This window comes from Dendropsophus ebraccatus, chromosome 6 (genome assembly GCF_027789765.1).
Source record: "Dendropsophus ebraccatus isolate aDenEbr1 chromosome 6, aDenEbr1.pat, whole genome shotgun sequence".
Taxonomy (NCBI): domain Eukaryota; kingdom Metazoa; phylum Chordata; class Amphibia; order Anura; family Hylidae; genus Dendropsophus; species Dendropsophus ebraccatus.
The window spans coordinates 147,455,928-147,528,016 of NC_091459.1; the positions used below are offsets into that span (position 1 = coordinate 147,455,928).

Consider the following 72,089-nt stretch of genomic DNA (forward strand, 5'->3'; position numbering starts at 1 on the left):
ACCAGCCAATAACCTTGCTCTGGCTGATAAACCCGCCCTCAAATCGTAACAGTGCATGGAGACCGGTGCGCATGCGCAGATGCCCATTATGGTGCCAGGGGCAGTAGCCAATCACAGAGCTCAAAATTCAACCGCCTATGTAAAAGAAGATAACCGCGCAGGCGCACTCTTCATTTGAGGCTTCAAGGCGCCATTTTTATTATGGGAGGTATTGCTGGTTTGTGATAAGATGAAATGCTGATATATTATTATGGCTTCTGATAGAAATCCATAGAGATCTACGTGACTGACAAGTGAGGGAGGTATCTAAGTATACTGCCTGTATCTGATCCTGTCATGTGTGAGGGAGGTATCTATATATACTGCCTGCTGTATCTAATCCTGTCATGTGTGAGGGAGGTATCTATGTATACTGCCTGTATCTGATCCTGTCATGTGTGAGGGAGTTATCTAAGTATACTGCCTGCTGTATCTAATCCTGTCATGTGTGAGGGAGGTATCTATGTATACTGCTTGTATCTAATCCTATCATGTGTGAGGGAGGTATCTATGTATACTGCCTGCTGTATCTAATCCTGTCATGTGTGAGGGAGGTATCTATGTATACTGCCTGTATCTGATCCTGTCATGTGTGAGGGAGTTATCTAAGTATACTGCCTGTATCTAATCCTGTCATGTGTGAGGGAGGGAGGTATCTATATATACTGCCTGCTGTATCTAATCCTGTCATGTGTGAGGGAGGTATCTATGTATACTGCCTGCTGTATCTAATCCTGTCATGTGTGAGGGAGGTATCTATGTATACTGCCTGTATCTAATCCTGTCATGTGTGAGGGAGGTATCTATGTATACTGCCTGCTGTATCTAATCCTGTCATGTGTGAGGGAGGTATCTATGTATACTGCCTGCTGTATCTGATCCTGTCATGTGTGAGGGAGGTATCTATGTATACTGCCTGCTGTATCTAATCCTGTCATGTGTGAGGGAGGTATCTATGTATACTGCCTGTATCTAATCCTGTCATGTGTGAGGGAGGTATCTAAGTATACTGCCTGCTGTATCTAATCCTGTCATGTGTGAGGGAGGTATCTAAGTATACTGCCTGTATCTGATCCTGTCATGTGTGAGGGAGGTATCTATGTATACTGCCTGCTGTATCTAATCCTGTCATGTGTGAGGGAGGTATCTATGTATACTGCCTGTATCTAATCCTATCATGTGTGAGGGAGGTATCTATGTATACTGCCTGTATCTAATCCTGTCATGTGTGAGGGAGGTATCTATGTATACTGCCTGTATCTAATCCTGTCATGTGTGAGGGAGGTATCTATGTATACTGCCTGCTGTATCTAATCCTGTCATGTGTGAGGGAGGTATCTATGTATACTGCCTGCTGTATCTAATCCTGTCATGTGTGAGGGAGGTATCTATGTATACTGCCTGTATCTGATCCTGTCATGTGTGAGGGAGGTATCTATGTATACTGCCTGCTGTATCTAATCCTGTCATGTGTGAGGGAGGTATCTATGTATACTGCCTGCTGTATCTAATCCTGTCATGTGTGAGGGAGGTATCTAAGTATACTGCCTGTATCTGATCCTGTCATGTGTGAGGGAGGTATCTATGTATACTGCCTGTATCTAATCCTGTCATGTGTGAGGGAGGTATCTATGTATACTGCCTGCTGTATCTAATCCTGTCATGAGTGAGGGAGGTATCTATGTATACTGCCTGTATCTAATCCTATCATGTGTGTGTGAGGGAGGTATCTATGTATACTGCCTGTATCTAATCCTATCATGTGTGTGTGAGGGAGGTATCTATGTATACTGCCTGCTGTATCTAATCCTGTCATGTGTGAGGGAGGTATCTATGTATACTGCCTGCTGTATCTAATCCTGTCATGTGTGAGGGAGGTATCTATGTATACTGCCTGCTGTATCTAATCCTGTCATGTGTGAGGGAGGTATCTATGTATACTGCCTGTATCTAATCCTGTCATGTGTGAGGGAGGTATCTATGTATACTGCCTGTATCTAATCCTGTCATGTGTGAGGGAGGTATCTAAGTATACTGCCTGTATCTAATCCTGTCATGTGTGAGGGAGGTATCTAAGTATACTGCCTGCTGTATCTAATCCTGTCATGTGTGAGGGAGGTATCTATGTATACTGCCTGCTGTATCTAATCCTGTCATGTGTGAGGGAGGTATCTAAGTATACTGCCTGTATCTGATCCTGTCATGTGTGAGGGAGGTATCTATGTATACTGCCTGTATCTAATCCTGTCATGTGTGAGGGAGGTATCTATGTATACTGCCTGTATCTAATCCTGTCATGTGTGAGGGAGGTATCTATGTATACTGCCTGTATCTAATCCTGACGTGTGTGAGGGAGGTATCTATGTATACTGCCTGCTGTATCTAATCCTGTCATGTGTGAGGGAGGTATCTAAGTATACTGCCTGCTGTATCTAATCCTGTCATGTGTGAGGGAGGTATCTAAGTATACTGCCTGTATCTAATCCTGTCATGTGTGTGTGAGGGAGGTATCTATGTATACTGCCTGCTGTATCTAATCCTGTCATGTGTGAGGGAGGTATCTATGTATACTGCCTGCTGTATCTAATCCTGTCATGTGTGAGGGAGGTATCTATGTATACTGCCTGCTGTATCTAATCCTGTCATGTGTGAGGGAGGTATCTATGTATACTGCCTGCTGTATCTAATCCTGTCATGTGTGAGGGAGGTATCTATGTATACTGCCTGCTGTATCTAATCCTGTCATGTGTGAGGGAGGTATCTATGTATACTGCCTGTATCTGATCCTGGCATGTGTGTGTGAGGGAGGTATCTATGTATACTGCCTGTATCTAATCCTGTCATGTGTGAGGGAGGTATCTATGTATACTGCCTGCTGTATCTAATCCTGTCATGTGTGAGGGAGGTATCTATGTATACTGCCTGTATCTAATCCTGTCATGTGTGAGGGAGGTATCTATGTATACTGCCTGCTGTATCTAATCCTGTCATGTGTGAGGGAGGTATCTATGTATACTGCCTGCTGTATCTAATCCTGACGTGTGTGAGGGAGGTATCTATGTATACTGCCTGTATCTAATCCTGTCATGTGTGAGGGAGGTATCTATGTATACTGCCTGCTGTATCTAATCCTATCATGTGTGTGTGAGGGAGGTATCTATGTATACTGCCTGTATCTAATCCTGTCATGTGTGAGGGAGGTATCTATGTATACTGCCTGTATCTAATCCTGACGTGTGTGAGGGAGGGAGGTATCTATGTATACTGCCTGTATCTAATCCTATCATGTGTGAGGGAGGTATCTATGTATACTGCCTGTATCTAATCCTGTCATGTGTGAGGGAGGTATCTATGTATACTGCCTGCTGTATCTAATCCTGTCATGTGTGAGGGAGGTATCTATGTATACTGCCTGCTGTATCTAATCCTGTCATGTGTGAGGGAGGTATCTATGTATACTGCCTGTATCTAATCCTGTCATGTGTGAGGGAGGTATCTATGTATACTGCCTGCTGTATCTAATCCTGTCATGTGTGAGGGAGGTATCTATGTATACTGCCTGCTCTGCCATCATATCTAATCCTATCAGTTGTGATACTGGCTGCTGTGCCACTGTATCTAATCCTATTAGGTGTGATACTGTCTATTGTATCTAATCCTATCAAGTGGGATACTGTCTATTGTATCTAATCCTATTAGGTGTGATACTGCCTGCTGTGCCACTGTATCTAATCCTATCAGGTGTGATACTGCCTGCTGTACCATCATATCTAATCTTATCAAGTGTGATACTGTCTGCTGTGCCACTGAATCTAATCCTATCATGTGTGATACTGTCTGCTGTGCCACTGTATCTAATCCTATCAGGTGTGATACTGTCTGCTGTGCCACTGTATCTAATCCTATCGTGTGATACTGTCTGCTGTGCCACTGTATCTAATCCTATCAGGTGTGATACTGTCTGCTGTGCCACTGTATCTAATCCTATCATGTGTGATACTGTCTGCTGTGCCACTGTATCTAATCCTATCAGGTGTGATACTGATCAGATATGGCGCACGTGTCCCTTATCAGTCACATTTCTATCTGTCCCAGCGCTACAATATCTGCTGCCATCTGGTGGTCACCTCTCATAACTACAATATAAACCTTTATAAATCTGATACATTAGGTTTTTGCTGCCATCTGGTGGTCACCTCTCATAACTACAATATAAACCATTATAAATCTTATACATTAGGTTTTTGCTGCCATCTGGTGGTCACCTCTCATAACTACAATATAAACCATTATAAATCTTATACATTAGGTTTTTGCTGCCATCTGGTGGTCACCTCTCATAACTACAATATAAACCTTTATAAATCTGATAATTAGGTTTTTGCTGCCATCTGGTGGTCACCTCTCATAACTACAATATAAACCTTTATAAATCTGATACATTAGGTTTTTGCTGCCATCTGGTGGTCACCTCTCATAACTACAATATAAACCTTCATAAAGTCCACTGCACCAGGACTCTGCTGCCATCTGGTGGTCATTGTATATAACTACAATACAAACCTTTATGAATCCGTACCTGCACTATTTACCCAGCTGGTGAACATTTTACTTTATATCTTTGTAGACCTGAGTAATAGATCATCAGCACCAAGACCATGTGGAGGCAAGAACAGGGAAATCGTAAAGAAACTGATATCCTACTATAATGCCGAGAAACGTACCTGACTGTGTTCCTGATCTCGGCTTGCCTTACAGTACCCTCTCTGCTTTCTGATTCTGTTTTGTGCACTGTGGCGTGTTTTCCGGTTTTCCCTTTGTGTTCTGATTTGTGGCCGGACAATAGTATAGTATTTCTCACTCCCTGACTATTCTACCATCTTACGACCCCAGCACTTAGCAGCCCAGTTGGGGTCTGCCATTTAGAGCAGCCTGTCAGGTGGGCTAAGGTATAGCTGGGGCTCACTGTGCCCCTTGACGTGACCTACATTAATATTCCCAGAATAAGAATCCCCTGGTCTTATTTAGCAGTGCGGGGTCCGGAGTTTAATACTGACAATCCAGAGCCAGGAAGAAGCCGTGTCCAGGTTGTCAGCCATAGTATTTCTAATGCTGTGTATGAGAAGAGGTCAGCAGCAGGTGTGTATGGGATCTAGACTTAGGACTAGGCTCGATATCGAAGGTTGTTACTCTGAAGATACAGGCTTTACTGGCTCCTCCTGATGAATAAGATTACTTAGAAGACACGGTTTGGGGCAATTCCCTGTAGGTTTGTGGCATAGACGTCACGTAGCGCTGGCTCCAGCCAGAGGCTCAATAGGAGTCCAGTAAATGCAGAGGAGCAATAACTTACATACAGTGCTCAAGTACTTAGTGCAAAAATAGTCAGTAATAGAATCCCAACAGGTAAATCAGGTGAATTGATAGAAGAAGTAAGGTAACAGGTGTCAGGGACCGGGTAGGAGGGACCTTGCCAAATGTACTATGTGCTCTGCTGGGATGTGGTGAAGTGTCTGTGTAGTGTTTGAAGAAATCCTCATACTCACGTATGGATGAGTCCAGTTATCTCACCAAACCGCCTTCTATCCCGCAGTGTCGGGTGAGCCGTCCTCTGGGGTAGTACGAGTCCCAGGTCTCTGCTCTGGGTGGAGCTGGCTTGTAGTGTCCTTCCTACAAAGCTGAGCATCTGTCAGTAGAGAGCGGCTTTCTGGCACTGTGCTCTACTGCAGGACCAGTCTTGAGTTATCTGTCCCTTTCTCTAAGGTGGTTGACTGTCTTGTTTTAGCGCTGAAGTCCATGGTGTAGGCAAGGGGGGGGGAGACTCCCTTGTCTCTGGTTTGCCTAGCTGCCTGGCCTGTAGCCAGGAACTAACTAACAACGAAAGGGAAGTAGTTACTGTAAAAGGGCAGTGTATGTGTAGCTAGACCTTGTGTTAGCTGTAGCTGTGCCATTAGAGTGTGACATCTAGTGGTTGGAGTAAGGAACAGCAGCCTCCTATCCTATGACACTAGAGTGAGACACTTTTACCAAAGTGTGAGAAGACAAAACACTACACTATTAGGATCGCCTTATCTGCTGCTAGGTTCCCTCAATAGAGAAGACCTCCATGGTCACCATGTATTTCCACTTGGTGCTGAGATAGGCCGGGATGAAGGAGATCCACACACTGCAGAAGACCAGCATGCTGAAAGTGATGTACTGAGCCTCATTGAAGGTGTCTGCGAGCTTCCTGGCTAACAATGCTGCAAGAAATCCCTCATTTCATTGGAGGATTATCTTCCCCGCTTTGATCTTCATATTATAATGTAGGATTGGTGGAGAGAATAACAACTAAAACACAGAGATCCTAACCCCAACGGCTAGAGAAGAGGGTCATTAGTCTCGTGTCAGGTTTGGTGGCTTTGTAGGCCAAGACCATGGTTAATATTTTGACCTAAACAGGAGACAGGACATCTCTGAGGGACGTCCGATGACTAAGAGGGGACAGAGGAAGGATAAGAGGAGCGAGAGGAGGAATATAAAGCTGAGGGGCTAGTTATTGGCTTTCACAATGGCCGTGTCCTTGTATGTGATGAATATCTCCAATATAAGAGAAGACAGAGGAGCACAGCCATAACAACAAGTGATGACCTCAGGCGTCCTCATAGGACAGGAACTACCTTCTTCTGGAGATACAGACGTCTCATCACTCATTCCACCATTGATCCTCAGAACACTTGGACACCTTTTCATATCTGCGCAGAAGCGTATAGGACAAATGACATGTTTCTATCAACTCCACCCAGGATTCTTGTATATTCTGGTGACACTTTTTATGGGGCAATTGGCCCTCGATTTATAAGGATTTTCTGCCTTCCTCTATATTAAAGGGGTTGTCCAGCGAAAAAAAATTATTCACAGAATAACACACATTACAAAGTTATACAACTTTGTAATGTATGTTATGTCTGTGAATGGCCCCCTTCCCCGTGTCCCACCACCCCCACCCGTGTACCCGGAAGTGTGGTGCGCTATACATTACCTGTCGCGTGCCGACCACGGTCTCCGATCGTCAGCAGTGACGTCTTCTTCGGGAGCTTGGCGGATCTTCCCGAGTGCCGGCCGCCCTCTGCAGCGTCATCCGAAGCTCAGCCGCGATTGGCTGAGCACAGTTATGCTCAGCCAATCGCGGCTGAGCTTCGGATGACGCTGCAGAGGGTGGCCGGCACTCGGGAAGATCCGCCAAGCTCCCGAAGAAGACGTCACTGCTGACGATCGGAGACCGTGGACGACACGACATGCGGTGAGTATAATGCACCACACTTCCGGGTCTAGCGTGGGTGGGGGGAAACACGGGGAAGGGGGCCATTCACAGACATAACATACATTACAAAGTTGTATAACTTTGTAATGTGTGTTATTCTGTGAATAATTTTTTTTGCCGGACAACCCCTTTAACCCAATAGGACTATAACTAGGACTTGACTTCCTATCCAAGCAAGACAAAGTACTAGAATAACAGCTGAGGGAAACTTTAGAATTGTCCTTACCTTAATGGAAGACATGAATATTAAAGCGAACGCACCAATTGGCTTACTGAAAAAAAAATGTTCACACTACCTGATCGGCACTGGCGTGTACATCCCGGTCGCGCCATCCATTTTTGAAAGTTTTGCCTGGTTCCCACCATCTGTTCCCACCATTTACACTTCCTCTCAAGGGTTTGGGGGATGGAAAGTTGAACACCTTTCTGGTGTGGACATGGCTGGTGATACTGGTGCTGGTGGTACTCCTGCGATATTGGGAAGACAGGTGGCCCTGTCACAGTGAGAGGGATTAAGAGAGAACAGAAGCAGAGGAGGGAGCAGAGGAAGCCTTTAGATGTTTGCAGGCTTTTCTGGTGTCTGATCCACTGCAGATCAGGCTTTTGTGGTGCACTGTTGTGAGGCTCGACCAGTCACTTGCTAGGTGGTACTGTGTGACGCCACTACTGTGGTGGTTGGTCCGAATATAGCTCAGCCAGATGTTAGGTTGATACCAGTGCCAGTTCGGCACAAAGGTATGGAGGCACACCTGCTTTTATTTTAGTGAGGCTGGCTATACCCTTTTCCCCTGACCTTGTTACCTGGGTTGAGCAGAGTGGCCAAGGTTTCCTGGTTACACATAGACTTCTAGCAACTTTGCTCTATCCATATCAGTTCCTCTTGCTTCAGGACACTGTCCTGCACCTTTAGACCTGTTCTCGGCGTGGGCTGGGATGATCTCTGACTTTGTCCCCTCTGTTAGTGTTTAGCACTGCATAGTGTGTATAAGTGCTGCTTTTAAGAAAAGAGTGTCCATGCATCTTGTGTGTCTGTAGACTAGACTACACTGGACTTGTCCTCTAACAGGGGACCTGCCATAAGCCAGGGCCCAACGTGACTGCTGTAGGGACCGTTCTGGCTTGCGTCCTTTCTGTATGGGAACCGGAGTAAGACTAACTAAGTGAGACTACACTTCCTCTCCTCATATGACAACCTCCTCCAGGGTATGTAATACCTGCTGTCAGTGGGGGAGAAGAAAGTGCAAAAGAAGAAGCAGAATAGAGATAGAGAAGAGAGAAGAGCTCTTATTGGTGCACAAATCACAAACAACAATAACCCCTTGAGTACTACAGCTGTGCAATACATAGGTACAAGACATACATACTAGCAACATCTAGTGGCAAAACTTAGGTACTACTTCATCACCACTTTTACTTAGAGTACAGGCTTTTGTGAGGAGTGTATACACAAGCAACACCCGTGGTGGGACACCACACTTTGCATTTAGGTGCCTTATCCTGCAGGTGGTGCTGAGGTTATTTATATTTACGCTTGAGGCCCTTGTGTCACATTGCGTAAACCACCCAGTGTCCTTAGCACTTTGGCAGTAGAAATGCCAGGCCCCTCTGAACTGGCTTCGGGGTGCTTAATCACTTGGTGTGGTGGGCAATATCAGCTTAGGCACTGGCTCATGAGCACCCCCCCATCATCGTCCACCCACTCCTCTCCACACCCTACAGCAGGAGCAACTAACTCCAGCAACACTTGTATATATGAGTCATAAACCAATGGCCAAACTGGCCCAACACTTGTATTTATTAGCCACACACTGTTGGTCTGAAAAGGGCCTTTAGTTAAATTTTCCTGCCTGTCTGTCCTGCCTAGCAGCAGCTCCCTCTCCCTACACTAAGCAGCAGCAGATTGGTAGTGGGAGCTGTGATTGCTCTGCATTGCCCAGACAAATAATGTTTACTGATTGGCCGCTCAGAAGCCTTTCAACAAACTTTACTAACAGCCCAAACATTGGACCCCAATACGGATTTTGGTGGCATTATCTGTGTTTGAGTCCGAGTACTTGAACACGTTGATTTGGGCATAGACCCAGACTTTACAGTCGGGGTCTGCTCATACCAGTCCTGTGACTCCATCACCTACCCGTCCTGTGACTCCATCCCCAGGGCCGTTTCTAGGTAGTTTGACTACAGGGCGAATCCTGCCAAAAGCGCCCCCTTATAGTAATAATCCCCCCCCCCTGTGCTCTCCCCTATAGTAATAATCCCCCCTGTGCTCCTCCCCACAGTAAAAATACCCCCATGGTTTGTCCACATATAGTATTAATCCCCCCTGTGTAGTCCCCATAGTAATAATCACACCTGTGTAGTCCCTTATAGTAATAAGCTTCCCTGTGCCCCTGTGCTCCCCCATAGTAATAATCCCCCCTGTTCTCCCCCATAGTAATAATCCCCCCTCTTCTCCCCCATAGTAATAATCTCACCTCTTCTCCCCTATAGTAATAACCCCCCTGTGCTCCCCCCATAGTAATAAGCCCCTCCTGTGCTCCCCCATAGTAATAAGCCCCTCCTGTGCTCCCCCATAGTAATAAGCCCCTCCTGTGCTCCCCCCATAGTAATAAGCCCCTCCTGTGCTCCCCCCATAGTAATGGGCAGGGAAGGGATCTGCAGCACCTTCTGCAAGTGTCAGTGGTGTGGCCAAAGGGAGAAGGCTACTGCAAGGGGTGGGGGTCTGCCATCTGGCACAATTTTTATCCGGTCACCACCAGGCTCTCGCCCAAAACTTTTACTGGGGTCACCACCAGCCTCTCTCCCCTAATAATAAGGAGGGCTAGCACCAGTCTCTTGTACATATTTTTTCCTTTATGTATAATGAAGGGTGTATGAGATTCCCTCTTTCCTGTCACTTTTTGGCAGCCATTGCACTTGATGCATTGGCTTGAGGAGTCTACAAGTCTTTCCTTCAAAATTTTAACAGGATGACCTTGTCACACAAATGCAATGACAGTAAGCGTTGGGTGTAGTCTCAGTCCCCCTCGTCTACGGCATCTATGGTGGTTAGAGATGATGGGAAATAAGGTTAGAAATGGGCCAGCTTTTAGGGTTGTAGGAAAATAATTTTTTTCTTTTTGTTTTCTCTACAAGTAAATGTACAGGAATCTATCTTTTTTCCCACTTTAAATTTGACTTTATCTTGAGATGGTGCGCAATATTGTAAGTCTGTAAAAGTAGCGGGAGTCTGTAATGCATTCATACTCCCCTGCTGGGCCAGTTCCATTTCTCTGGTGTTTCCATCACTTTCTGAGATTTTTAGCTCACCAGACATCCTCCCCTCTGCTGAATAGGAAGTCCCTGAAAAAAATGCTTGAGTCTCCCATTGACTTCAATGGGGTTCATTGAGGACTCGAGCATCGGAAAATACTTGACTCGCGCTACGAGTGGTGAGATGGAACACTCTATTTGATCAAATGGTTTGTTAAGAACCTAATTTTTTTAAAAAAAAATCTTTAAAGCTGTTTTTTTTTTATTGCGTATACGATGGGGGGAGTATACATGGTAAGGCCTAGCACTTGCAGGTTGCTGTTGCACTTTTCTGATTTTGTAGGTGACAGTAGAGGTATATATTTATATTTATTGTGTATATCGCACAGTATCTACATTAACCTTTTGGGTGGCTAGGAATGAGCAAATGTACAGTACTAGAGAAGCACTTTGCTAGGCTTCTCAAAAGGCTGCCGCTCCACTCTGAGGGCCTGGAAAAGCTGGGTCCAGACCTGGGAATTTTCTCTCAGTTTCCCTTTGGCTGAATTACCCTACTACTGGAAAGTAGACACCCCCTTCCTATACCTGCTGGAAGCACCTACTTAATAGTGGTTGGGATTACCTACCTACTGGGGCATCTATTTAATGTGGGGACTAACTACCTGCTGGGGCTGCACAGTACTTTAACTTGCTCCTGATGCTGCAACCCACACAACACCACTGCCCCTGCCTATATGCCTGGATACTAAGGTTGCCTTGATTCCATCTGGTTATTGTATCTATGATGGATTCCTCTTCGATTCTCCTGCTAGTCACAAATGGAAAAAATGCCAATTCATAATAAGCAAATATTTTATTAATTTTATATGGTAATAATAACGGTATTGTAGACTTACAGACATATGGGGAGGAGGAAACGGGCCACAATATAACTACCTTTATTTAGTTTCATTTTGATTTTGTTTTCCTACAGAATTTAACTTACATCTTACATTCATTTCTGGTCGCAGTAGGATAATGTAACATTTAGGAATGAAGATACAGCTCAGAAGTCCAGCACTGGATGTCACAATGGCGAAGACCTCCACGGCCACCATGTATTTCCCCTTGGTGCTGAGATAGGCCGGGATGAAGGAGATCCACACACTGCAGAAGACCAGCATGCTGAAGGTGATGTACTGAGCCTCATTGAAGGTGTCTGGGAGGTTCCTGGCTAAAAAAGCTACAATAAAGCTCAATACAGCCAGAAATCCAATGTAACCAATAGCCACATAGAAAGCAATGGCAGATCCCTCATTACATTGTAGGATTATCTTTCCAACTTCAACCCAGGTATTATACTCTGGGAATGGTGGGGAAATGATGAGCCAGAAAACACAGATCAAAAACTCACCAAAAGAAGACAACAACAAAACGTATATTGCAAGATTCTTCCCGAGCCACCTCCTCTGTGTCCGGTCAGGTTTGGTGGCCCTAAAGGCCAAGACCACGGTGACTGTTTTAGCCAAAACTGAGGAAACGGCGACTGTAAAAATGTTCCCAAAAGCCACTTGTCGGAGGAGACAGGACATCTCTGAGGGATGTCCGATAAATAGGAGAGGACAGAGGAAGGATAAGAGGAGAGAGAGGAGGAGTATAAAGCTGAGGGTCTGGTTATTGGCTTTCACGATGGCCGTGTCCTTGTATTTGATGAATATTCCTAATATTGCAGCAGTCAGGAGACAGAATAACAGAGAAAAGACAATGAGGAATAAGCTCAGCGTGTCTCCATGTGACAGGAACTCAGTAGCTCGCTGGACACAGGCCTTCCTGTCCTGGTTTGACCATTCATCTTCTAGACACGTGATACATTTTTCCATATCTGAAAATCAATTATGAAGAATGATATAGGCTGTTTTACCGAACGCTGTTAAAACCAGACCCCCATATCCTTTCCCAGTAGCAATGGATTATCAGTTAATAAATATGGACATATTTTTGACAGTGAATGTAGAAACTCAGCCTTAAAGGACAAGTGCCATGAAAAACTTTTTTCCCAGTAATTGAAGCACATTACAAAGTTATATAACTCTGTAATGTGCTTCAATCATTTATCTACATCCCTTCCCTGTCTTTTCCCCCCTCCACCCCCGACCAGGAAGTGTCCTAACTCACACAGACCTAATGACTGTCGTCACCGTCACCAAGCTCTTCTCTTAGCTCCTTCTCCTGTTACACTAGCCTCCCCCCTCCCCTGCCTTGTCAGGTGACTCAGCTTGCTCAGCTCCCATTGGCTGAACAACTGCAAGCCATCACTTGTCACGTCATGCTTATCTTCCCTCTGACTGACTCCGGCACATAGGCAGCCCCCCCCCTCCCCTCATACCCTCTCTCCTGCTGCCGTGGACTCAGTGAGTGAATGAGTCATGTCACTAGAGAAGATAAGCAATGACAATCGGAGCTGAGCAAGCTGAGTCACCTGACATGGAGGGGGAGGCTGGTGTAACAGGACCTAGACCAGCCCTCCTGCTGATGACTCATCCTCACAAGAAGGAGCTGCCTGGTGACGGTGACGAGAGTCATTAGGTCTGTTTGAGTTAGGACACTTCCTGGTGGGGGGTGGAGGGGGGAAAAGACAGGGAAGGGAGGCAGATTACAGAGTTATATAACTTTGTAATGTGCTTCAATTACTGGGAAAAGTTTTTCATGGCACTTGTCCTTTAATGTCAAACCACTGACAGGGAAAGTGATTAATGTGGATTATCTGGTGACAATGGCATCTGGTAGGTGGAGGCAATCGTTTGGCAGCCATTGACCACTCAGCTCTTTGTGTTACTGTATTTGAGGCAGCAACAATGGTCAAACATATGGATCTGGGCAACTTGGCAAGACTACACTACTCACAAAAAGTTACGGATATATGATGCGTGGGTGAAAATTTGGAAAAACGTTCTCACTCAATAGTAGAAGCAGCAATGGTGATTACTTCATCTCAAACAATTTATAAAAATAAAAGCCAACAACAGTGGTGGATATATTTCAACAAAAAATGTTACGGTCAGGTCATGTGCCCTTGAGCATCAATTACAGCTTGACAATGAAGCATCTTGCTGGTCACAAGTAGCCATATTTTCTTCTTAGGTACGGCATCACACACATCATGAAGTGCGGCCACAAGGTCATTGTGGTTCTGGTGGTACAGAGTTACGAGCCTATACAGGGCGACTCAGGTAATCCTATAAGATTTTTATGGAAAGTGAAGGCCACTCCAGTTAAGGTCTCCCATTCTCCAGCAGCCATTCCCTAATGATGCTGTGACCTTGATCATTACGCCTGTGTTGCAGGGGCACAATGACTGAATTTATGACATTATCCACGTAGTATGGGCCTATCATTGTAGCATTCACACAGTGTAGAGTAGTTCTGTATTGACTAGACACACCTGCCCACCCTGTAACACCACCACTACCAAAGGCTCGTCTGGTGAGAAAGTGGCTGATGCATAGTGCTCTCCTTGACATCTCCAACACTGTTGGCGGCCATCATTTCTGCTCAAAGTGAATCAACAGCACTGAGGTCCACTGATCGCTCATCCAGCGTAGATGCGCCCTGGGTGGTGGGGGTGTCACAGTGTGGGCAGGTGTGTCTAGTTAGTAAAATAAGTCGACTGGGATGTTGTTGGTATGGTGTAATTGATGGTCACGGGCACATTACAAGTTATTGAGACATTGACATTTTTTGTTGGGGTATACCCACCACTGTTGCTGGCTTCTAATAAATACTTTTGCTTCTACGTAAATGTCCTAATTGCACGAGGAAATGTCCGTTTTATTTCGGATTGGTTTACGTCCTTGTAGTCTACTGATTGTGTTAATAGCCCAATAGACATCAATGTGCACTAATTGGAGTACGGAAATACGGATCAGTAGATTATGCGACGTGTGAATAAGGTCTTACAGTCACTTGGGATAGGCGTCAGTAAAAGGTATAGTCATCATATTGAAGAGCCAACTTTCGGGTGACGGTAAATGTACTTATCTTTTGATTTTTTTTCCCCCATTTGAATGGAAACTCAGCTATGTACAAGGTAGATAGGTGGTAGGAAGGTCTGACAAGCCAGGGCTCCATACTGGAAGCCGAGCTCTCTACATCAATCATGTGGTTTGGGCAGGAGGAGGGGGAGGAGGCGTGCTGCTATGACTCTGCTCCGCCTCTATGGCACTTACATTAATCACCTGTACAAATACCCAATTGAAAAAGTAAAGGTATGGTGTGTTATGTCCGGGTCTAGGGCTCCATCCCTTGTACAAGACTGATTGATTCCCTTTAAAGGGTCATTGTACATTTTTGGCATTTGTTTTTGTTTACTCTCCTCATCATCATTTACTGTAAATGAGATGTTTATATCCACATACAGAATTAAAAAATATTTTTCAATTCATTGCTGTTACTTTGTAGTGATTCATTGCATGTTACTAACCAGTGGTGTTAGAGATCTGACCCTCGGGGCAGGGGACGCAGGTGTAGCAGCATTTCTGGTGTCCTTTTATAGGAATCCGATGGTATCCAAGGAGGCATCTCTTACTGCAAGTAGACTGGGGAGTCTGGAAACATACATCATACAATATATAAGGAAGGCATGGATGTAGCAGAGCACTAGATGTACAGAAGACACAGATATCACATCCGCCTGCTACATTGCATGGTGCTCTAGGTAATCGGCATAGCATGTTACTGATTTAGTAATATCAGTCTTTTCTTTATACTTGACTAGAGATGAGCGAGTAGCACTCGATTGAATACTTGGCTACTTGATAAACTCATTATCAATCAAGCATCCGACCAAATACCCAGAAAAAATTCTATTCCCCTCCCACCTTCCCTGGCGTCTTTTTTGGACCAATAAGTATGTAGGGGGGGGGGGGGGGGGGGGGGGGTTGCGGGCGACTAGGAGCACGCTGGCATCGCAAGGACACTGTCTACATTCATTGGCTGGCTTACTCATGCGACCTCCGGGGTATAAGAACTTGGGATTTCTTGCTCTTTGTCAGAAGCCATCTTGCACCTAGATAGGAAGAGTTTGTGTGGAGCAGAGAGAGTTATGTTGTAGCAGATTTTAGCCAAGAGGGACCCCCAAAAGCTCTTTTTAGGGCAATAACTATATACAAGACAGGAAGCTGAATATACATGCTACAAGCTGTAGGCAGGAAAGACTAGTAAAGCCGTTATTAGGGCTACAAAGCTTCTTATAAACAGTCGCAATAGGCCGGTTTGCTGTGCGACATATTGAAGGGAAAAAAAAATCCTATATTGTCATGTATTGCTGTTGCGCTCTGCGATAGAATCCTAAAAAAAAAAAAAACGCACAGAGATGTATCATTACTTTGTGTACAGTTTAAAATTTTTGAAATGCGGAAGGCTAACACAAAGGGATGAGGATGAGGGCATGGAAATGCTGGTGGTGGCCCAAGCTGCGGTGGCAGCCAGCATTGCGCTCATCCAGCATCCCTGGCTCCATCGGACATTTAAGCAGCAGGCAGGGTACACCCCTCCTGAGGACTGAGCAGCAGGAACAGTAGGTAAAATGGATAGCAGATAACGCTTCCAGTAAATTCTCCACCACCAAGTCATCCACACAGTCCAGTCTCATTGCTCGACAAGAGTTTGGACTGTAGGAAACTCACTCGGATCCTCCTTCCTTCCAACCTGCTCAATGTTACCAACAGAGTCATGCCACCCTTGCTCACCCCCAGGAGCTCTTTTCAAGGAGGAGGAGCAGAGTGAGGAAGTGGAAGAGGAAGTGCTGGACAATGTAGTGACAAGCCTGGCCTGCAGGGCCACTGCTGCGCTTTGCACAGTAACTATGAGCGCCATTGGCTCCCTCCCTGTCAGTCACTCTTGTGGCCTCTTGTGACTGCTGCAGTGCAGCCACAATAGGGGAAGAGAAGAGGAGATGCCCGGACCCAGGTGAGTACAAGTGTTTTTTTTTTAAATGTTATATACTATATGGGAGGGGGAGCACACAGCAGGGCTCTATATAACTGGGGAAGCACACAGCGGGGTCTTTATAACCAGGGGGAGCACACAGCAGGGTCTATATAACCGGGGGGGAGCACACAGCAGGGATTTATACACACTGGGGTCTATTTACTACTGGGGCAGCACACAAGGAGTATCTAATACTGGGGCAGCCCACAAGGGGTATATACTACTGGAGGAAGCACACAAGGGGTATGGAAGCACACAAGGGATATATACTACTGGGGACAGTACAATGGGGTCTATATACTACTGGGGCACCACAATGGGGTCTATATACTACTGGGGCAGCACACAGGTCTATATACTACTGGGGCAGCACAATAGGGTCTGTATACTACTAGGGGAAGCTCACAAAGGGTATATACTACTAGGGGCAGCACATAGCAGTCTCTACTACTGGGGGCAGAAAATAGTGGTCTCTACTACTGAGGGCAGCACACAGCGGTCTATACTACATTGGGGCTGCACACAGGGGTCTGATACTATGTGGGGACTGCACAGAGGTGCCTATATTATAAAGGGACCTAGTTTTTATACTACTGGGGCACAGAGCATAACTAATTATTAAATGGGGGCACAGGGACACCCTAAAACTATGGGGACACAGAGGGGTGTAACTACTATATAGGGGTACAGGGGACCTAACTACTGTATGTGTTGGAGCCTAATATTTTTCTCTGGCAGATTCTGGAGAGAGGATACAGAGCCAGGGAAAGACTTCAAAGTGGCCCATGCAGGATGGAGAGAGAGAAAGAAAAAATGACAGACTCTGATCAGAGAAGACGCAACCTGTGAGTCACTGGATGTAACTTTACTCTGCTAAACTGTTGTAGCGATAGTGGTCATGGTGTGACGATATTATGTAATGGTATCAGTGGTGATATATTTCTGTTTTGTTCAGAGCAGTTTTGAGGCAATATGTGGTGGTAATAGTGTTACAAGATAACTACCATATATATTGGGGCTCTTAATACAGTGTGGGCGCCAAAAAGGGAGGGGAGGCCCACTCTTGAGGACTTCGCACCGGGCCCACCTGTGTATTAAAACAGCCCTGCCGACCTGACCAGGGGTAATGTCCGCAATGAAAGCGGTGGAGATGTTGAGGCCTGCGCAGCACTGCAAGAGGGATAGCCAGAGGCAGAGGACACTTGGATAAGAGAAGGCAGAGCCAGCAGGGCCAAAGCTCTTCCCCGTAGCAGCCAGTTGTGCAAAGCTCCCCATTGAGGGCACGTTCTCTTTTGGTGTGGAGATTTTTTAACACGTGCGTGGATGACCAACTGAGCGCAGTTTTCACACTGCCATTCCAAATTGAGTAGGGGCTCTGAGAAGAGCAACCTGACCACCACAGGCATGCAGTGTCACTTGAAAGCCAAGCACTGGGTTGAGTGGGAGAGAGAGCAACTGCAGCACAACCTGTACCCTGCGTTGTCGGCACTGCCTCTTCCCCTGTTTTGTGTGCTGGCATTGCAGGCCAGACCACCAGCCAGGACACCTCCACATTTGCTTCTGCTTCAGCCACTTTGGGGCCTTTTCCTTCCGTCTCCCCTTTGCCTGCATCCGCCCCTTCGCCTTCATAATCATCTGCCTCATCCCATCAGTTGTCAATTTCCCAGGCATTCGATCACCTCAAGCTCTCACCTCAAGGGTCTAAATAATTTTTGTAAGGCTCACCTCAATGGCCTAAATGGTTTTGTAGGGCTCACCTCAAGGGCCTAAAAATAAATTTTTGTAGGGCTCCCTATAAGGGCCTAAATACTTTTTGTAGGGCTCACCTCTAGGGCCTAAATACTTTTTGTAGGGCTCACTTCATGGGCCTAAATACTTTTCGTAGGGTTCACCTCAAGGGCCTAAATAATTTTTGGAGGGCTCACCTCAGGGGCTTAAATAATTTTTGTAGGTCTCACCTCAAGGGCCTAGATAATTTTTGTAGGGTTTACCTCAAGGGCCTAAAAATAAATGTTTGTAGGGCTCTCCCTAATGGCCTTAAAATAAATTTTTGGAGGCTCACCTCAAGGGCCTAAAGTGTTGCAGGACAGTTTATGGCAATATGCACCAGGTTGTCCAAAAATTAACCTCTCTTTTGTATTGCCTGCTGACTTACTTCAAAGTTTTTAAATTCCATGTATGACAAGTTGTGGCAGGACAATTTATGGCGCAATGCGCTAGGTTGTCCAAAAATTAACCTCTCATATATTGCCTGCTGCCTTACGTCAAAGTTTTTAATTGTGCTGTTTACGCCAGAGCTGTAAAAATATCTTCTGTAATTAAAAATTGTCACAAGACACTTTATAATGCTCTGCGCCAGGTTGGAAAAAAAATAAAGCCTCTGTTACTTAAGGCCTGCTGCCATACGCCAAAGTTTAGGGGACGCTACATCTCCCTGACTGCACACTGGATGACCGCTCTGGAGACGGGGACTGGGTCGCACCCTGGGATGGCCTACCTGCTACCCCCGCCCAAGATTGCAAGCACTGGTTCTGTCAGGGTATCCGCAACCTCTCCTCCTCCTTCTACTTCTCATTTGCCGTAACGTCGCACTCAGCCACTAGCTTTTGATAATTTTCTTGCCTTCTGCCTTCCTTACTAATTGTAGCTGTTTCGAAAGCAGAATCAGGCATGTTTTTTCATCTTGAATGTGAAATTCAGTCCTATTAAAGTAAAATTTAATTTTTTATTTTTTAATTGAAAGCGCCTCAAAAATGGCTATAATGGCTCTTCAAATCTCACGACATAAGTGAAGAAATCTGAGAGGGAAAATCCAATGTTGGAGCTTAGCCTCAATATCAGTGTTGTAGAGAACGGTGAGAGGCTGACCCGAGCCGCTAAAGTGCAGAAATGCCCTGTATTCTCACAAGCTCGCTACACCGTCAAGTCTTTTGAGAAGTAACATAAAATTAATTCTTGAGAAAGGCCTTAAGGTCAGAGACTATGAACTGATGAAGAAAAACTTGTCTTACACAAGAAACTTTGTCTTTGGTATCCAGGGGCACACCCATCTGGAAATTAAAGTGCCACTGTCGTGAAATTTTTTTTTGCAGAAATCAATAGTCCAGGCGATTTTAAGAAACGTTGTAATTGGGTTTATTATCCGAAAAATGCATTTTTATCATGAAAAAGCAGTTTGAAGCTCTCCCCCCTGTCTTCATTGTTCTCTATGGAGAGAGCTAAAGAAAAGACCAAAACAGGACAACAAAGAGTTAATCTACAAATCCCTCACGGGATATCTCCTGTAATTGGAGCTCAGACAGGTCAGTGGTGACTGTCACCCAGCTCTGTGCCTGTAATCCTCTGTTATCTGCTTTCTGCTGCCGGCTAGCTCCCTCCTTCCTCCTCCCCCCTCCCCTCTCTATAGAGCAGACAGGGGACGACTCCTGCAACAAGTCACAATTTTCAGATTTTTCAGAGTGGATGAAAAAGAGGAAGGAGGGGGGACCTGGGAAAAGGCTTTTTACATGCAGATAATGGCAGATTTGGCTAATAAACCCAATTACAAAGTTTCTTAAAATCGCCTGGACTATTGATTTCTGCAAAAAAAAAAAAAAAAAAATACGACAGTGACTCTTTAAATATAACCCCAGCATAGGAATTTATGGGCTGTTTTTCTATGTGCTTCTTGGGCGACCTCGATTCAATATTGCTGAGAAGCGCAAAGCTGCCACTCTGGGTAGGTTCACACTGAGGAATAGGTGAGGAATTGAAGAGGAATCCGCTCTTATTTCAGCTTGAAATTCCTCCCGTAAAATATGTACAGAGCAATGTCCCATAGTGTTTAATGGGATTTGGCTCTTGTTCACACTGCAGAATTTCCGAGCAGAATTTTGATCCTCTGAACTGCTTTCTGCCCAAAGAATTAACGTCAATTCTTTGGGCGGATTCTACTAGAGGAATCCTATAGAAGTCAATGGGGGCTTAAATTTTGCTTGCATTCTGCTTGAATTCCGCTTGCATCCTGCTGGAATTCTGCTCCTATTCTGCCAGAGCTGAATAGATGAGGAATTTCAAGCAGAAAACTCCTCTACAGGGGTGGGTTCACACTACGGAATCCGCGCAGATAAATTCCGTTGGATTCCGTTGCTAGTACGCAGTCACGGCCACGTGCCTTTACGCCGGCTCCATAGACACCATTCTATGGGCAGGCCGATTCCGCTATCCGCCGAAAGAATCGACATGTCAATTCTTTTAGCAGAATATGGAATCCACCCGTGTATAGAATGGTGTCTATGGCATGGGCAGAGAGGGACGCGGCTGCGAGCGGGTTTGTACTGCACCGCTCGGATATTATTGACTCTGAATTCCCGCCTATTGTCTGTTGGTCTTGTTCTGTTCTTTTTTGCACCTCGTTAAGAACAGGTTACTAATGCCAGAAGTCTAGCCAGCAAGATGGGGGAGCTGGAGGCTGTAAAAGATGCAATAGTGGGGGATGATTGTGATGATGTGGAAGCATTGTGGGTAGAACTACAGAAGGAGGTAAAGAGTGAAAAAATTATTCTTGGTGTAATCTATAGACCCCCCAACATTACTGAGGAGGTAGATGGTCAGTTGAATAGACAAATAGGGCGGGCTGCCCGGGAGGGGACAGTAGTGGTAATGGGGGACCTCAACTACCCAGATATAGATTGGGGTCACGGTTCAGCTAAAACCACAAAGGGGAGGGAATTTCTTACCCTCCTGCGGGATAATTTTCTGGGCCAGTTACTGGAGGAGCCAACTAGAAGTGATGCCTTGTTGGATCTGGTTATTTCTAACAACGCTGAGCTGGTTGGGGAGGTCACTGTCCATGAACACCTGGGGAATAGTGACCACAATATAGGGACTTTTAGCTTAAAGTGTAGAAAAGAAAAACATGTTGGGAGGGCAAAAACTCATAATTTTAAAAGGGCCAATTTTCCTGGGTTAAGGGCAGAACTTCAGGGCAATAGACTGGGAGCGGCTGCTGTCACATACGGATACAGCTAATAAATGGGAAATCTTCAAATCCACATTAACCCCTTAACGACCGCGGGCGTATATTTACGCCCTGCGGTTGTTAAGGACGTTCAGAGCGGGGCCGCGCTCTGAACCGCGGCGGTCCCGGGTGCCGCTTGTAGCCTGGGACCGCCGTGCCCGCTAATACAGTAATCGGATGCAGCTGTCACAGTTGACAGCTGCATCCGATTACCGTTTGCAGCGTCATCCCTGGTGTCTAGTGGGGAGATCGCTCCTCCGGGATAACGTTTCTGAAGCTGGCCGGGGACCGCTCCAAGATGGCGCCGTCCCCGGCTCGGCACTAGTTTACTTCCGGCTGCAGCAGCCGAAAGCAAACGAGTGCTGATCTCATGGATCTCTGCAGCATATCTATGCTGCAGAGATCTCTATGAGAGATCAGAGCACTTATACTAGAAGTCCCAGAGGGGGGGCTTCTAGTATAAGTGTAAGAGTAAAAAAAAAAGTGTTCTTATTAATAAAAAGCCCCCTCCCCTAAGTCAGAATCACCCCCCTTTTCCCAGGTTATTAATAAAAGTAAATAAATAAATAAACAAACATGTTTGGTATCGCCGCGTGCGTAATCGCCCGAACTATTAATTAATCACATTCCTGATCTCGCACGGTAAACGGCGTCAGCGCAAAAAAATCCCAAAGTGCAAAATTGCGCATTTTTGGTTGCATCAAATCCAGAAAAATTTTAATAAAAAGCGATCAAAAAGTCATATATGCGCAATCAAGGTACCGATAGAAAGAACACATCATGGCGCAAAAAATGACACCTCACACAGCCCCATAGACCAAAGAATAAAAGCGCTATAAGCCTGGGAATGGAGCGATTTTAACCCCTTAACGACATCGGGCGCACCTATACGCCCCCGCAGGGTGGGCTTTAACGCAAACGGGCGTATAGGTACGCCCGATGTTTCCCCGATCGCTGTGTGTTCACACACAGCGGTCGGGGAAGATGGCCTGCTATAATGTATAGCAGGCCATCTCTGCTCGTCGGCACGGGGGGGGGGGTGATTAACCCCTTCCGTGCCGACGATCGCTGCTATATGCTGATCAATACAGATCAGCATATAGCAGCTGAAAACAGCTTTCCGGGTCATCGGTGACCCGGTGGCCCGGAAAGCAATGGCGATTGGTGCTGTCCGAGACAGCACCAATCGCCATAAGTGTCCCCACCAAAGATGGCGCCGATGCCACCCCCACGATCGCCGTGATAGGCCGGCCAGTACCGGCCGGCCCATCACGGCGATCATACTGTAAAAAACAGTATTGCCGAGTTCTGCACCCCCCAGCTAGGTAGCTGAGAGGTGCAGAACAGGTGTGTGTGGTGCAGGTGTACCATACTCACCTGATCTGGCCGTCCGGAGCGAAGATCTGCGGTCCGCGCCGTCCTTGCGTCTTCTTCGCGTCGCTTCCGGGTTCGTTCGTCCAGCGTCGGAAACACTCGGGTCTTCGTTTTCGGCGGGCCTCGGTAATCTCCGGCAATCTTCTCTCTACTGCCCCCTAGCGGCTGATTAGTGAATATCATTCACTGATCAGTTGCTTTGGGTTAAAAAGATTTTTTATTTTTTTTTTCCCCCAATTTTTTTTTTTTTTACTTTTTTTGCGCCCTAACGCCGCTGAGTACTGATCAGCATCGCACGTAAGTGCGCCACTGATCAGCAACTCCTCCTTTTTGGCGTAGGAGCATTTTTTCCCCCCTATATCCTACCGCCACTGTCTGCTGATAAGTGCCGCATGTAAGTGCGGCATTTATCAGCAGCTCCTTTCTTGGCGTAGGGATATTATTTTCTTACTGTCAAAAAAACGTAAAAAACACTACATTACACTACACTACATGAAATAAAGTTTTACAATAAACATTTACATACCCCATATACTAGTCCCCGTATAAAGATGGCCCCCAGGGTGTTTTCGGCGTCGGACGCATATGCTATTATTGCCTCCAACACCGAAACAGCCAGTGAGAATGAATGGGGGGGATCCTTCTTTCCTCCATTCATCCTCATCATCATCATCATCAAGTGACGTGTCTGGGGGTAGCGTAGCTTATGCTGCCCCCCAGACACGTCTTTTCCGCCAGTACCGTCCCAATAAGAGATCACGGTATGGCGTGAAATTCTACACACTCTGTGACAGTACCTCAGGGTACACTTACAGATTTAGGGTACGTGCACACTGCGGAATGGCGAAGGATAACCCTTTGTGCATTCCGCAGCTGGCACCCGCCGGCGGACTGATGCAGGCGCGCGTCTCCGCCCGTGTCATAGACTCTATTCTATGCACGGGCGGATTCCGTTGTCCGTCCAAAGAATGAACACGTTCATTCTTTGGACAGAGGGCGGAATCCGCCCGTGCATAGAATGGAGTGTGACACGAGCGGAGACGCGCGCCTGCATCAGTCCGCCGGCGGGTGCCAGCTGCGGAATGCACAAAGGGTTATCCTTCGCCATTCCGCAGTGTACATGTACCATTACAGTGTATGAAGGAAGGGACACCCAAATCCAGCCCCCAGATGCCCCCTCCCCCCCATCCTCGGAGTTAGTGGGGAGATCGTCCGGGAACTGATCTTCCCACTGCTGGATAAAGGTCACCACGTGTACGGGGATAACATTTATACCAGCACCCCCTCTTCTGGTCCCTCGCTGCCCGAGCTACTGTAGCTTGCGGCACAATCCAAAAATATCAGAAGCCGTAATAAAGCCCTAATATTTAGCAGCCATGGAGCGGACCCAGCGCTTCTGGATATGAAGGACCCCGTACCGCACCAGGACAACATTTTCCAGTTGACGTCCCCCACACTGGAAAACAGGAGACCCCAGAAGAAGTGCAGAGTGTGGGGTAACAGGGGGATCAGGAAGGACACCATTTACCAGTGTGACACCTGTCCTGATCACCCCGGCCTCTGCATACTGGATCGCTCCAAGGCGCACTACACGTCACTGGGGTTCTACATTATCTAAATTCTGTCCCTTATTCCTATTTCAGGGGTCACGTTGGTCCAGGGATTATTCTGATCGCCATTATGGAGTCGGGAAGGAATTTCTCCCCTGTGATGAGGCTACTGTCGTCTGCCTCACGAGGGGTTTTTGCCTTCCTCTGGATCAACACAGGTTGAATTTGATGGACACCTGTCATTTCCAACTTTATAAACTAATAATTGGCCTAATACCCCCAAATAAATTAGAATTGTCCCTTTTCCCCAGCTAAGTAGGTATGGCTGCCATTCCCATTAGAGGATGCCATGATGCAATTACAAAGCCTCTGTGCGGCCAGGACAGTAGAAACCCCCCACAAGTGACCCCATTCTGGAAACTACACCCCATAAGGAATCTAACAAGGGGGGCAGCGGGGATATGGCCCCCTGGTGACGGCCACATTTGGGACGTGAAAATGAAAAAAATTGTATTTTTTATTTTCTCGGCACATGTTCTACGTAAGTGCCCATCACCAGTGGGGTCCATATGCTCACTGCACCCCTTGTTGGATTCCTTATGGGGTGTAGTTTCCATAATGGGGTCACTTGTGGGGGGTTTCTACTGTTCTGGCAGCACAGGAGCTTTGTAAATGCGACATGGCCTCCATCCTCCATACCAGCCTCTAAATGGCGCTCTGTCCCTTTGGTGGCTTGCCCTGTGCCAATATGGCACATTATGTCCACATGTGGGGTATTTTCGTACTCAGGGGAAATTACCCTACACGTTTTGTGTTCACTTTTTCTTTTTTAACCCCTTGTGGAAAAGGAAAAAAATCAAGGCTAGACCAACATTTAGTGTAAAAAATGTTTAATTTTTACACTAAATCATTGATCTTGTCTTGATTTTTTCATTTTCACAAGGGGTTAAAAGATAAACAAAAACACTAAATGTGTAGCGCAATTTCCCCTGAGTATGGAAATACCCGACATGTGGACATAAAGCGCCATGTGGGTGCAGGGTAAGCCTCCAAAGGGAAGGAGCGCCATTTGGTTTTTGAAGGCTGGATTTGGCTGGAATGGATTCCAAGGGCATTGTTGCATTTAAAAGGCCCCTGTGTTGCCAAGACAGTTGAACCCCCCCACAATTGACTCCATTATGGAAACTACACCCCTCAGGGAATGTAACAAGGGGTGTAGTGAGCATATGGACCCCACTGGTGACGGGCACAAATGTGGAACAATATGGCGTTGTAATTAAATATTAAATTTTTTACACTATAATGTTGGTTTAGCCTTAAATTTTTCATTTTCACAAGGGGTTAAAAGAGAAAAAAACACACAAAATGTGTAGAGCAATTCCCCCTGAGTCCGTAAATACCCCACATGTGGACATAAAGCGCCGTGTGGGTGCAGGGCAAGCCTCCGAAGGGAAGGAGCGCCATTTGGATTTTGGAGGCTGGATTTGGCCAGAATGGATGATGAACGCCATGTCGCATTTACAGAGCCCTCGTGCTGCCAAAACACTGTAAACCCCCCACAAGTGACCCCATTCTGGAAACTACACCCCTCAAGGAATCTATCAAGGGGTGCAGTGAGGATATGGACCCCTTGATGATGGCCACATTTGTGCCGAGAAAGTGAAAAAATGAAAATTTTCCCTTTCACGTCACATTGTTCCACATTTGTACCCGTCACCAGTGGGGTCCATATGCTCACTGCACCCCTTGTTAGATTGCTTGAGGGGTGTAGTTTCCAAAATGGGGTCACTTGTGGGGGGTTTCCACTGTCTTGGCAGCACGAGGGGTCTGTAAATGCGACATGACCCTTGAAATCCATTCCAGTAAAATCCAGCTTGCAAAGGACAATTGGCGCTCCTTCCCTTTGGAGGCTCGTCCTGCGCCCGCTTGGCACTTTATGTCCACATGTGGGGTATTTCCGTACTCGGGAGAAACTGCGCTACACATTTGGTGTTTTTTTTTTCTTTTATCCCCTTGTAAAAATGAAAAATGAAGGCTAGAACAACATTTTAGTGTAAAAAATAGAATTTTTCCTTTTTTACACCACATTGTTCTGAAAATCTGTGAAGCCCCTTTGGGGTCCAAATGCTCACCACACCCCTTGTTACATTCCTTGAGGGGTGTAGTTTTCTAAATGGTGTCCCTTTAGGGGTGTTTTTTAGGTTTTGGCACCCCAGAGCCTCTGCCCACCTGAAGTGGTATGGTCAAAAATAACCAAATATAACGGAGGCGTTGAAATTCACTGGGCGCTCCTTTATATCTGAGGCTTGTGGTTGCGTCAAATAGCGCAATACGGCCACATATGGGGTATTTCTATAAACTGCAGAAACGGGGCAATCAATATTGGGGTGCATTTCTCTGGTAATAGGTTTATCATTATGAAAGATATTGGACTACAATAAAATCTCTGCACAGAAAATAAAAATTTTCAAATTTCTTACACACTTGGCTTTTATTTCTGTGACTCCCCTAAAGGGTTAAAACACTTTCTGGATGTGCTTTTGCAGAGTTTGGGGGGTGCAGTTTCTGAAATGGGGTGCTTTGTGGGGCTTTCTAACATACAGGCCCCTCAAATACACTTTCAACCTGAACAGGTCCCTGAAAATATCTGATTTTGAAATTTTACAGAAAATTTGGAAAATTGCTGCTAATGATTTAAGCTTTCTATTGTCTAAAAAAAATGAAATATAGTTTAATAAATGCTACCAACATAAAGTAGACATGTTGCTAATGCTATTTAATATATAATTTATGTGGCATAACCATTTTCTGTATAAGCAGGAAGGTTTCAAAGTTGGAAAAATGCATTTTTTCACAATTTTTCACGTTATTTTGGTGTTTTTCATAAAGATTCGTTATGAGTATCGACTCCATTTTACCAGAAATGTGAAGTACAATATGTCACGAGAAAACAATCTCAGAATCAGCCGGATAGGTAAAAGCATCCCGAAGTTATTAATGACTAAAGTGACACAGGTCATATTCATAAAATTTGTCTCTGTCATTAAGGCCATTTCAGGCTCTGTCCTTAAGGGGTTAAGGAACCTATATTTGTAAACAATGGTTTTAATTTTTTACCGGCCATCAGATACAAGAAAAGTTATACATGTTATATATCGTTTTAATTGTAACGACTTGTGAAACATATATAACAAGTCAGTTTTACCCCAGGGCGAACGGCGTAAAAACACATATCCACTAAAAACACAAAATGTGTTTTTTTTTTTCAATTTCACCACACATTGAATTTTTTTCTGGTTTCGCATTGTACTTTATGCAAAAATTCAGCCTGTCATTGCAAAGTACAATTAGTGGCGCAAAAAATAAGGGCTCATGTGGTTTCTAGGTGAAAAAATACAACTGCTATAGCCTTTTATGCACAAGGAGGAAAAAACTAAAACGCAAAATTGCCCCGGTCCTTAAGGGGTTAAATAATTGTACTGCCAAATATATTCCTATGGGTAACAAATATAAACGGTTAAAATCCAATCCCACATGGCGACAACCGAGGTTAGAAGGGCTATAAATGAGAAAAAAGGGGTTTTATACAAATACAAATCAGAGGGGTCAGCTGTAGACTTTAAACATTACAAAGAAGTCAACAAAACCTGTAAAAATGTAATAAAAGCAGCAAAAATTCACAATGAAAGGCAGGTAGCTATAGAAAGCAAAGAAACCCCCAAAAATTCTTCAAATATATTAATGCAAACAAACCAAGGTCAGAGCATGTAGGACCCCTAAATAATGGCGACGGGGAGTTAATATCTGGGAATCAGGAGAAAGCTGAGTTACTTAATGGCTTCTTCAGTTCTGTATATACAAAAGAAGAGGATGGAGCTGTGGTGGGCGGGGCCAGTACTGAGGTGGGTGGGGCTAGTGCTGCTAACACATGTAATGTACTGAACTGGTATACTATAGATATGGTCCAAGATAAATTAAATAAACTCAATGTAACCAAAGCTCCAGGGCCTGATGGATTACACCCCAGAGTTCTTAGGGAACTCAGTTCTGTAATTTCTCTACCCTTGTATGAAATATTCAGTGATTCTTTGCTTACTGGAATTGTGCCGAGGGACTGGCATAAGGCAAATGTAGTGCTGATCTTCAAAAAGGGCTCTTGAACTTCCCCAGGTAACTATAGACCCGTAAGCTTAACGTCCATTGTGGGGAAACTATAGGGGCTTATAAGGGACTACATCCAGGAATATGTAGTGGCTAATAGTATTATAAGTGATAACCAGCATGGTTTTACTAAGGACAGAAGCTGTCAAACCAACCTAATATGTTTCTATGAAGAGGTAAGTAGAAGCCTGGATGGGGGCGCAGCTGTGGATATCGTGTACCTGGATTTTGCTAAAGCGTTTGACACAGTTCCTCATGGACGTCTGATGGGTAAGTTAAAGTCTATCGGTTTGGAAAGTTTAATGTGTAACTGGATTGAAAACTGGATTAATAAACGTACTCAAAGAGTGGTGGTCAATGATTCCTACTCAGAATGTTCCCCGGTAATAAGTGGTGTACCCCAAGGGTCAGTACTGGGCCCTCTTCTGTTTAACTTGTTGAGAATGTAATTAACAGCAATGTTTCTATCTTTGCAGATGACACCAAGCTTTGTAGTACAGTACAGTCTATGGAGGATGTGCAGATGTTACAGGATGACTTAAACTCACTGAGTGTTTGGGCGTCCACTTGGCAAATGAGGTTCAATGTGGATGAATGTAAAATTATGCACCTGGGTACTAATAACCCGCATGCATCATATGTCCTGGGGGGAGTTACACTGGGAGAGTCGCTGATGGAGAAGGATCTGGGTGTACTTGTAGATAATAGACTACAGAACAGCACACAATGTCAGTCAGCGGCTTCTATGGCCAGCAGGATATTGTCATGCATTAAAAGAGGCCTGGACTCTCGGGACAGGGATATAATGTTACCGCTTTATAAAGCTTTGGTGCGGCCTCATCTGGAGTATGCCGTCCAGTTTTGGAACCCGATTCATAAAAAGGACGTTCTAGAGCTGGAGAGGGTACAAAGACGGGCAACTAAACTAATAAGGGGAATACAGCATCTTAGTTATGAGGAGAGATTAAAAGAATTACATTTGTTTAGTCTGGAGAAGAGATGTTTAAGGGGAGATATGATTAATTTAAATATATAAATGGCCCCTACAAGAAATATGGGGAAAAGATGTTCCAAGTAAAACCCCCTCAAAGGGCAAGGGGGCACTGCCTCCGCCTGGAGAGACAAGGGGGCACTGCCTCTGCCTGGAGAAACAAGGGGGGCTGCCTCCGCCTGGAGAGACAAGGGGGCACTGCCTCCGCCTGGAGAGACAAGGGGGCACTGCCTCTGCCTGGAGAAACAAGGGGCGCTGCCTCCACCTGGAGAGACAAGGGGGCGCTGCCTCCGCCTGGAGAGACAAGGGGGCACTGCCTCCACCTGGAGAGACAAGGGGGCGCTGCCTCCGCCTGGAGAGACAAGGGGGCGCTGCCTCCACCTGGAGAAAAAAAGGTTCAATCTCCAGAGGCGACAAGCCTTCTTTACAATGAGAACTGTGAATCTGTGGAACAGTCTACCACAGGATCTGGTCACAGCAAAAGCAGTAGAGGGCTTCAAACAGGGCTAGACAAGTTCTTAGAGCAAAATAATATAAATGCATATGTATAGAACCTATCACCCCTCCCCCTTCCCTGTATGTATAGAACCTATCACCCCTCCCCCTTCCCTGTATGTATAGAACCTATCATCCCTCCCCCTTCCCTGTATGTATAGAACCTATCATCCCTCCCCCTTCCCTGTATGTATAGAACCTATCACCCCTCCCCCTTCCCTGTATCCATCCCCTCCTTGGTTGAACTTGATGGACATGTGTCTTTTTTCAACGGTATTAACTATGTAACCAGTTGTCCGTTGCCATTTTAGGGCTTCTAAAGCAAGTAGGCAGGGACAGCGGGGTGGGTGCCAGCTTCAGGGCTCACCTGTCCTAGTGTCATCCTGTCCCTTATTCCTAACAATGGTGGTATTATTTAGTACTGAGGTTCTATTATTTAGTACTATTATTAGTATTTAGTACTGAGATGGAGGCCATGCCTTCTTGCCTTGCCAAGCCCCTCCTGCCCCCTCATCGGGTGAGCGGGGGATACAGCAGGTATACACCAGGGAGAAGGGGCAAATCTGCGCCTTCTCCCTGATGTACGCCTTGGGCGAGACTTTCGTAAATGTACCCCTGTGTGTTTTGTTGCGGTAATATGACACCCAGTACCTGAGTAAAATGTGGATTCCAGCAGATGGCGCTGTCATTTATTTCCAGCTGGAAACCGTCAGTAGTTTCTCGGTAATATCCAACCGTATTTGTCTGCGACGATCCGTTCTCGAATGAAACATAATTTAAAATGTCAAATTTTGTAAGGAAGTGTCCGTCTTTAGTGAAATAGATCTCCTCTCCCCCGGGGGTGAACAGGTGAATTCTTTTCAGGTAATAATTGAGCTGTTGGTTTAGAAGAAAATAACATTTTATCCAATTCAATCTGCCACCATCATGTTATAAAGCAGGAGGAGCTGAGCAGGGGGATATATAGTTGTCTAGGTAAAGTTCCAGGATAACTTGTCATTTATTCATGTCAATCTCTGTTTATTCTGGGCTAATAGTCATGTGGGCGGGGATAATCAGTGATTGACAGATATCTGTGTAATTGTAAATAAAGGTAACTGTTAATCACTAAGCAGGACCGCCTAGCTAGCCTAGAATGAAAAGCGATATACATGAATAAACAACAAGTTATCTGTATACCTTGTAGCATAATACATAATCCATAAATTGACCTCTGAGCTGCCTGGATTTATGGGCCCAATCACAGCTTTGATCGGTGTGATTTGCACAACCCCTTTAAATCTGATATCACACAGGAGTATTACTGTTGCATTTTTGCACGTGTATGATGGGCTGTATGATGGTCCCAGCCTTACACCTGTTAATTTGGGTCATCAGCCATGATAGGTGTTTAAAATGTGGCCTAATATGCAGCTATGAAATCAGCCTAGGGAAGGTTTGGTTTCTATAGATCTTCAGGAAAGCTTTCAGCAATTGTTATTGTAAATGGAATCATGTCAGCCATGAACACAACAATGTAAAGAAATGATGATGTATGACCAGATAGTAGAGGAAGAAAATCCTTGTGCTTTGTGACTTTAGTGCAGTATAATCATATTCCATAAAGTCATTACATACAGAGTGAACTTTTTCTAGCGTTTATAATTATGATTATGGATTACAGCCAAGGAACCAAGTACAGAAGATGATAGGAGGGACCAGCTGTCAATCACTGAGGCAAAGGCAGGTTAACTATACATGACCAGAGGAAACTTAGCAGCACAGACACGGGTGGGGCAGGGAAAACAATTAGCAGACCAGAAGAAATAAGACACAGTTCAGACAGGGCAAAAACAAGGCAAACAAAACACAGAATAAATGGAAGATTATGGCCAAAATCGCAGTCTCGGTCGTACCTTACGCACCGAGGACTGCGCCAAAGTTGAATTCATGACACTTTTAGGATTGCGGGAGATTTGGAAGAGATTCACAAAGAGTGTCCTGCTGCTGGAGTCAGTGCTTCAAAAGCCACAAGCACATCCAGACGTCTGCAGGACATGGGCTACAAGTGTTACATCCCAGGTGTCACTCCTGACCAATAAACAAGGCCAGAAGCGTCTTATCTGGGCCAAGGAGAAGAAGGACTGGACTGCTGATCAGTGGTCCAAGGGGCTGATTTCAGATGAAAGTAAATTTTGCATTTCATTTGTAAATCTCGGTCCCAAAATCTGGAGGAAGAGTGGAGAGGCCCAATCCAAGCTGCTGGAGGAAGAGTGGAGAGGCCCAATCCAAGCTGCTGGAGGAAGAGTGGAGAGGCCCAATCCAAGCTGCTGGAGGTCTAGTGTGAAGGTTCCACAATCAGTGATGGTTTGGGGAGCCATGTCATCTGCTGGTGGAGCTTCACTGGGTTTCATCAACACCAAAGTCACCGCTGCCGTCTACCAGGACATTTTAGAGCACTTCATGCTTCCCTGTGCTGAGAAGATTTTTGGAGATGGAATTTTCTTCTTCTCAGCAAACTCACCAGACCTTAACCCCATAGAGAATTTATGGGGTATTGTCAAGAGGAAGATGAAAGACACCAGAGCCAACAATGCAGACGAGCTGAAGGCCGCTATCACAGCAACCTGGGCTTCAATAACACCTCTGCAGCACCATCAGCTGATCACCTCCATGCCACATTGTCGCATTGATGCCGTCATTCATGCAAAAGGTGCCCCGACCAAGTTTTGAGGGCATTAACTGTACAGACTTTTCATTTTGTCGACATTTCTATGTTAAAAACATTTTTTTTTAAGTTGGTTTTATATAATATTCTAATTTTTGTGAAATACGGACTTTTGGTTTTTTCTTGGCTGTAATCCATAATAATTAACTTTACCAGAAATAAATGCTTGAAAAAGTTCACTCTGTATGTAATGACTCTATAAAATATATGAGGTCATTTTTTGAATTGAATTACTAAAAAAAAAAATTGTTGATATTCTAATTTATTGCAAACCACTGTATAGAGTGAGCACTCACCTTCCATGGTTTCCATCTTGATGGAGAGTCCACTGAATGCTCTTGGGCCCTGTGAGTAGTCAGGTCATGCAGGGCATACGCCAGCGCATACACCGCCCCGTACACTTGGAAGGTGAGGTGGAAATTGTCCACATCATACGCTTCACTTTTTAAAGTGTGAAAGTTATCCGACTCATTACAGACACCTGCCATATATTCTCTCAAGTGGTTACGTTCAAGACCTTCAGGCAAACAATCAAATGTCTCCACCCAAATTTTCCGTAAAACATAGAGATCGGGATATTTCTGGGGGTTTGCATCTAGGAGGAAAGACTTCAGGCCGGGAATCTCTGTTCTCTGTAATTGGAACAGTAAGGAGCCGTTAAGTTCTGACATGTCATTTACATTGAGTTTTGCTGGAAAGTTGAAAAGAAAAATGAAGACTTTTCTGAGGTCGTTTTTTTTAGTGATATCGGATAATAAGGTGGTGCGGTCCAATTCATGATTAAAAATTAGCACATGGCTGGTGGAGTGTGTTATGTCACCTTTGGATTTAAAATTTGACCGTGTAAATACATTTTCCACTGTGACGAGAAATTCCACGCAGATCCCGTTCTGTGTCAGTCTCTCCTTCAGCTCCAAACTGGAACGTTGGCTGCTGTCACCAACCGAAGAAAGAATTCCCACCCAGGTCCAGCCGAAATGCTTCAGTAGCTGTATGAGCGCATCGTGCTGCGCCCTCTGACCGGGGAACGTGCGATGGAAGGACGGGAGATTAACGTCATCATTAAAAACCGAATCTCTGCTCCCGTAACTGATCTGTCAATGACATAAAATAAAATAAAGACATAAATTATACAGTGGTACCTTGGATTACGAGCATAATTTGTTCCGGGACGGCGCTTGTAATCCAAATCCACTCTCACACCAAAGCAAATTTTCCCACAAGAAATCACTGATATGCAGAAAATTGGTTCCACACCCCAAAAATTATATATATTTTTTTATTCTGAATAACCTGTAGAACAGATGAAACAAACATTTATAAACAGTGGAATCTGTGATATATAAGTTACTGTACAGTATAGCAATCAGCATGTGGTGTATAATGTATAGTAACTGTATAACCCTGATAACACAGCAGCTGGATATGTGATAAATAAGTTACTGTACAGTATAGCAATCAGCATGTGGTATATAATGTATAGTAACTGTATAACCCTGATATCACAGCAGCTGGATATGTGATATATAAGTTACTGTACAGTATAGCAGCATGTGGTGTATAATGTATAGTAACTGTATAACCCTGATAACACTGCAGCTGGATATGTGATATATAAGTTACTGTACAGTATAGCAATCAGCATGTGGTATATAATGTATAGTAACTGTATAACCCTGATAACACAGCAGCTGGATGTGATATATAAGTTACTGTACAGTATAGCAGCATGTGGTGTATAATGTATAGTAACTGTATAACCCTGATAACACAGCAGCTGGATATGTGATATATAAGTTACTGTACAGTATAGCAGCATGTGGTATATAATGTATAGTAACTGTATAACCCTGATAACACAGCAGCTGGATATGTGATATATAAGTTACTGTACAGTATAGCAATCAGCATGTGGTATATAATGTATAGTAACTGTATAACCCTGATAACACAGCAGCAGTTTGTAGATACAGGGTGGAGCTGCAGATCCCCACAGTGTAGTAGTGAAGTACAACGGGCTAGAATAGAGAAGCAGGGCTGCTGTCAGAGGTGGACCAATCAGGAAGTCAGGACCAATCAGGAAGTCAGAATAAGGAGCTGTGCAGGAGGACAGTGACAGACAGACAGTGACAAACCTTTCTATAAAGCATCGTGTATAGCTGAGTGTGAGTACAGGCACATTAAAGCAGCAGTGTGAATGGCTAAGGGTAAGTGCAGGCACAGTATAGCAGGAATTAAGAGGATGGGAAACCCGAGGGCTGACAGAGATTGCAGGAAGGAATGAGTATAGCAGCGCTCTCTGTCCAGGGAGAGAGGGGTTTCAGCTATGGACAGATTACCTCCAAAGTCCTGTCCCCAGGGAAGTAGCAGAGAATCCTGTCACTGGCACGAGTCTCTGTTTCTGTACTAACTATCCAGCAAATCATACCAAGTAGTCGGGAAGTCTTCAGCCCTGGTCACTTTCTCACATTTTATGTCCCTCCTTGTTGGCTTTCATTTTGCCCTCATTGCCCCATTTTAATAATTGACAACAGAATGTTAGAAGTCTTTGCTAATTTATTGAAAAAAAACCCAAAAACTAGAATTTCCCATTACTGTTTGTATTCAGAGCCATTCCTCAGCACTCAGATTTCAGGCTCCAGTATTCTTGGCTATGAGACCACAAGGTTTACACCTGCATTTGGGGTTGTTTGTCGTCTCTTTTTTTTTTTAAAGAGTTTATTTAACTTTTTTAAATGAGTAATTATATGACAATACAAGACAAAGTCTCCATACTTACAATAATGAGTACTGCACAATAAGTAATAGGAAAGCCATAACATAAAGTCCAAAAATGGGCAAACGGGCTGTCAGCTGAAAGTGCAGTCACTTCGAAAGTCCAATACGCCCATCACGACTCTTGAGCATATAGACGCGGAAGGCTTACCAGCGTCCTTACCGATCACTCTGCTACACACAACTACTGGGTTGCAAAGCTGGATACGTGCCCTGAAAAAAGCCTGGATTTCACCTGAATTCAACTGTCCACCTGGGAAAAGCAGCTCAACATGAGGATTCTTCGTATATCCTCTTCACCTCCTCTTCCTCCTCCTCCTTCAATTCTCAGCCAATTGTTCTTCCGCCATGCTGTGTCTGGCATAACTTTTGGGAGGCTCATCTGCTACCGCTTCTACCTGGGTCACTCTGTCATCACCGCCATGCTGTGTCTGACATAATTTTTGGGAGGCTCACTTGCTTCCTCACTTTTAATGGTTCTCTGTGTCCTCACTACCATGCTGTGTATAGCATAATGTTTTGAAAGGCTTACCTGCTACCGCTTCTACCTGGGTCACTATGTCCTCACTGCCATGCTGTGTCTGGACTAATTTTTGCGAGGCTCACTTGCTACCTCACTTTTAATGGTTATCTGTGTCCTCACTGCCATGCTGTGTCTGGCATAATTTTTGGGAGACTCACCTGCTACCGCTTCTACCTGGGTCACTCTGTCATCACCTATATGCTGTGTTTAGCATAATGTTTAGGAGTCTCACTTGCTACCTCATTTTTAATGGTTCTCTGTGTCATCACTACCATGCTGTGTCTGGCATAATTTTTGAGAGGCTTACCTGCTACCGCTTCTACCTGGGTCACTCTGTCCTCACTGCCATGCTGTGTCTGGCATAATTTTTGGGAGGCTCTCCTGCTACCGCTTCTACCTGGGTCACTCTGTCATTACTGCCATGCTGTGTCTGGCATAATTTTTGGGAGGCTTACTTGCTACCTCACTTTTAACGGTTCTCTGTGTCCTCACTGCCATTCTGTGTCAGGCTAAGTTTTTGGGTAGTTCATATGCTACCTCTGTTTTAATGGTTCACTGTGTTCTCACTACCATACTGTGTCAGGCTAAGTTTTTGGGTGGTTCATATACTGCCTTTGTTTTAATGATTCCCTGTGCTCTCACCGCCATGCTGTGTCAGGCTAAATTTTTTTAATGGTTCACTGTGTGATCACTGCCATGCTGTTGCCCAGAATTTGGCGTAATGGTACGATTAGGCAGCCTCAGAGGCATCCATCCATGGTGCCCCTGCTGTTTCCTGTCCATTTCCGTGGTCTTTCCATCACTTTCTGTGGTTGACAGGTTTTCACACAACCTTCCCTGTGCCGAGCTTGGGTCCCCTGCAAAAATGCTCGAGATTTCCATTGACTTCAATGGGGTTGGTTACTCGAAACGAGCACCCGAGTATTGGGAAATATTCGTCTCGAGTAACTAACACCCGAGCATTTTAGTACTTGCTCATCACTAGTGGTCACTAATTCTTGTATTATTATATAGTTCTTGACTTAAAATAGTGCTCAGGGACTAACAGCAAGTTCGAGGTAGATGGGGTCTTATCCAGATCTTAAAGGGAACCTGTCACGCAGTGTGCCGGGGTTGAGCCCGCCCGACCCCCTCCACCCCCCCCCCACCGGTGGAGCCCTGGATACTTAGTCTTTCCTGGAAGTCCTGTTCCTGGACCCAGTCCCGGGACTGACATATCGTCGTCGGAAGCTGAGCGCGTGCTGTATGCTAATCACCAGAGGTGAGTCCGACGTCCATAGAAAATGACTGGAGCAGTTATTTTCTATGGGCGTCGGACTTATCTCTGATGAGCGCGGGCACGGCTTCCGACGGCGATATCTCCCTCCTGGGACCAAGTCCAGGAGTGGGACTTCCAGAAAAGAGTAAGTATCCAGGGCTCTTTCTTGGAAGTTGGGTGGGCTCGGCCCCGGCAAACCGTGTTACAGGTTCCCTTTAAGGTATCTGTTTAGTGAAGAAGAGTTCTTACGTTCATGAACATCTGCCTATTGCTGTCGGAGAGCACAATGTGCAGGTTGATAGGGATGCCAGTTGTCAAACTATTAAAAGTGCATGAATAATGAATCCCCCATTTAAGTATACTAGATATGTCCATGTACTATCTGTGTACTGTATGTGTAAGGAGCATCTAAAGTATCATGTGTGTAAAAGTAACAAGTTGGGGATATTTCTGATGGTATACGATATGTAATATATGTCTGTGCTCACCTGAGGATACCTATAGATTCCAGTCACACTTGCAATAGAGGCCGATAAGGATGAATATCGATGTCCGACTATACCGACCAGTCGCCCCTTCTGGAAGCAGTCATAGTTTGGAGCCATTGTTTCTCGCCCAGAGATGATACAGAGAGCTTGGTGCAGAGCTGCCCTTTCTAACTCACACGAGTCATGGAGTATGTAGCCCAGCGTAATGTTTGGTAGGATCTCCTCTTGGCCATTTATTTCCTCTACAGCAAACATGAAGGCCAGGAGATGTCTGAAGTATTGGAGGACTGACCTATGGCAGACAACAATAAATGTATATTAATGACTGAACATCAATCATTTACACAATGTGATCCTAAGCGCTTCACTATCATAACTTACATTCACTGCTCTCTACTGCCACCTCTTTTGAGCAACATTAGTGTTAGTACTCAGAATTAAAAATAACTTCTGACGTCATCAGACATGTCAAAAGTTATTGATCACAGTGGGCCCAACTGCTGAGACCTGCTGTGTTTAGGAGATATAGTGGGCAGCAACTCTCTCCCAGGATATATATCATGACCACAGTGGATTAGAGTAGTGAAACCCACTGTGATCAATAACTTTTCACTTGCCAAATGGCATAAAAAGCAAAAAATGGCCACCACTCCAACAGCATTGTTCACTGTGCAAGTTGCACACTACTGTGGCTAAAACACAGACAAAAACAGAAAAGTGCAACAGCAACCTCCAAACCTACAAGTGCCAGGACTTACCGTATATACTCCCATTGTTTTATACACAATATAGATATTTGAAATGGAAAAACAAATCTATTTTTTTTTTAAATTGAGGTTCATAGCAATCCATTTGATCAAATAGTGTACCATCTCACCACGCTAAGGTGACCTCAGAGAGATGGTCCTACACTGACAATGGCCAAAGCCTACAAAACTGCGCATGCAGGACCCAACTAATCTCTATGTAAAACACCCACAGGAGACTTGAGGAGTGTATACACTAAGTTCCAGCACTTGCAGGTTGCTGTTGCGTCTTTCTGTTTTTCTCTGTATTTTAGTCACAGCAACCTGCAACCTGCATTTACTTTTGCCTTATCTTATCTGTAAATTCATATAACAATGAATATGATGTATCCATACTTACAAATAGCACACATGTTCTGATGGTGGATTTAAAAAAGTACAAAAAGGTGTCAATCTTGAATCAGAGACCTTGAGCACGCCCCCAATAACCACATCTCCTTCCATCACATAGGGGTTGGAGGTATAACTTTCCTTCAAGAAACATGCCGGTTCCTTATTGGTATCATTGGAAAGGCGAAATATAGACAAAATTACTAATGGATTTATGTAGTTCCGTAGTAGCGCTGCCAGACCTGTCTGGAGAGACACAATGGGCCTCATTTACTAACAATGCATCAATTTTAAGTTGTTATGCTGTTGTTTGTGTCTGTTTTTATCATGTCAAATTTATTAATGTGGCGCATGGCCCATGTAGATCTGGAAGGTTTTCCAAAGGATAAAACTACAACCCGACCATCCCATCATACTAGAAGTAAATAGAAGAGCCCGGCACTTACCAGATGAATTATGCTTATTTATCCAAGTGCAGCATGCATCAATATTACAGTAAGCTTGTCTGATGAGGCCATGCTTGGCCGAAACGCATCCTTACTGTAATACTGAAGCATGATGCACTTGAATAAATAAGCATAAATCATCTGGCGAGTGCCAGGCTTTCCTATCTGCCTGCTCCTGGACCTTTCAACCAAGTGCACCCCCCTTTCCTCTGGAGTGCCGACCATCCCACCAATACTATCATACTAGAAGTGGCTGGTTTTTAAACTAGATCTGTCAGTTGTGGCAGGTTTTAAAGTACACACCCATGACACACCCACTTGGACAAAAATAACGTGTGTTAAGTTTGGTTGAGTTGTGTCGCACACCTTCAGTTAATGTGTCGGAACACTGAACCGACAGGGAAAATGGACAAAAGCCCAACTATTTGCTCCCAGGAACACATTAGTAAATCGGCCCCAATATCTATTCCATACATTGATTATGTCTTGTGTATTAGTCACCCATTTGATGATTACTGTATCTGCCTGTTTCTTAACAGCACAAACTTTAGAGGCCTCAGGTGCTGAGGCCTCTTCTTGTCTGTTATCTGTATTCTCTGGGTCAGTACAATTACAGGCATACGAAATTTATATAACTTTTGTTTTATTTTACTACTTTAAAAAATTAGAAATTTAACCTCTTCCCGCTGCTGCACAGTTAATTAACGTCGCTGCAGCCCATGCCCGATGCTGCAGTGAGGTTAATTACCGATCCAAGATGACACAGGAGCAGGATCTACACCTGTGTCATCCGCGGCGTGTCCCGGCTATCAGTGATACCTTGGGACCCGCCGCAACTCTCCGGTGCTCAGAGTTAACCCTACAGCACAACCGCAGCATCTATAGGGCTCCTGACAGAGAATTCTCTGTCTACAGAGGGAGAATTCTCTGCTGGTGTCCATCGGGGCTCTGCAAAGTGATAACAGAGTCCCGATCGTAGCCATGGAAACCAGAAGCCTCAGGTCCGGTTTCCTGGCTACGGAGGCCGGTGGGAGGAGGGAGGGAAAGCAGGGTGCACGGCCATGAGCTTTCCCCCCTCCATTCTCTCCCCTGCTGCTGTCACAAGATTGTGACAGGGGCACGGAACAGAGAAGAGGAGGCAAACACAGGGACATCAGCGTAAGGGATCATTATTAGGGATGAGCGAATAGTGAAATATTCAATTAGATTGGATTCGATTTGAATAGCTCCCGATAATCGACTACTTGATCGAATATGGAATCCCATTATAGTCTATGGGAGAAAAATCCTTGGGACCTGGAAATCAAGATTTGACGAATCGGAGGTCACCAAGTCCAAGACATCTCTAGAAAGTGATGCAAACACCTCTGGAATGCATCTGGGGAAGCAGTAATACAGGGAACGGTATAAGCGGCAATTAGCAATTGCCGGCAATAATGCCCATCCCTGTAATAGTTAGTATTTAATTAATAAAACAAAGTTTCATTCTAATAAAGTTATTTTCATTGTTCAATAGCTTAAAGGGAACCAATCACGCCGAAAATCCATCTTAAGATAAGGAAACGTGCTGGCACATCACCCAGCACGTTTCCTAAACATCCCCCTGTAACCTCCGTGCCCCCCTCCATCAGTCAGTAATCTTACTTTGAAGAAGTCCCGCGCTGTAAGTAAATTTCTGGCAAGTAGTCACGGTGGGCGGATTTAGTCAAGGTGGGCAGAATCAGTCACAGGTCCTGGGCGTCTGTAATGGCTGTAATCACGCCCAGAGGGGCGTGCTTAAGGTCTGCCTTCCATCCACGTGACCCGGCGGCTTGCGTTTCAAGTCGGCGGCGCGCTGACATCATCCGCACGCAACGCAGACGTCTTCTGTAGTCCACCCATGCGCAGTACGGCAGGAGACGACTCAGACGTACTGCGCATGCATGGACTCCGGAAGACGACGATAGGTAGGTAATAGCTCCAGACGCCACATTTAACACCGCCACACCAAGCCTGACCAATACCGCCACACTGTGACTGGATAACACTGCCATACCAGACCTGACCAATACCGACACACTGTGACTGAATAACACTGCCATACCAGATCTGACCAATACCGCCATACTGTGACTGGATAACACCGCCATACCAGACCTGACCAATACCGCCATACTGTGACTGGATAACACCACTATACCAGACCTGACCAATACTGCCATACCCCCCTCGAAAAGACACCAGATTTTCTGAATGGGAGGGTACTGCCCCTCTGCAAGGTGCTACCCTAGGCACCAGACCATGGGTGCCTAATGGTAAATACGACCCTGCAGGTATACAGGACACTACAGGTATACAGGACCCCAAAACTATACACTACAGGTATACAGGACCTTCACCAACTATATACTTCAGGTATACAGGACCTCCACCAACTATATACTACAAGTATACAGGACCCCAAACTATACACTACAGGTATATAGGACCCCAAAACTATACACTACAAGTATACAGGAACTCCACCAACTATATACTACAGGTATATAGGACCCAAAACTATACACTACAGGTATACAGGACCCCAAAACTATACACTACAGGTATACAGGACCTCCAAACTTTAAACTACAGGTATACCGGACCTCCACCAACTCTATACTACAGGTATACAGGACCCCCAAACTTTAAACTACAGGTATATCGGACCTCTACCAACTATATACTACAGGTATACAGGACCCCAAACTATACACTACGGGTTTACAGAAACCCAAAACTATACACTACAGGTATACAGAACCTTCACCAACTCTATAATACAAGTATACAGGAACTCCACCAACTATATACTACAGGTATATAGGACCCCAAACTTTACACTACAGGTATACAGGACCTCCACCAACTCTACTACAAGTGTACAGCACCTTTATCAACTCTATACTACAGGTGCCACACTGTAAGCAGCGAGCTGTAAAGATGCTACATACTATAAGGTACACAATATTGCTCACAATGATGGGTGTTGTGCTCCTGTTGAAAATAGGGGGAACTCTATGCGTTTTATTTTAATTATTTATTTGTTTTAAAAAAACTACGCATAAAGTTTCCCCTATTTTTATAACCAGCCGGGTTAACAACCAAGCAACAGCAGCCTAGTAACACCAGGGTGGAAAGGGCCATTTGTTTTGGCCCTCCCCAGCCTTAATAATACCAGCCTGCTGCCGCCCAGTCCAGGAGCACCAATTTTGGCGCTCTGGTACACTGGCACCTGGCTCTTCCCAGTACCCCTGGTGGCATTGGGTTCTGGGGTAATAATGGGGGTTAGTGTTAGCCATTTTATACCGGCTAACACTAAGCCCTGACCTAGTAATGGATTCCGTCTATTGACGGCTTCCACTACTAAGTCTATATAGTAAAGACACGACACAAGTGAAAAATATTTTTTATTCAAATAAAAACAACCCCACACCCCTTGTTGACCTTTTTTTTTTTTTAAATCCCAACAACCGCTGGTCATCGCTATAGTCCACTGAATCTGCCGTAATCCACAGGATACCGATATCTGAAAAACAAATAGGGAGAAACACACAAAAAAAACACACACACAAACAGGAGCACAACACCCATCATTGTGAGCGGTGTTGTGTACTTTACAGTATGCAGCATCTTTACAGATCGCTGCTTATAGTCTGAAACCCACGGGTTTAAAGGAGGATGCATTGCATCCCCCTTAACCCTTTGGGTGCCATACTGAATAACCTGGCCCCTAGGGGATTAAGTAAGGGTCCCCACTTAACTCTTTTGGGGCCAGACTGATGTCAGACTGCAGCCATACCAGCAAGGAAGGGGTTAAGTGACCCCCCCCCCCTTCCTTGCTGGGATGGGTGCAGTGCAGGGGAGGGGGGGGAGGGCTTTCTACTCACCCTACGATGTCTTCTATCTTCTCTCTTCGACGGTCCCCGGTACACTGAGCTCAGTGTGACGGGACCGGCTCTTTATATGTCCGCTCAGCCAATCAGCTGGGTGGATATATAAATCAAAATGTTTCTTCTAATGTTGCTATTGTGATAAAAAATATAGCATCATTAGAAGAAACATTTGCTATTTTAATTAAAGTATTAATTAGTACATTGAGCTGTATTACCGGCAATAGGAATTGCCGTCATTAATACAGCTTCCTGTAATAGTTAATATTTAATTAATAAAACACATTTTCGTTCTAATAAAGCTATTTTCGTTGATCAATAACTTAATTAAAACAAACCCATGCTTTTGCAATTAAATATACTCTAAATAAATATATATACATTTATTTATATATTCATATTTTTTTTATTAACAGTATATTCAATTGCAAAAGCATGGATTTGTTTTAAAAATTACGCTGTGGGGACGGGGTAGTGCTCCCGGACAAAGGTTACGCCAACTAACAGCGGGGGACTAGTGCCAACATATACCTTCCTCCTTAGCATCCCGGGCACTATAGGGGGCTTTTAGCAAGTTAGATTTGTCTAACCTGCTGATAGTTCCCCTTTAAAGACTCACAGTTCCCTGAATTACACCACTTTAACAAACTGACAGCCACCCCAAGATAAAGTCCAATTTAAAGTGGGGGAAAAAGTCCTTTCCTATACATTTACTTAACGTCCTTTCCTGTACATTTACTTGTAGAGAACCAAAAAGGAAAAGAAAAAAAAATATCTTCCTACACCCCTTAAAAGCTGACACATGTCTCACCTTAGTTCCCGTCATCTCTGACGACCATAGGTTCTGGGAAAAGGAAATCCCATACATCTTTCATTATGCATAAAGTAGGGCTATATGGACATGCTGCAAAGATTTTGCAGAAGAGCCTAGCGGTGACCCTCCTTAAAATTAGAAGAGAAGCTGCTGGTAACCCCTGTAAAAATTGTCCGCGAGTTACCACACAGTGACCCACATAACAATTTAGGGTAAGAGCCTGTTGTGACCCTCCTTATAATTTTGGGTAGGAGGCTGTTGTGACCCTGTTAAAAATTGTGTGCGAGTGTGGTGTCCCACCACTGGTGTTTCTTTCTCTCCTATGCACCTGTCAAAAAGCTTTTTCTCTCAGTTTAAGTGGTGGATGAAGTATTGAGTTTCCCCACTAGGTGCCAGTGTTTTGTATCCTTCTATGTATTGCACAGCAGAAGTAAGTCATGGGTTAATGTTTTGTGTTGTGCCATGTGCTCTGTGTTGACCAATAGGATCTCCTGCGCACACTCATCCCCACCACTCACAGGCAGGCATACAGAAAGCCCTTGTAGGAGGAGTTTCCCTGGTGGAGGAAGAACAGTCAGTTCTAACTAGATTCTCAGTGAGGAAAATCACAAAAAGCTAAGTTCCTGCAGGTTTAATCCAGGGTCTGGCCAACGCCAGGACCCCTCTCAGGAACATGGTTTAGTTTAGTCTAGCCACCTACATGAGCAGATGCAGAGACCAACCGTTCTTTCAGCCAAACTATTCTATTCACTATGCTCGTACTACCCTACTGGAACACGTTCTACGCTACCAGAGGGCAAGGGCGGTCAGGCAGTGTCTAAACGTGAGTACAAGTAACACTTCACTACTGAAGATATATCTCAAGGTTCCAGCAGAGTACAGAGCTACATTGGGTTAGGGCTTCTCTGGCAAACTCCTCTCCTCTCCACCTTCTACTCTTAACTCTGCAAGCGCTGCTACAACTCTTCTCAAGCACCTACCTCCAGCACTAAGGTCAAGCGCTAAAGCCTTTGCTTATATAACTGTGTACTGAAACCTGCAAAGTTCTACAGTAAAGCTGTTATATTTTTATACTACGCACCGGACCCCTTCTGTGGGTGGCGGTACTGACTGTCCGGGTGGGTCAGTTGCCACTCAGAACTGCTGCGACAAGAACCAAAGGGACCAGCAGCAACCCGGCAGGTTACTGACCATTTAGAGAACACAGCCAGCCATACTACAAAAAGCCAGTATCAACATCACACCTGTGTGCTGGACTACAACTAACACCTCCGTCTCTGGTCTGCAAACAGCATAAGTACATGCACAGATCTATCTCTCAGGGTTCAAAAGTGTCATTCTACTATGAGGCTATGTTTACACTATGTAAAAGTAAGGCCGTTGTTGCCGTTGTTGTGGAAAATACACAATCAGACTATTAGTCCTAAAAGTTCTGTATTTTTATTTACTGTAATAATTAATCCTGTGTAATGTATAAATGCAACCCCAGTAGACCTCCAGACCGACATGAACAACCGATTTGCTCTTTCAATCTCCGAGAGAGAAGCATAGGAATGAAAATGTCATAATTTAATATGAGAAATGCTAAACAACAACAACAACAACATTAACAGAAAAACCGAGATTACATGATGTGTTGTGATTTTAATCTAGCCCCTACAACGAAATATTTATATATATATTTATATACAATAGAGGGATCCAGTGCATTCCCGCTTCTTTTAACTCACTCCCCTCTCCCCGGCTTACCTTCATCCTTGTGTAGGAGAAGGAAACTCTTATATAGATGATTTTTTCTTCTGTACAGCGGCTGAAACATGGAGGAGTATAAAATATCAGAAATCCATTATCTTTGCACTGAAAAATCTTGCAAATTCATTATACATCATACAAGAAGGGTTGGTAGGTAAGGATAGTGACATAGGAGAACGGTTGGTAGGTAAGGATAGTGACATAGGAGAAGGGTTGGTAGGATAGTGACATAGGGGAAGGTTTGGTGGGTAAGGAGAGTGACATAGGAGAAGGTTTGGTAGGTAAGGATAGTGACATAGGAGAAGGGTTGGTAGGTATGGATAGTGACATAGGAGAAGGGTTGGTAGGTAAGGATAGTGACATAGGAGAAGGGTTGGTAGGTAAGGATAGTGACATAGGAGAAGGGTTGGTAGGTAAGGATAGTGACATAGGAGAAGGGTTGGTAGGATAGTGACATAGGGGAAGGTTTGGTGGGTAAGGAGAGTGACATAGGAGAAGGTTTGGTAGGTAAGGATAGTGACATAGGAGAAGGGTTGGTAGGTATGGATAGTGACATAGGAGAAGGGTTGGTAGGTAAGGATAGTGACATAGGAGAAGGGTTGGTAGGTAAGGATAGTGACATAGGAGAAGGGTTGGTAGGTAAGGATAGTGACATAGGGGAAGGTTTGGTAGGTAAGGATAGTGACATAGGAGAAGGTTTGGTGGGTAAGGATAGTGACATAGGAGAAGGGTTGGTAGGTAAGGATAGTGATATAGGAGAAGGTTTGGTAGGTAAGGATAGTGATATAGGAGAAGGGTTGGTAGGTAAGGATAATGACATAGGAGAAGGTTTGGTAGGTAAGAATAGTGACATAGAAGAAGGGTTGGTGGGTAAGAAGAGTGACATAGGAGAAGGGTTGGTAGGTAAGGATAGTGACATAGGAGAAGGGTTGGTAGGTAAGGATAGTGACATAGGAGAAGGATTGGTAGGTAAGGATAGTGACATAGGAGAAGGGTTGGTAGGTAAGGATAGTGACATAGGAGAAGGGTTGGTAGGTAAGGATAGTGACATAGGAGAAGGGTTGGTAGGTAAGGATAGTGACATAGGAGAAGGGTTGGTAGGTAAGGATAGTGACATAGGAGAAGGGTTGGTAGGTAAGGATAGTGACATAGGAGAAGGGTTGGTGGGTAAGGATAGTGACATAGGAGAAGGGTTGGTAGGTAAGGTTAGTGACATAGGGGAAGGTTTGGTAGGTAAGGATAGCGATATAGGAGAAGGTTTGGTAGGTAAGGATAGTGACATAGGAGAAGGGTTGGTGGGTAAGGTTAGTGACATAGGAGAAGGGTCGGTGGGTAAGGATAGTGAGAAAGGAGAAGGTTTGGTGGGTAAGGATAGTGACATAGGAGAAGGTTTGGTAGGTAAGGATAGTGACATAGGAGAAGGGTTGGTAGGTAGGGATAGTGACATAGGAGAAGGGTTGGTAGGTAAGGATAGTGACATAGGAGAAGGGTTGGTAGGTAAGGATAGTGACATAGGGGAAGGTTTGGTAGGTAAGGATAGTGACATAGGAGAAGGTTTGGTGGGTAAGGATAGTGACATAGGAGAAGGGTTGGTAGGTAAGGATAGTGATATAGGAGAAGGTTTGGTAGGTAAGGATAGTGATATAGGAGAAGGGTTGGTAGGTAAGGATAGTGACATAGGAGAAGGGTTGGTAGGTAAGGTTAGTGACATAGGGGAAGGTTTGGTAGGTAAGGATAGCGATATAGGAGAAGGTTTGGTAGGTAAGGATAGTGACATAGGAGAAGGGTTGGTGGGTAAGGTTAGTGACATAGGAGAAGGGTCGGTGGGTAAGGATAGTGAGAAAGGAGAAGGTTTGGTGGGTAAGGATAGTGACATAGGAGAAGGGTTGGTAGGTAAGGATAGTGATATAGGAGAAGGTTTGGTAGGTAAGGATAGTGACATAGAAGAAGGGTTGGTAGGTAAGGATAGTGACATAGGAGAAGGGTTGGTAGGTAAGGATAGTGACATAGGAGAAGGATTGGTGGGTAAGGATAGTGACATAGGAGAAGAGTTGGTAGGTAAGGATAGTGACATAGGAGAAGGTTTGGTAGGTAAGGATAGTGACATAGGAGAAGGTTTGGTGGGTAAGGACAGTGACATAGGAGAAGGGTTGGTAGGTAAGGATAGTGACATAGGAGAAGGGTTGGTAGGTAAGGATAGTGACATAGGAGAAGGGTTGGTAGGTAAGGATAGTGACATAGGAGAAGGTTTGGTAGGTAAGGATAGTGACATAGGGGAAGGTTTGGTAGGTAAGGAAAGTGATATAGGAGAAGGTTTAGTAGGTAAGGATAGTGACATAGGAGAAGGTGCGGTGGGTAATGGTCGGGATATAAGAGAAGGGTTGGTAAAGCAAGCTTTGTCTGTTGTGTATTATAGAGTTGATATTCCTGGAGGTGTCTATAATATGGAGAATAATTTAGCTTTACTAGACAAGTGGTCAAAACAAATGTTAAGTAATGGCTTTGAGGTGGAGAAATCCTATATCCAAAAATCATATTGGCAATTCTGTGTTAGTGAAGACTTCAGTAGAAAAGGATTTAGGGGTAGTGATTTCTTAGAAGCCTAAAATGAGTCAGCAGAGCGATATGGAAAGCAAATCATATTCTGGGCTGTATATATATATATATATATATATATATATATATATATATGTATATATATATAGTAAAACAAAATCTGGTGCAGCTCACAATCATACACTGATTCAGTCGAGGTTAACTAAAAAGCTGCCTAAACCTAGCAATAGGCAAATAGGGAATTCAACTAATAAAATGGGGGTATTCTAGTCCTCAGCCCTTATTCTAAAAAGTGATCAATTTAATCAATAAATAGGTAAAAGGACACTGGTAGCAATATTCAAAAGTGAAATCAATAAATATAAAATGTAGCATGCAACAAAAAATATATTGTATAAAATACAAGCAATTAATTAGGTGTAGGAAGGTCAGATAGTTTAGAAATAATAATAAATAATATATAGAATATACAAGTAAAAAATAAAAATAATAAATAGAAATATAGCTGGATGTTAAGATCTAAAAAGTGCTAATCGGTGCGGGTGTGGAGATTTCTCTATAATCTACAATGCCGCTCACTTAGTCCGTGTGTGCCATTGTTTCCAAGAGTTCCTTATGTTATGGGATCAATTAGCAGTTTGCTAGTTGGTCTTGGACTTGTAGTCCTTCTAGAATTGCGGTTCTCTTTGGACTTGTAGTCCTCCTGTGTTTGTATTTAGGTGCGGTCTTTCTAGCTGCACAGTCGTTCCCAAACCCACAGCTTCCCCAGTCATTCAATGTATCATTATGATACTTTACTGTGTATTTATCTCAGTTCGATGTAAATAGTCGTTATAAAATAACAACAAACGTAGTAATAATAAGTTGTACTGATATAGCGCATATAGCGTCTCTCACCCGTCCCGAGATGGTTTGATGGTATCGTTCTCTTTCTGCTAGTATGCAGCGGCCGGTCTTTGACAGTTCCTGAGCTCGAGCGGTCCTGCAGCGCGTCCTCGTGGTTCTGAGGATGTATTTGGCGCGCGCAGTGTCACAGCCTCGATCTCGTTCTCGGCAGCTCCGCCCGGGAATCGGGTGTTAGAGATGACGGTGATGGTGGCCGCAGGTATAGAAGCACATGTGGGGGGCCCCCCAAAACAGGCACAATGAGCTCAAAACATAAAAAATTATCCCGATAATGAGAAAATGGAAAGAGTGATGGAAAAAATATTGAAAAAAATATAAAAATATAAAAAATAATAATAATAATAAAAAAATAATAAATGAAAAAGATGAAAGTTGAAAAATAGGTGACTTTTAAAATCAATATGAATTGCAACAACTGATCCTATATGGTATCAGTCCATAAAATGATTGCCAAACGCGTTTCAAGGTTTTTTTTAAAAAAACATTAACCTCTTCCTCAGTGGCTATAATCTAGATGGTGAGCCTCTACTACAGAGGACATTTATAGCTAGTCTATCATTGACTCTGTGTTTGATGGAGGACCCGGGCTGGACACAGGGTTCCAGACCATGTTTTATGGATCTCTTAGATGTCCGCTATTAGATATAAATAAAAGTAAAAAATTAATCGATATTATCGATGTTTCCGATAGATGTAATACTGGTAGATAGTATAAGAACATATGACAGCACAGAAGATGCAAATATGGGAATATATAGATTTGCATAAAAACACACAACCCACATCTCAAGGTTCCATTAGCGGTGCGTTGGGAGCCGCACCGCAATCGCATCAGTGTGAACAAAGTCTGCCGTATCTACGCTTTAAGGCAGAATATGGGTAGCTTAGGTCTATTGAAGATATCAAAGTGTGTGTATTGATGTGCATATTGTAATATATATTGCGTATTGTTGCTATATATCTGTATATGAGAGCTATAAACAACAATGTATGGGTTAAGCTACACTACTGAACTATATATAAATGTTGATAAATGACAGAATTGACAGATGAGAAATAGAAGTAAAAATAAATAGAAATAAAAAATAAAAATAAAAATAAATATAAATAAAAGATAAACATGAGATGGGAAGAGAAACATGGTAGATCGGGTCCCAACGTGACAGGGACGGCTCCGGCGCCGTGTAAGACGGCCAGGCACGGAGTCGTCCATGGCACAGAGGAAGCACCGACCTTATACTAGCAGAAAGAGAACGATACCATCAAACCATCTCGGGACGGGTGAGAGCCGCTATATGCGCTATATCAGTACAACTTATTATTACTACGTTTGTTGTTATTTTATAACGACTATTTACATCGAACTGAGATAAATACACAGTAAAGTATCATAATGATACATTGAATGACTGGGGAAGCTGTGGGTTTGGGAACGACTGTGCAGCTAGAAAGACGGCACCTAAATACAAACACAGGAGGACTACAAGTCCAAAGAGAACCGCCATTCTAGAAGGACTACAAGTCCAAGACCAACTAGCAAACTGCTAATTGATCCCATAACATAAGGAACTCTTGGAAACAATGGCACACACGGACTAAGTGAGCGGCATTGTAGATTATAGAGAAATCTCCACACCCGCACCGATTAGCACTTTTTAGATCTTAACATCCAGCTATATTTCTATTTATTATTTTTATTTTTTACTTGTATATTCTATATATTATTTATTATTATTTCTCAACTATCTGACCTTCCTACACCTAATTAATTGCTTGTATTTTATACAATATATTTTTTGTTGCATGCTACATTTTATATTTATATATTGATTTCACTTTTGAATATTGCTACCAGTATCCTTTTACCTATTTATTGATTAAATTGATCACTTGTTAGAATAAGGGCTGTCATTTGGTCTTGAGGACTAGAATACCCCCATTTTATTAGTTGAATTCCCTATTTGCCTATTGCTAGGTTTAGGCAGCTTTTTAGTTAACCTCGACTGAATCAGTGTATGATTGTGAGCTGCACCAGATTTTGTTTTATTGTTTAACCCTTGCTACCTAGTGGTGACTTAGTGCTCCATTCTTAGATCCCTAACTCTAACTTCATACAACAACATGGACAAATGAACATTTTCAAAAGACTAGAGCATACACTACAAAAACGCCTCAGACACCAATGGGAGGTGAAAAGCCTACAACACTTAATAGCTGGAAACACGATACCAAAGGGATTAACCCTGATGAAACAACCAGCAGAAGACTTAATAAATGACTCCTTTCTGAGCAAATGGAATTCCTTCCTTCAAGAACAGTCTAAAGAACTAGTTAAATTGGTCATAGAAAGAAGGATGGAAATGATAATAGAACTTGACAATAATATTAATCAGATAAAACAAGAACTAGATCCATTCAAAAATGAAGCTTGCATGGGACATTACCAGACAGATTTGTGTCAGAAACTAGATAAAATAGAATCTGAAATCATATACAAAAAAAAACAAGAAAGATGCTATGGAATAGTCAGAAAAAAGATAGAAGCAGCCACCCAACTCAACAAAACACAAACAGTAGAAAATACATACAATACACACACTTCCAATAGACTTAATTCCCTATCACAACCTTTTTTAGGGAGAGCCACCCAACCAACCTACCCTCCATATACCAGAAAACCAAGAACAAATTACACTTATCAACAGAACACCAGACATCAACATTACCCGAGACACAACAACTACAACAACCAGAGGTACAACAACCACAACAACAAGTACAAGAAACCACTCTTACCAACCCCAACACTGCCCAATCACCCGATACCCCCAATGTCTCTGAGCCTACAGTCCAACTCACACAAACTAGACCAAACACCACAGAGGAAAAGAGGGTTCGTCGCCGTCGAACAAGGAGGAGAGAACATAGGGAATCCATCACAACCGCCGACGAAAGTAGGGAAGATAGACACACCACAACCCAGCAATCCCCTTCACAACCAGACTCCATTATCAACATCAGCTCAGTGTCTCTCACCACAGCACAGACAACACTCCTCAACAAAGGACTAAAATTTGCACCCAATAGACCATGTAATAAGTTTGGAGTATACGTAGGGATAGAAAAATATGTTTGAAAACTGTGTCTTAAAAAGTATTTTCTGAAACAGGCAGAAGAGAGAACAGTGACCATACCCCCTAAAAACAAGGATCCATATGTGCATACAGACTGTAGGAATAAATCGCAATTTTATCCTAAACATGAGATAGGACCGGATATTACAGCATTCCAAAAAGCGGTTATAGCAGACCTGAGAAGTTTGAATCCCAATAAAAAATTACAACACAATCTCAGCTTTAAGGAGAGACAGGCGATTAAAGAACTTCAAACTAACGAAAAAATCGTCATCGTCATGGCATCTTGGGAGGAGGCAGTAGTAACCCCCAGACTTGGCGCGGGCCTGGCCCTATGGCGGCGATATATTGATGATATCGTCCTCTTATGGGACGGACCTCGTAGTGATCTAGAAACATTTATCAATGAACTGAATGACAATGAATGGAATATTAAACTTACGCCCATTATTAGTGAATCAGAAATCGAATTTCTCGATCTTCACATCTTAGCAACAAGGGAGGGTTCAGAATGCAGGACATTCCAAAAACCCACTGCGAGAAACAGTTTTATTCTCTATAATAGTTGCCATCTTCCAAGATGGCTGATGAATGTCCCCGTAGGACAATTTAGAAGGGTAAAGAGAAATTGTACCAGACCAGAACAGTTCGAAATAGAGGCTAAACAGCTATCTACACGGTTCCAGGCCAAAAAGTATCTGAATGTTGTCATCCAAAATTCATTGGCAAGAGTGAGAGGACTGGAACGTCAATCATTCTTTGAACCAAACGCCAAAGCCCTCCCAGAAAAAACAGAATCAATAATCCTCCCGTACAGCATAGATCATAAAAAAGTAGAGCAATTAATTATAAAAAACTGGCACCTGATCCAAAGGGACAAAGTAGTGGGATCTCTTCTCCCACAAAGACCCCCAATAGTATATACCAGGGCCCCAAACCTGGGAATACAAGTGGCTCCCACTGTATCAACCAAACAGCAACGTAGCCTGGCTGGCATGTCCTGGCTGGAAATCCCGGGGTTCCACAAATGCGGCAGCTGCATGGGATGCCAAAACACCTCCACCCCGAGACATACCAAAAATGTGACCTCCACATCCAACGATTTCAAGATGGAAATTAAAGAACTATTAACATGTAACTCCAAAGGAGTTAATTATATCATCGAGTGCAACTGCCCGAAACAATATGTGGGACGCACTAAAAGACCATTGAAAGTCAGGATCACCGAACACATTAGGAATATTAGAAAGGGAGAATTGACCCTCTGTCATCCCACTTTAAAGAAGTTCACCACTGTGACCCTTCGCAATTGTCATTTACAGCCATACAGAGCGTCCAGAGAGATTGGAGAGGTGGTGATTATATAAGTAAGATGTCCAGAATCGAATCTCAAAAGATATTTGAATTCGATAGTCTCGAACCCAGGGGCCTTAATGCAGAAATGGAGGTGTTTGGTTTCCTTTAAGGTCGGTGCTTCCTCTGTGCCATGGACGACTCCGTGCCTGGCCGTCTTACACGGCGCCGGAGCCGTCCCTGTCACGTTGGGACCCGATCTACCATGTTTCTCTTCCCATCTCATGTTTATCTTTTATTTATATTTATTTTTATTATTATTTTTATTTTTTATTTCTATTTATTTTTACTTCTATTTCTCATCTGTCAATTCAACATTTATCAACATTTATATATAGTTCAGTAGTGTAGCTTAACCCATACATTGTTGTTTATAGCTCTCATATACAGATATATAGCAACAATACGCAATATATATTACAATATGCACATCAATACACACACTTTGATATCTTCAATAGACCTAAGCTACCCATATTCTGCCTTAAAGCGTAGATACGGCAGACTTTGTTCACACTGATGCGATTGCGGTGCGGCTCCCAACGCACCGCAAATAGAACCTTGAGATGTGGGTTGTGTGTTTTTATGCAAATCTATATATTCCCATATTTGCATCTTCTGTGCTGTCATATGTTCTTATACTATCTACCAGTATTACATCTATCGGAAACATCGATAATATCGATTCATTTTTTACTTTTATTTATATCTAATAGCGGACATCTAAGAGATCCATAAAACATGGTCTGGAACCCTGTGTCCAGCCCGGGTCCTCCATCAAACACAGAGTCAATGATAGACTAGCTATAAATGTCCTCTGTAGTAGAGGCTCACCATCTAGATTATAGCCACTGAGGAAGAGGTTAATGTTTTTTAAAAAACCTTGAAACGCGTTTGGAAATCATTTTATGGACTGATACTATATAGGATCAGTTGTTGCAATTCATATTGATTTTAAAAGTCACCTATTTTTCAACTTTCATCTTTTTCATTTTTTCATTTATTATTATTTTTTTTTTTAACAATTGTAATTTTTATTATTTTTCCAAAAAAGAAAGACATAAAATTGTACAAACTGGGTGAAGCACATGTAAAGGCAGCAGAACATTGTCATAATGCATAACATAAATGTTAATGGGATAACTTAGCCCCTAAGCAGGAGCAGGTAGGAAGTCCAAAATGATAAACCGTAATAGAACAGCAGCTAGCAGGTCCCGGTCAGGGTTCAGAAAAAACAATGTTTGCGTGGGTAGGGTCCGTAGACCGTACTGAGCCAGTAACAAAAACAACACAGAACAATACACAGACGTAGGACGAGAAGGGAGCAGGGAATAATGGGGGGGGGGGGGGGGGGGGGGGGGGGGAGGGGGAGGGGGGGAAGACAAGGACAGGGGAAAACGAAGACGGGAACAGACGGACAAGGACGGGAATCTAGGATGAACCAGAGGCAGGTGCCGCTGGGGCGGAATACAAGTCCCAAGGAGCCCAAATAGATTCAAAGGCCTCCAGCCGGTTGTTCAGGGATGCCGTAAGGCGCTCGAGGGAGCGTAGCTCCCTGACTCGAGCCTTAAAATGCGAAATGGAAGGTGAGGACGATTGCTTCCAGCATTTGGCGATTAGGGACTTGGCCGCGGTCAAGAGGACCAAAAGCAATTTAGCTTGTTTTTTCTTGATAGTTTTAGGGAAAAGGTTGAGGAGGCAAAGGCCTGGGTCCCTATGTATGTTAACACTGAGGATAGCTGATGATATCTCGCACACCTCCCTCCAGAAGGGTCGGATAAGCTCACATTCCCAGAAGATATGGAACTGGGAGCCTAATACTCTAGCACATCTCCAACATAGTGGGGATATAGAGGCATTGAACTTATGCAGTACCTCCGGCGTGCGGTACCAGAACATCAGGACTTTATAATGGGATTCCTTGTAGGTAGTGCATATGGAGGAGGTGGCAGCTCTGTCCCATATAGTGGCCCAGCACTCTGGAGGCAGAGTCCTCCCTAATAGCGTTTCCCATTTAGTCATATAGGCGTGCTGCACCTGGGTTCCCTCCGCTGGGGAGCCAAGGATGCGATAAATGTCAGAGATAAGGCCCGAGGTTGAGGTCCCCATTCTGACTAGTTGCTCAAAAGCCGAAGGTTTAGAAACTGTGAGGGCTCCCAGACGCGCCATCATAAAATGTCGGAGTTGGAGGTACATAAAGTGCGCCGAGGGAGGGAGAGCATATTTGTCAGTCAATTTATCATATGGAAGGAGTGCACGAGATATGGGATCAACGATGTCGGCAAACTGAAAGAGTGTCTTCGATCCCCAGAGTTTGACAGTATGGGACTGAAGACCAGGAGGGAAATTTGGAAAGAGCAAGAAAGAGTTCAGGGGGGAGGCAGAGGAGGTGAGCCCAAACCTGGCAGAACATGAGGACCATATGTGGAGGGTAAAACGGATAGGTCCCAGGAGCGAGAGATGTGAGAAACTAGGCGGTGAAGAGTGCTACAGGAAAGAGTTAGGATGAAAGGGAGCTAGCCATATTTTCTCAATTTCCGCCCATTTCTTGTATGCCAAATATTTGGACCATGCCGTGATTTGGCGTAGGTGTGCCGCCCAATAATAGTGGAGAAAGTTAGGGACCCCCAGCCCTCCTCGAGATCTGCTACTCATCATAACCGAGTTGGGGATTCGGTGCCCCTTGGACACCCAGATAAACTTGAACACTGCTCTTTGGACACTACGCAGCTCTGAAAGGGGGATACGGACCGGGAGCGTCTCAAAGTAGTATAGAAGTTTAGGTAAAATGGTCATTTTTACAGCCGCCACACGGCCTAGGAGCGAAATATAGTGGGGGGACCATTTAGTCAGGAGGTTCCGTATATCTCGGAAGAGGGCTGGGTAGTTAGCTGAGTATAGGGACGGATAGGAGGGAGTAAGGCGGATACCTAAATATTTAATGGAGGTAGAGGTCCATTTAAATTTGAAATTTGAGCTAAGCTGGGCAATCAAGGGGGCCGTCAGATTTAGGGGCATAGCTTCAGATTTAGAGGTATTGACTTTGTACCCCGATAGACGACCATACGTACCCAAGAGGGAATGTAGGTTCGGAAGGGAAATGAGCGGGTCTGACAGGGTGAGGAGGACATCGTCTGCGAATAACATGATTTTAAACTCCTTACCTCTGACCGACACACCTCTGATGTCCGGGCAGTTTCGAATCGCCGCCGCCAGGGGTTCAATGCAAAGAACAAAAAGTAGGGGTGACAGAGGGCAACCCTGGCGGGTGCCATTCGAAAGGGAAAAGGTCTCAGACAACATGTGAGGAAATTTAAGTGCCGCTGTGGGATTGGAGTACAAGGCCCTGACCGCCGTTAGGAAAGGCCCAGAGAAGCCATAGCATTGCAATGCCTGAAACATAAAAGGCCACCCAAGACGGTCAAAGGCCTTTTCAGCATCCAAGCTCAACACAAGGGCACTCTCTTCTTGTTGATTAACAACATCAATGAGGTCGATAGCCCTCCTCGTGTTGTCCCCACCCTGTCTCCCCGGCACAAACCCCACCTGGTCTGCATTAACTAGGGAAGGGAGCCAATACCCCAATCGAGTAGCCAGCAAATTAGTGAATATTTTAAAGTCTGAGTTTAGGAGGGCAATCGGCCGATAATTGGAGCAATCCAGGGGGTCCTTGCCAGGTTTGGGGATAAGAGTGATGAAAGAGTGAGACATGGAAGTAGGGATAGGAGATCCCTGGAGAAAGGAGTTATAGAGAGAAAGTAGTTTAGGGGACAGTTCAGAAGAAAAGGTTTTGTAGTAGAGGTAGGAAAAGCCATCCGGCCCAGGCGCCCGCCCCGATGGAAGGGCCTTAAGAACCTCTGCAAGTTCCTCCACGGTAATCGGTGCATTCAATTCCTCGAGCGCACTAGCGGTCAAAGAAGGCAGATTACACTCGCTAAGGAAATCAGAAAGGCATCGGGTTCGGGCCTCCGGGTCCGATGGTAAGGTTGAGGGGAGGGAGTAAAGTTTAGAATAGAATTGGTGGAGAATAGAGGAGATGTCCTTAGGGTGATAGTGTAGGGTCCCCGTTGCATCCCTGAGAGCCTGCGGAGACTGTGCCGCAGCCCGGTCGTTGAGCATCCTTGCCAGGAGGGTATGAGCCTTATTGCCCTTTTCATAGAAGCGTTGCTTAGAGTAGAGAAGAAGCTTCTCCACCTTTTGCAGCGAAAGGTCTTTGAGTTTTTCACGAGCCGCCACAAGCCTCCGCAGGACACCCAGGGAGGGGCGACGGGCCAGACGCTGTTCTAGGGAAGCTATGGCAGATTTAGCATTCTGAATGGCTATCATGGAGTCTCTTTTCTGGCGGGATCCTAATGCTATGCAATGACCCCGGACAACTGCTTTGTGGGCCTCCCATAGAACCCCTTCAGAGGCAACAGACCCCTCGTTTTCCGAGAAGTAATTAGAGATACCAGTCTTGATAGAGTCTCTGGTAATCTGATTTTTCAAAAGGGTGTCATTCATACGCCAGTGACAGTGTCGCGTAGGGGAGAGAATGGCCTTGAGGTGAACTATCACGGGGCCATGATCAGACCAGGAAATGGGGTCAATGGTCGCACTCTGAAGCAGTCGAACGGTAGGAATGTTGCCAAAGAGGTAGTCTATGCGAGAGTGGAGTTTGTGGGGATGGGAGAAGAAGGTATACCCCCGCTCCGTAGGGTGGTCAAGCCGCCAGAGGTCATAAAGCTTATGAGCACGTATGAGCTTGCGGAATTCTGCTGATAGTCTAGCCTGTTCCGTAGAGGAAGGCCGGCCGTCCACTGAGTGCCTATCCATTATCTCAGAGAACGGCATATTGAAATCCCCTCCAAGGATCCGTGGAGCCGGAGGGTATTTCGCCAATCTATTGAGGACCCTACGGAGGAAGGGTATCTGGGAGCGGTTAGGGGCATAAACGTTGCAGAAAATAAATTGGCGGCCTTGTAGGGTGCTGTCCACAATAACATATCTCCCCCCTGGATCAGAATATGAGGAGGAAATCTGTATGGGGCACCTGTGAGAGAATAGGATAGCTACTCCCGCCGTCTTATTGCCTCTAGAGGCCGAAGCAACAGTGGGATAAGAATGGCGGGCGAACCTAAAAGATGCCTCCTGATCGAAGTGCGTCTCCTGAAGGAAGGCAACATCTGCATGCAGGTTGCGAAGTTCCCTCAGGAGAAGGCGTCTTTTGGTGTTAGAATTTAGGCCCTTGACATTGAGAGATATGCACTTAGCCATTGGGAAGGGATAAGAGGGCACTAACGAGGATGAGGGTACTCACTCCGTCCCAATGGGTGGAAGGGATCAGTCTCCAGAGCAGCATCGGCCAACGTGGACTCCTAGAGGGTAAAGGAGAAAAAAGGGGGGGGGGGGAAACAAGAGGGAGAACACATGGACACACAAACACAACAAAAAACAGAAAAAAGGAACCAGGAAAAGGAAGGGCACATGGCCCAAAAAACAAGCCTAAGTGGCCTGCAACGAGGCAGGGAAAAATGCCAAAACAGCACCATGGCTGTCAACTGGCAGCCCCACGGGGGAAGAGGGCGCCACCTGAGGGGAACAAAGAACATGGGAACACTCCGGAGAGGAGGGCCTAAGAAGACCACACAGCTACATATAGCAAATGAGTAACGGAAAGAAGGGACCCAGAATATCAGCAACAATGTAGATCACTATAACATATCTTGGAGGGGGGGGGGGGGGGGAGGGGGCCCCTCCCTCAGCCAGTAGGACCAGGGGGGGAGCGGGAACTCTCAGATCTGGGACGTCGCCTCTTCTGGCTAGCCGAGTGCCAGATGGATGGTGGGGGAGGGGGTGGGGGAGCCACCGTCCAGTCAGAGATTTTGGGGACTGGAAGATCCAAGGCGTCACAAAATGCAGGCAAATCAGCCAGACTTCGGAGAACAGCAGAGCGTCCATCCCGTCTTGCAGTAAGGCCAAACGGAAAATTCCATCTGTAGGAAGCATCATGGTCCTTGAGGGTAGTCAGCAGAGGCCGCAGGAGCCGTCGCTTTTGGAGGGTAATCCAGGAGAGATCCGGGAAAAGCTGTATTTGGGCACCGTAGAAGTCCAGTTCTCGAAGGGAACGGGCCTTGGCCATGATGCTTTCCTTCAAGGTATAGTCATGCAAGCAGCAGATGACATCTCTGGGTGGGCCGGAAGAGTTCCTGGGTCGAAGGGCCCGGTGAGCTCTATCAAATTTAATTTTGTGGGTAGATGGCTCACCCAGAAGCATATTGAAGAGGCCTTCCAGGGTAGATTCTAGGTCATTGTCCTGTGTCGCCTCTGGGAGACCCCTGACCCTGATGTTATTGCGCCTGCCTCTGTTGTCGAGATCCTCAATGTGGCGCTGCATATCATCCAAGGCAGAAGCTTGTGAGGAAGCAGTGGAGTGCAGGCTAGAAATGTATGCCCGAGTAGAGTCATGATCATCCTCCAAGGTTTCAACCCTTAGTGCAATATGTTGGATGTCCTTCCGGACTGCAGCGATTTCAACCCTGAACGCATCTTTCACTTCAGTGATAAGGGTTAGGAGGTCACTCTTTGTAGGCAATTGTGAAAGCATGTCCCGAACGCCCTGGGGGGATGCAGGCCCCAGTAGGGAAGCTTCAGAGTCCGAGTCAGAGTGCCGTCCCCCAGGATTACGTGGGACCTCAGATCGGGCAACAGATTGAGAGGTTCTGGGCAGGGTGGCATCTTGGTTGTTACTGCCAGCCTTAGTTTTGTCCTTTTTTGGCGGTTTTGAGGTCGCCATCATGTATGCTGAAATGCGCTGCTGGCCCTTTAAGAGCCCGTGAGATTTGGCTGTCGGGTCACTGAGAGGTGATGGAGGATGATGGGGGTCTAGGGCACTGGAATGGAGAGCGTTAGAGGTGGGATGAGGTAGGGACAACGTCTGGCTGCTGGCAGGCCGCAGGGAAGGGGTTAACTCACCCACGAGGCCGGAGGCGCGCTCCAGAAAACAAGATGGCGCCGCGGCCTCCTCAGGCTGCACAGAGGGATCTGCAGGGAAGCTCGGTTCCAGGGTCCGGACAGACTGTGCCCGCGGCTGCGATTCAGCGGAGAGGCCGGCGGGCGGGAGCGGATCTACAGGCCCCCGGCACACAGGTGATTCTCGGGCCTCCGGAGCGGCGGGAAAAGATGGCCGCGGTCGCGGCGTGGTAGCAGCGGCGCCCCGTGTGAGGTACGGGGATGCCGACGGAGCCCCGGAATCCGGTCCCGCTGGAGGCGGCCGTTGTCTGGGGGTCCCCCTCTTGCCCCTCCACATATGCTGGGGGTGCTGGGTCGGGTAAGGCAGGTCTGGGTCCCTGTAATGCAGCTGTGTGGCTGAGGAGCTCCCTCACTCCGCGTCCATTCTCCTCAGCGGCTCGCCACGCCCCCCTCATTTATTATTATTATTATTTTATTATTATTATTTTTTATATTTTTTTCAATATTTTTTCCATCATTCTTTCCATTTTCTCATTATCGGGATCATTTTTCATGTTTTGAGCTCATATTGCCTGTTTTGGGGGCCCCCCACATGTGCTTCTATACCTGTGGCCACCATCACCGTCATCTCTAACACCCGATTCCCGGACGGAGCTGCCGAGAACGAGATCGAGGCTGTGACACTGCGCGCCAAATACATCCTCAGAACCACGAGGACGCGCTGCAGGACCGCTCGAGCTCAGGAACTGTCAAAGACCGGCCGCTGCATACTAGCAGAAAGAGAACGATACCATCAAACCATCTCGGGACGGGTGAGAGCCGCTATATGCGCTATATCAGTACAACTTATTATTACTACGTTTGTTGTTATTTTATAACGACTATTTACATCGAACTGAGATAAATACACAGTAAAGTATCATAATGATACATTGAATGACTGGGGAAGCTGTGGGTTTGGGAACGACTGTGCAGCTAGAAAGACCGCACCTAAATACAAACACAGGAGGACTACAAGTCCAAAGAGAACCGCAATTCTAGAAGGACTACAAGTCCAAGACCAACTAGCAAACTGCTAATTGATCCCATAACATAAGGAACTCTTGGAAACAGGGGCACACACGGACTAAGTGAGCGGCATTGTAGATTATAGAGAAATCTCCACACCCGCACCGATTAGCACTTTTTAGATCTTAACATCCAGCTATATTTCTATTTATTATTTTTATTTTTTACTTGTATATTCTATATATTATTTATTATTATTTCTCAACTATCTGACCTTCCTACACCTAATTAATTGCTTGTATTTTATACAATATATTTTTTGTTGCATGCTACATTTTATATTTATTGATTTCACTTTTGAATATTGCTACCAGTATCCTTTTACCTATTTATTGATTAAACTGATCACTTGTTAGAATAAGGGCTGAGGACTAGAATACCCCCATTTTATATATATATATATATATATATATATATATATATATATATATATATATATAATAATATGCTGGCCTGTATATATATATAAACTATCCAGTAGGAAGAGGAGACTGTGATCCCACTATATAGCGCTCCAATGACATCACATCTGGATACTGTGTCCGTTTCTGAAGGCATCACCTACAAAATGGATATTGATAAAATAGAACGGGTCCAAAGACGGCTACAATGGTGGACGGCCTGAAGTATAAAACCATCAAGAAACATAGTTTTTAAATCTGTATAAACTGGAGGGAAGAAGGGAAAGGGGGGACATGATGGAAACCTTTATATATGTTATAGGAGGAAGAAGGGAAAGGAGGGACATGATGGAAACCTTTATATATGTTACAGGAGGAAGAAGGGAAAGGGAGGACATGATGGAAACCTTTATATATGTTACAGGAGGAAGAAGGGAAAGGGAGGACATGATGGAAACCTTTATATATGTTACAGGAGGAAGAAGGGAAAGGGAGGACATGATGGAAACCTCTATACATGTTACAGGAGGAAGAAGGGAAAGGGAGGACATGATGGAAACCTTTATATATGTTACAGGAGGAAGAAGGGAAAGGGAGGACATGATGGAACCTTTATATATGTTACAGGAGGAAGAAGGGAAAGGGAGGACATGATGGAAACATTTATATATGTTACAGGAGGAAGAAGGGAAAGGAGGGACATGATGGAAACCTTTATATATGTTACAGGAGGAAGAAGGGAAAGGGAGGACATGATGGAAACCTTTATATATGTTACAGAAGGAAGACGGGAAAGGGAGGACATGATGGAAACCTTTATATATGTTACAGGAGGAAGAAGGGAAAGGGGGGACATGATGGAAACATTTATATATGTTACAGGAGGAAGAAGGGAAAGGGAGGACATGATGTAACCTTTATATATGTTACAGGAGGAAGAAGGGAAAGGGAGGACATGATGAAAACTTTTATATATGTTACAGGAGGAAGAAGGGAAAGGGAGGACATGATGGAAACCTTTATATATGTTACAGGAGGAAGAAGGGAAAGGGAGGACATGATGGAAACCTTTATATATGTTACAGGAGGAAGAAGGGAAAGGGGGGACATGATGGAAACCTTTATATATGTTACAGGAGGAAGAAGGGAAAGGGAGGACATGATGGAAACCTCTATATATGTTACAGGAGGAAGAAGGGAAAGGGAGGACATGATGGAAACCTTTATATATGTTACAGGAGGAAGAAGGGAAAGGGAGGACATGATGGAACCTTTATATATGTTACAGGAGGAAGAAGGGAAAGGGAGGACATGATGGAAACATTTATATATGTTACAGGAGGAAGAAGGGAAAGGAGGACATAATGGAAACCTTTATATATGTTACAGGAGGAAGAAGGGAAAGGGAGGACATGATGGAAACATTTATATATGTTACAGGAGGAAGAAGGGAAAGGGAGGACATGATGGAAACATTTATATATGTTACAGGAGGAAGAAGGGAAAGGGGGGACATGATGGAAACCTTTATATATGTTACAGGAGGAAGAAGGGAAAGGGAGGACATGATGGAAACCTTTATATATGTTACAGGAGGAAGAAGGGAAAGGGGGGACATGATGGAAACCTTTATATATGTTACAGGGAGAAGAAGGGAAAGGGAGGACATGATGGAAACATTTATATATGTTACAGGAGGAAGAAAGGAAAGGGGGGACATGATGGAAACCTTTATATATGTTACAGGGAGAAGAAGGGAAAGGGAGGACATGATGGAAACATTTATATATGTTACAGGACTTAAGATAATAAGAAACTTAACATAAGGACAGGGAGACACAGTCTGAGGTTATAGGGGGAAGATCAGAAGCAATACAAGAAAATATTTGCTGAAAAAGTAGTAGATGCTTGTATATAACTTCCAGCAGATGTGGTAGGTAAATCAACAGTAAGTGTGTCAGGAGAGGCAAATAGCATACACAGACAAGGACAGTGAGCCATGACTATTCCGGCCCTCTGTTCCTGCCCTAAACGGCCGTGGACAACCACAAAGGCGATCCCTACTCTAGATATGTGGGGGAAAAAAAACACTGACAGACAAACAAACACAACAAGAGAAGTCAGACAAACCAAGTCAGCAACAGTCAGGCGGCGCAGTACAAAAACAATAAGCCGGTGGATAGTCGCAAAAGGTCACGGGTGGCGGCATTAAGCAAAGTCGAGGATGGCGATAGAGGTCAGAAATGTGGAGAACAGAGAGAAGGGACAGGGAGCTGAGCAGGGACAGGGAGCTGAGCAGGGACGGGGAGCTGAGCAGGGACGGGGAGCTGAGCAGGGACGGGGGGCTGAGCAGGGACAGGAAGCTGAGTAAGAACAGGGAGCTGAGCAGGGACGGGGAGCTGAGCAGGGACGGGGAGCTGAGCAGGGACGGGGAGCTGAGCAGGGACGGGGAGCTGAACAGGGATGGGGAGCTGAGCAGGGACAGGAAGCTGAGCAGGGACAGGGAGCTGAGCAGGGACGGGGAGCTGAGCAGGGACGGGGAGCTGAGCAGGGACAGGGAGCTGAGCAGGGACGGGGAGCTGAGCAGGGACAGGGAGCTGAGCTGGGACAGGGAGCTGAGCAGGGACAGGAAGCTGAGCAGGGACAGGGAACTGAGCAGGGACAGGGAGCTGAGCAGGGACGGGGAGCTGAGCAGGGACAGGGAGCTGAGCTGGGACAGGGAGCTGAGCAGGGACAGGAAGCTGAGCAGGGACAGGGAACTGAGCAGGGACAGGGAGCTGAGCAGGCAAGTTAACTCTAATAGTCAGCAGGGAAAAGAGGAGTCTGCTGCTATTTACCCAGGATCTGTGACTGATCCCAGCACCAAGCTCAGCTCAGGAGATCCAGCAGTGCCGTAACCCCTGCACCGCCAGAAGTCTGACAGGCAAGGTGGCTGGAAATTTAAGGCACAATTCAGACAGTGAAAAAACACAGACAGAAACTCAGCGCTTCCTCAGCAGCCTGGCACGGACCGAGGAGCACAAAGTCACATGCCTAACAAAGTGAGTGTAAACCTGCCTGGTATATATATATATATCCTAAGACTGAAGTCATACAGGGACAGAGTAAACCCTTTCTGTTATTACAGACGTCTATAATACATTGGTGTATTTGTGCCGTATAAGGGAGACAGCAGTGTGTATTCTATGTAGTGTGGCGGCTGCAGGAGAGACTGGATATGGAATTGTCTTTGCAGCCTTGAGGTGTCAGGTTAGGAGTCCCCTCAGGGCAGCGGCAGTGGAGGATATATGATCTCCCTGTATTTGTGTAATCAGATGTGGATTATCATGTGAGCCCAGGAAGGATTCCTCATCCTGCAGCTGGATGGATCTATATCTGCACACAAAGCCTCAGTCACTCACCTTCTCCCTGTAGAGTTCAGTCTTCGGTGGGACACATGGCGGCGGCCGCAGTTTCCCGCCACCTGCGCTGCTCTATCAGACAATAGGATTCCGCCTCTGTTTATAAAAGCCGATGTTTTCCTCGCTCAGGAATCCCCAGGAGGTTTTCTACCTTGTTTCTGTCTCTTTATTCCTGTAGTAAAAGAGAGAATATAAAATTATAGGATTCCAAACCCGATCATTATGTGCTGCCGAGAGCCATGACTTATATATGGAGCGCGAGATATTCCCACCGGGGGAGGAGACAATGATCAAATCTGTAACAGGAATTAGAAGGAAAGAATGTATCCTAGCTATACCCATACTCAGCCATGGCACTACTATATTACCCAAACCAGCCATGTATACTGTATTATAGTGGGGGAAGTGTAAGGTCAATATCACACATACTATAATAACAATGCCTGATATACTAGTCGTAAGGCACATAGAATATAATCTCACCATCTATAATGCATACAGTATATAATAAAGCAACTGAAAGTAAGGCATAAAGCTATAAAGATAGTATAGACCCCCTTATGAAACTCAGCATGTTACTCCTCCCAGTGTCTGGTGCCCAGCAAATTACACACCCCAGTATATTACACATCCCAATATATTACACACCCCAGTATATTACACATCCCAGTATATTACACACCCCAGTATATTACACATCCCAATATATTACACACCCCAGTATATTACACATCCCAGTATATTACACACCCCAGTATATTACACACCCCAGTATATTACACATCCCAGTATATTACACACCCCAGTATATTACACATCCCAGTATATTACACAACCCAGTATATTACACATCCCAGTATATTACACACCCCAGTATATTACACATCCCAGTATATTACACATCCCAGTATATTACACACCCCAGTATATTACACACCCCAGTATATTACACACCCCAGTATATTACACACCCCAGTATATTACACATCCCAGTATATTACACACCCCAGTATATTACACATCCCAGTATATTACACACCCCAGTATATTACACACCCCAGTATATTACACATCCCAGTATATTACACATCCCAGTATATTACACACCCCAGTATATTACACATCCCAGTATATTACACATCCCAGTATATTACACATCCCAGTATATTACACACCCCAGTATATTACACACCTCAGTATATTACACATCCCAGTATATCACACATCCCAGTATCAGCCCTCCAGCAAATTACGCTCCAAAGTATCAGGCCAGAGCATATTACACACGCCGGTATCAGGCCCCCAGTATATTACATATCCCAGTATCAGTCCCCCAGTATATTACACATTGCAGTATCAGGTCCCCAGTATATTACACATCCCAGTATGAAGTACCTAGTATATTACACACCCCAGTATCAGGCTCTCAGCATATTACAGACCCCAGTATGAGGATCCTAGTATATTACACGTCTTAGTTGCAGGCCCCCAGTATATTGCACATCCCAGTATCAGGCCCCCAGTATATTACACATTCTAGTATCAGGCCCCCGATATATTATTTGACTGCATATTACCACTTTGTGCACTTTATATTGAATTACGATCCTCTCGGCTGATCCGGAAGTCATCTGTCATTGTATTTGTTTGGAATCTGGCATAACCTTTACAAGGACACTGGTGTGACCATTTCCTTATGCTTGTAAAAGATGTGTGACCCAATTGACAGGACAAAATGTGTTGCCAATAAACAGAATATTGAGTCACATTAGTGTGCGATTTTCTGACCGCAACTGTGCCCAAGAACTCTGGACGTCTACCTGCGCCAATCCTCCTGTACAGTTTTCCTGGTTCCAGTGACCCTCCGTGGTACACACTCTTGCATGCTTTTACCTACCTTATAGCTGGGGTTTCCATCCAAAAGATACCATATACCTACAGTAGTGTTGTGCCTATTTCTTGCACAACTCCGCAAGGTGAGTGCGTCTATCTAGCACCCTGATAAGACACACCAACCTCTAGCGTTATTGCACCAGGAGGCGCCCCTCTCTTGTTTTATTCCCATATAATGTAGTTCATATAATTACATTCATTTATATGAATTAAAGATCACCGCATCAACTTTGATGGCGGATATCACTTCCAGCAATCTGTCAACCAAGCCGTACTGTCCAATGTCCCTAGGAACGGACTAGAGGTGTCCGTTTTATACCCCTATCAAATCAACAGAGTGATTCCAACCTGGTTGAATCCCTGAAACTGTTCTCAGGTCCTTTCCTTGATTCGGAAGCAATACAGGAGAAGGTGGTCTAAAACAAGTGGTCCCGAAACTGTTTCCCGGAGCACCCCCTGATGTCAAGCTAATGTGCAGTGGGGTTGGTCTTCATTAAAGTGGCGCTTTTTAAAAGAAAGTTTAGAGGAAATATAAGCAGGGGAGCCACCATTTACAACTTTACCACCTACAGCATGATCCACCACATGTCGGCAAACGTATCCGACTAGGAGAAACCAAGGCCATGGTCTGCCACCAGCACTTGCATTTGACACCGCAGGGATTCCCCTCTTTTAGGTGCTGCCAGTGGTGTCCTAACCCCCTCCCAGGGCAAAGTTATGTGCACCTCACACCCTTCACCTGCCCCAGAAGCAGCCATGTTTTCGACCCCCCCTTGAAACAGGCTATTTGTCTCATGAGTTCATCCGCATCATCCAACAGTGTTTCATATCCCAACATTCAGCTCTCAAAGCCCCAGAGCTTTTAGTGGAAAATTCTGCCACCCATCCGCATGCATAGGCAAATAAACCTGAGAATCTCCTGACCCTGGAGATGTTGCCATATAGGCTGGTGCAAACTGAGGCGTTCCACAACTTCATGGGAACAGCTGCACCTGGGTACTCTATCCCCAGCCAGCCCTATTTTTAACCCCTTAAGGAGCGGGCTGATATTCGTTTTTGCGTTTTTATTTTTTCCTCCTTTTACTTAAAAAGCCATTGCACTTTGCAATAACAGGCTGAATATTTCCATAAAATATGCTGCGAACTAGAAAATAAATTATATGCGCTGTAAAATTGAAAAAAAAAACAAAAAAACAACGCTATTCTTTTTCTTTTGGGGGGGGGGGGGGCTTTGTTTTTACGCCGTGTGTCCTATGGAAAAACTGACATATTATATATGTTCCTCAAGTCGTTACGATTACAATGATATGTAACATGTATAACTTTTATTTTATTTGGCTTGTAAAAAATTCAAATCATTGTTAACAAATATATGTTCCTTAACCCCTTAAGGACCGGGCCTGAAATGGCCTTAATGACAGAGACAAATTTTATGAATATGACCAGTGTCATTTTATTCATTAATAACTTCGGGATGCTTTTACCTATCCGGCTGATTCTGAGATTGTTTTCTCGTGACATATTGTACTTTACATTTCTGGTAAATTGGAGTCGATACTCATAACAAATCTTTAGGAAAAAAAAACAAATAATGTGAAAAAATGCATTTTTCCAACTTTGAAACTTCTTTGCGTATACAGAAAGTGGTTATACCACATAAATTATATATTAAATAGCATTAGCAACATGTCTACTTTATGTTGGCGGCATTTATTAAACTATCTTTCATTTTTTTAGACAATAGAAATCTTAAAACATTAGCAGCAAATTTCCAAATTTTCAGTAAAATTTCAAAATCAGATATTTTTAGGGACCTGTTCAGGTTTAAAGTGTATTTGAGGGGCCTGTATGTTAGAAAGCCCCACAAAGCACCCCATTTCAGAAACTGCACCCCCCAAACTCTGCAAAAGCACATCCAGAAAGTGTTTTAACCCTTTAGGGGAGTCACAGAAATAAAAGCTAAGTGTGTAAGGAATTTGAAAATTTTAATTTTCTGTGCAGAGATTTTATTGTAATCCAATATTTTTCATAATTATAAACCTATTACCAGAGAAATGCACCCCAATAATTATTGCCCCGTTTCTGCAGTTTATAGAAATACCCCATATGTGGCCCTATTGAGCTATTTGACGCAACCACAAGCCTCAGATATAATGGAGCGCCTAGTGAATTTCAACGCCTCCGTTATATTTGGTCATTTCTGACTGTACCACTTCAGGTTGGCAGAGGCTCTGGGGTGCCAAAACCTAAAAAACACCCCTAAAGAGACACCATTTAGAAAACTACACCCCTCAAGTAATGTAACAAGGGGTGCGGTGAGCATCTGGACCCCACAGGTGCGCCACAGATTTTCCGAACAATATGGCGTGAAAAAAGAAAAATTTATTTTTTACACTAAAACGTTGTTCTAGCCTTCAATTTTTCATTTTCTTAAAGGGATAAGAGGCAAAAAAAGACACAAAATGTTTAGCGCAGTTTCTCCCGAGTACAGAAATACCCCACATGTGGCGATAAAGTGCCCAGGGGGTGCAGGACGAGCCTCCAAAGGGAAGGAGCGCCAATTGGCTTTTGGAAGCTGAATTTCACTGAAAAGGATTTCAAGGGCCATGTCGCATTTACAGAGCCCTTGTGCTGCCAAGACACTGGAAACCCCCACAAGTGACCCCATTCTGGAAACTACACCCCTCAAGGAATCTAACAAGGGGCACAGTGAGCATATGGACCCCACTGGTGACGGGCACAAATGTGGAACAATGTGACGTAAAAGTAAAAAATTTCATTTTTTCACTTTCATGGCACAAATGTGCCCGTCATCCAGGGGTCCATATCCTCACTGCACCTCTTGTTAGATTCCTTGAGGGGTGTAGTTTCCAGAATGGCACTTTATGTCCACATGTGGGGTATTAACGGACTCGGGGGAAATTGCTCTACACATTTTGTTTTTTTTCCCTCTTTTAACCCCTTGTGAAAATGATAAATTCAAGGCTAAACCAACATTATAGTGTAAAAAATGTAATATTTCATTTTCACGCCACATTGTTCCACATTTGTGCCCGTCACCAGTGGGGTCCATATGCTCACTACACCCCTTGTTACATTCCCTGAGGGGTGCAGTTTCCATAATGGGGTCACTTGTGGGGGGTTTCAACTGTCTTGGCAACACAGGGGCCTTTTGAATGCAACATGGCCCCTCGAAATCCATTCCATCCAAATCCAGACTTCAAAAACCAAATGGCGCTCCTTCCCTTCGGAGGCTTACCCTGCACCCGCATGGCGCTTTATGTACACATGTGGGGTATTTCCGTACTCAGGGGAAATTGCTCTACACATTTATTGTTTTTTTTTATCTTTTAACCCCTTGTGAAAATGAAAAAATCATGACAAGCCGGCTACCTAGCTGAGGGGTCCAGGGCAGGTATTTACTATATAGTGGGACTCTGATCGCCGTGCCACCGGCCCGATCGCCGTGAACGGCCGGCCGGTACCGGACAGCCATTCACGGCGATCGGGCCGGTGGCACGGTGACCACCATTACTTTTTACAGTAATGGCGGTCGGTGCCGTCCTCGGACAGCACCGACCGCCATTTTTTTCCGGGTCATCGGGTCACCGATGACCCGGAAAGGTTCCGATCGCCGCTATTGGCTGATCTGAATTGATCAGCCTATAGCGGCGATCGTAAGCACGGGGGGTGTTAACCACCCCCCGTGCCGTGAAGCTAAGATGGCCTGCTATGATTTATAGCAGGCCATCTTCCCCGATCGCTGTGTGCGAACACGCAGCGATCGGGGAAACATCGGGCGTACGTATACGCCCGTTTGCGTTAAAGCCCACCCTGCGGGGGCGTATACGTACGCCCGATGTCGTTAAGGGGTTAAAATCGCTTTATTTTCAGGCTTATAGCGCTTTTATCCTTTGGTCTATGGGGCTGTGATTTTTTGCACCATGATGTGTTCTTTCTATCGGTACCTTGATTGCGCATATGCGACTTTCTGATTGCTTTTTATTTCAATTTTTCTGGATTTGATGCGACCAAAAATGTGCAATTTTGCACTTTGGAATTTCATTGCGCTTACGCTGTTTACCGTGCGAGATCAGGAATGGGATAAATTAGTAGATTGGGCGATTACGCACACGGCGATAGCAAACATGTTTGTTTATTTATAAAATGGGAAAAGGGGGGTGATTCAAACTTTTATTAGGGGAGGGGGCTTTTTATTAATAAAAACACTTTATTTTATTTTCACTAACAGTAATTAGAAGCCCTTAGGGGGACTCCTATATACACAGCACTGATCCCCTGGGGGACTTCTATATACACAGCACTGATCCCCCTGGGGGACTTCTATATACACAGCACTGATCCCCCTGAGGGACTTCTATATACACAGCACTGATCCCCCTGGGGGACTTCTGTATACACAGCACTGATCCCCCTGGGGGACTTCTGTATACACAGCACTGATCCCCCTGGGGGACTTCTATA

General features: G+C 44.7%; 1 protein-coding gene across 1 annotated transcript; it reads right to left on the reverse strand.

Moving 5' to 3' along the window:
* Positions 1–6,117: 6,117 nt before the first annotated feature.
* Positions 6,118–44,201, reverse strand: LOC138795338 (vomeronasal type-2 receptor 26-like). The gene is made up of 9 exons (XM_069974327.1): positions 44,187–44,201; positions 39,029–39,264; positions 37,883–38,174; positions 33,135–33,932; positions 30,783–31,007; positions 15,054–15,177; positions 11,580–12,455; positions 6,699–6,773; positions 6,118–6,281 (listed from the first exon to the last, which is right to left on the reverse strand). Exons 1-9 carry the CDS (start codon positions 44,199–44,201, stop codon positions 6,118–6,120), a joined length of 2,805 nt encoding a protein of 934 aa, XP_069830428.1.
* Between the last annotated feature and the right edge of the window lie 27,888 nt (positions 44,202–72,089).

Bases quoted from the DNA above. Each gene is read 5' to 3' on its own strand.
- LOC138795338 (XM_069974327.1), bottom strand. The intron at 15,178-30,782 runs GTACTGGGTGTC...GTATGTTTCCAG, and splicing joins GGAATCCACATTTTACTCAG to ACTCCCCAGTCTACTTGCAG. The intron at 6,774-11,579 runs GTAAGTTAAATT...GCTTCTGCGCAG, and splicing joins ACCAGAAATGAATGTAAGAT to ATATGAAAAGGTGTCCAAGT.